Source organism: Pinus tabuliformis, chromosome Q (genome assembly GCF_031772625.1).
Source record: "Pinus tabuliformis cultivar Carrire ecotype Pingquan chromosome Q, CPIR1, whole genome shotgun sequence".
Lineage (NCBI taxonomy): Eukaryota > Viridiplantae > Streptophyta > Pinopsida > Pinales > Pinaceae > Pinus > Pinus tabuliformis.
Window position 1 is genome coordinate 821350576 of NC_142296.1, and position 72089 is coordinate 821422664.

Genomic DNA, 72089 nt, shown 5'->3' on the forward strand with positions numbered 1-72089 from the left:
AATATACTCTAATCATTAGCGTAAACAATAAATGATTATTGAAATCAGGAAGCATAAAAGAGAAAGAATTCAATCACACATAACACAATAATTTTCTGGGGAAATCCACAACTAAAAACCCCTGCTATCTATATATTTCATTAATCAGCAAATATGAGAAGATTACAATGCTTTTCTCAAGCCCGAGCAACCTATGCCCTATCTCACTACTTCACAACTAAGCAAAAAACCAATACTTAACCAAATCTACTGCCTGCCAAAATCCTATTTCCTTGTGTGGTTTCCTTGGGAATTAGTCCATATTTAATTGGGAAATACCACAAATATGAGTTGCACAATCCTCATAGGCCTTCCTCTGATTTCATGCACCACCTGTATAATTCAGATGATTATACAACTGATAGTACATTGTCCCTAAACTCCAATCTCAATTGGGTCTTTCTCTTATTTGACATGAATGTGTTAATTATGAGTGAATCTTCATTTTACTGGTTTATCAGTGTTGGTTACACCCCACTATTGCAGGTTACACCCCACTACTGTATCTCCCACTAATTCCTCGATCAATTGGAACTACTTTAACTGAATTTAACTTAGTTAAACTGGATTAAATAATTATAACTCAAAATAAACTCAACATGGGCCTCTAAAATTTAGGAACCACTCTACATGACTCTAGATAGACTCTCAACTCGAATTAACTGAGCCAACTAAGTCAAATTAACTTATTTAACTATTACAAATTTCTATGATAATTGGAATTACAATTTAATTCCTAATTTAATTCAAGGACAAAATTAAATTAGGATTTTCTTGTTTCAATTTCAACAATACCTCTCAATAAGAAAGGGATTATCTACTACCTTGATCCTACCTTGATCTTCATTTTGAATGCCTTTGTCAAAATATTTTCATCATGTTCCTCTGTAGGAATGTACTCCAACAACATGATTCACCTCTGCACACAATCTCGTAGATGGTGATACTAGATGTCGATATGCTTGGACCGATCATGAAAAACTGGATTCTCAGAGAGTTTGATACAACTCTAATTGTCACATTAAATCAGTGTAGGATCCATCTGCTGACCCAATAACCCAACAAGGATCTTCCTCATCCAGATAGCCTCACGAGTTGCTTGACTAGTAGCCATGTACTCTGCTTCTGCTAAATTGAGTGCAACTAATCTTTACTTCTTGTTGTACCAAGAAACTACTTCTGGCCCAATATTGAAGATTCCCCCTGATGTGCTCTTTCTGTCAGATGGACTCCCTACCCAATTTGCATCTGTGAAGCCTTCAAGATTCACTCCCTTTGTCTGTTTGTACCAAAGACCAAACCTAGTGGTGCCTCTGAGGTATCTCAACACATGTTTAGATGGCTTAACCATGGCTTGACTAGGTTGGTTAACTATTAAAAACATTGTTCAATTAGAAAGCCTAAAGAATGAACTAAGGACCACAAAGATGACTGAAGAAGATACAGTGACCTCCTTCTTTATGAAGATAGCAAGAATTAGAGATGATATTTTGGCCATTGATGAAATTATTCCATACAAAGAACTTGTGATCACTGCTATATTAGGATTGCCACTGACTTGGGGTGAATTTGTTGTAGGATTCAACAGTTGGAAGGAAGCTCCCAGTTTTGAAGAAATATGGACCTCTTGCTATCAAGAAGAATTAAGGATCTCATTAGTTGCCAATCCTGAAGGAGTGTCAAATGCCTATACTTCTCAACACAGAGGAAACTTCAAGAAATCGAAAGGACTAAAGAGGAAGGTTGACATGTCCAAAGTAGAATGTTATCAATGTCATAAGAAGGGTCACTACAGGAGTTATTGTCCCAACAATCCAAGAAACAAGAAGAGAGAAAGAGATCAAATTAATGTTAGAAGACCTAAAGAAATCCAAACCCGAAGAATCTGATATATGGGACTTACACTATTAAGTCCTTTTCTTCTATTCTTATATATTCTATTTTGTAGGTTTTAACATGTTTTTGGAAAATAAATTTTGTTTTGTTTTGATAATTTTATAGGTATCCCTCAAGCTTTGGAGGGAGCCTTGAACATCTCCCAAATATAATATCTCATTTCCTTTCAATTTTTGGTTTCATGTACTTATTAAAGTTTTGATTATATTAAATACTAATCACCATTCTCCCTCTATTGTCTTGATCAAGAAAATATTTGCTATATCCTCAAGGAGTATGGAAGAGGACCTCCCAAGGAAAGGTTTGTCAAGGAACAAAGGTATGCCTTAAACTACAAAACATTGATTTCTTTATAATAAATGTTCATTCATTTGATAATCTATTACTAACATCGTTATTTCTAGCAAAATTGAATCATAATGATTCTTGTTTTGGTCGATTCATCACTTGATAATTCTACCCGCCTCATATTCTTAATTGATCTTATAGAAGCCTAGATAGGTTCTTTGGAAAACCCTAACCTAAGGGTATTCTAATGTTAATGTCTAAAACCCTAAAACTACTTAGGGTTATTGGGAAATCCTATTTTAATTTTTTGTTGATGATGTCATGTTTAGGGTTTTGATATGATCATGAAAAACCTAACTTGTTAGGGTTAAAATGATGTTGTCTGAAATCCCGAACCTTTTAAGTTTTGATATAGTAGGTTTGCTTTGCTATGTTATGAAGCCCTAGATTATGGATTTGGGATTCGAAATGTTGGTACAAAAATACAAAAACTGTGGACTCTCCGATCAATAATTCAAAAAGCCCTAGATATTTAGGGTTTGGTTGGGCCTATAATAAAATCCCTTGTTATGTATTTAAAGTCCTAGGAATGAAACCCTAGGTATATGTATGTGTCCATTGGTTGAAACCTTAGCTTGGTTTATGTTTGTATATGTCTAATGTATTGATGTTGTCTAACATATGATGTGTTTATGCATGATGATGAATTCCTAGATATGTTTTTTGACCTAATTATTGATTGTCATAAGTCTTAGGGATTAATATAAGCCCTTGTCTGAGTCTAATATTATAGGATGATGATGTTTGGAAATCTAGGGTTTTTCAGTTAAACCCTAGTAGTAGTTAAATTCTCTAGTGTGTGTGATATGAAAATCTGATATCTATTTATATAATTATTGTTGAGATTGTGAAAATGAAAAATCTAGGTCGTACATCAAACCTTAGTAGAAGTTATTCATGTTGTTGGGTTGTGATTGATTTTGGTTAAGAGATCATGTATAAAATCTATTTTTTACATGAAATCTTAGTGATAAATCTAACTTATGAATTCTAAAAGTTGTTAGATACCTTGTATATCTATTTTTGTTTGAATTATTTATAGGGTTTTCTATATGTTGTAGTAGGGTATAAAACATTGAAACCCTAAATGTAATGAAAGTTTTTATATGAGCCTTAATGAAATAGTCTAGGGTTTATAACAAAGTCCCTAGACAAATGTTGAAGAGTGTGTCTCTCTTGTTTGGGTATCTGATATATAAAGTTGAAATTCTTCCATGATTCTAATATGGCTAAGTTCATGCTTCTATATTTTTTGTTGTACTTGCTATCTAAGTTGTGCAGGTACATAATCTTCAAGATGGTGAAGATGATTGCAAGAAAAGTTGATATGAATCGTGATAATAATGATAACTCTGATATGATGGATGGAAGCCACGAAATATTATCCGATGTCGAAAAAGAAGAAGTTGATTTCCCTAGGTTAAGAGGGAGCCCAAATAGAAGAGATATTCCTGAGTTTAAGAGGGAGCCTAGATAGAAAAAATATCCCTGGTTGAGAAGGAGAGCATAGTATTGATTGGAGAATGAATTTTGAAGGATATGTTGTTGTATGTGAAGTTGAAAAGGAAAGATTCGGTTAATATTCCTACCATGTTGAGAGCCAACATAAGGAAAACCTCGAACGTTTGTGTCTGTTTATGAATATGTGACAGTATATTATTAACTAGGGTTGTGTTTGTACAGGTAAATCTCTCGAAGGTTTTGATAGCATGTTGGTTATCGATAAATTGTATTAGGAGAGATTTGTTTTCCTTGATCTACTGGATAAAGGAGTGTTGAGGCTTTCTTAGTGAAGCATTGCCTAGGAGGACATGTGGGTGGCACTTTGTGTTGAGGTCTAGGTTCCAAAGTTAAGAAGTTGGTGTTGGTTATAGAGCTCTAATTTTGGATACACGCCTAGATCCTTGCGTTGATGGTTAGCAAGTAAGCTTGATGGTACCTATAGAGGCTGAAAGCTTGAGTCCATCTTAGTCCCACTTGGATAGATTTCCTTGGTCAGGAATCTAGTCCATGGCATTGCAGTGCCTAAATTGTTGAGAGACCAATGGATAGATTGACTTGGTCATGAATCTAGTCCATGGCATTGCGGTGCCTAAAATTTTTCATGATTCATGTAGTTGAGATCTTCCTTGTACTTTTTTGTGATGAATACCTCCCTAGTTAAGAGGGATTGTTGAAAAATGTAACTAGGTTCGGCCTTCATCAAATGTATTTGAGTCATCATGTAATGTACTTATCAAAAGAATAAATAAAATAATTTTTATTATTATTATGACTTATTAAAGCATGGGTTTCATTCTTGGGTCATCATGCTTTAGGTCAAAGTCCCCATTGAGGACTTCTAGGATTTATTTTGAGTTAATATAGTCATTGTAATTTTAAAGAGACCCTTCTTGGGCCTTTGAATCATGTAAAAGGATTAATTATTGGGTCAAATATGAATTATGTTACCTCCACAGCAAGTCAGCCTCAAGGAAGGTTATTCGACTAATCCAAAATGGATTCATTTTTACCTCCAGATAAAAAGTCTTCAAATGCGGGTGAAAGTAGGCTTGAGTCAAAATATTCATTAATATGAAGCCAATGGTGCAAACCGCGCATAAATCCGAGTTCGGATGAAGAAATTAGAGCCAATTAAAGATTTAGGTCAAAATTCAATGCCTATGTCAGCAAGACACGTGGCAACTCGGGAATGAGTCACAGGTTCTGGATGATGTCAGCAGAGAAGGAATGGCATATGTGTGATTGGTTCGAACCACAGTCATTGAATCATCCGATCAAAGGAGATCAGTGCATATTGCATCGAGATATGTAGGCAGGTTATCTTTGAAAATGGACCTGATGACGTTAATCAAAATAAGTTAAACTTCTTTGAGTTCTGGCAGGGAAGCGGTAAAATGTTTCTCGCGAGCCTCAAAGGCTGGAAATGGTTTTTCAAAAATTTGTGCGATTCCACTCAGCGGTCGACATGCAGTAGCCCAAAATCGCTTTTCTCGCATGCTTTCGGAGAATTAACTGACGTGCTAGTTGGAGCATGAGATTGCGCGACAGTCGTCGGATTAAGCAGGACATATCAACAGTGCAGTTTGTCTAGATTAGTTGACGAGTGGGATGCGATAGCCGTCGGATCGTATGGTATCGGGATCTGCACCGAGAAAAGGCCAGACAGTCGAGGTTAACTCCATGCCCGTCGGTTCTTTGGTTTATCCTCTGTTTTTAGTGTAATCATATTTTTTCACGATTATCACAATTTGTAACTATATGTGGTATATTAATACCATAACAGAGAAAGAAGTTGAGAGTGTAGTTTTGAGGGGTTCCAGTGGGTCTGGAGGTCATAGTGGCCAAGTACAGTCGAGTGTATACTCATTTTGACTCGAAAACTCGAGTTGAACACAGTGGTGAGATCCATTTTCATGTTTGAGACTCTATTTCTGAGCTCACACCTGTAACAGCAATTTGAAGACATAATAGAGAGGTTAGCACTAGAAGCGAAAGGACCAGGAGACGTAGCTAGGAAGTCTAGTGAACTCCTTTATTAAACTTGGTTGTGTTGATGGTTTGAAAGTGTTTTCTAATTGTTTTAATTGTTTATGTTATTCGCAATCTTTTCAATCCATTGCATTAAGTAACATAGGCAACTTCACACATGGTCTATAATACATTTTTCATTAACGGATCAAGTGGTATCAGAGCAGTTAGGTTTTTAAAGGTTTGACAAGTTTGTGTGGAGATTTGAATGCTTACTAGGTTGAGGCTCGGACGAGGTGAAGGAGAACTTGTTGAGGCAAATCCAGAGATTGGAAGGGTCTTTTCACAAAGAAGGAGGGAAGATGAAACTCCACTTGGGTCAGAATCCCAATTCTTGGATAGTTAAATGACGATACGTGCAATGGTGGAAGAGATGTATAATGAGTTTAAAAAGGGAAAAGGTGAAGGAAATTCATCACCTAAACCAGAAAAAGGAGCAGAGGAACCTTTTCTTTTTATCCCTCCAGATAAAGAAGATAAAGGAAAAGGAGAAAAGCCTCCTCCATCTCCTCCATCATCACCATCATCGTCATCATCATCATCTTCTTCTCATAAAACTAGTTCTTCTAAGAAGAAGAAAAAGAAAGCCTCTTTGATCAAATTAGATGTAAAATTTGATTTTCCAATTTATGATGGATAACTTAACGCTAAAAATCTTGATAATTGGATAAGACAAATAGATGTATATTGCGGGGTGCAGAAAGTTGATTCAGAAAGGAAGAAGATCCAACTTGCTAGCCTTCGACTTGGAGGAACTGCACTTATATGGTGTGAAGGCAAGGCACAAGCAGATCTCCAAAAACATGGTAAAATCATTTCAACTTGGAATGAATTCATTTCTGCCATTAAAAATAAATTTTATCCTTTGGCATATATGTAACAAGCAATGATGAGTTGGAAAATACTACGTCAACTAAAAGGTCAAAGTGTTCAGAGTTATACTCAGGAATTCCGTAATAGAGCTTTAACATTAGGCATATCACTGGACTCACCAGAGACATTGTTAAAATATATAGGTGGTATTCATAGTTATTTGAGGCATACTATACTTATGTTTAATCCAACTAGCTTATATGATGTATTAGTTCAAGAAACTCATCTAGAGGCTAGAGGTAAAAATGTAACCCCAAATATTGGGAAATCATCCAAACCTATTGAAAGCAAGAATAAAGGCAAGAAGAAACTGAAATGGGAGGAGAGGAAATAAACACTGTGAAGAAAGATAAACCTTCATGCACTCATTGTAAGAAGGAAGGACATGATGAGGCACACTACTAGTCTTTGCATCCAGAATTGAAGCCTAAGAAGTTCGGGAGTAAAGAACGAAATAATGTTGTTGTTGTTCAAAAGGACTTGGGGTCAGATTCAGGTGACGAGACAACGGTTATAGCTATAGGTATAAAAGGTAAAGATTCTAAATCATCTACAAGTACTTCTTTGCATTCTATTGATAATGATAATGATGAGAGAAAAAAGAATGAGCTATTTCATATTAGAGTCATTTCCAAGCATACTAAAATTGATACTTTATTTGATAATGGGTCACAAGTTAATTTGATTTCTGAAGCAATTGTAAAGAATTTCAGTCTAGAAACAAAACCTCATAAAAAGCCATATCCGTTAGGTTGGGTGTGTGGTAAAGCTAAGCTACAAGTTACGAAACAATGTAAACTTCATTTTGCTATTGGGTCAAAGTTTGTAGATGAGGTTGAGTTAGACATAGTCCCATTGGACATTTGCGAAATTGTATTAGGAAGTCCATACTTGTAGGATAGAAAGGCTATCTTCTATCGAACTGAAAATAAGTATCAACTCACTAAGGATGGAATTGAATATATTGTAAGGGCTCATAAACTCAAAGATAACTTCTCTCTCATAAATTCAAGACAGATGAAAAGAATTGTAAATTCAAGTAAGAAAATTTTACTTATGATTGTAAAATCAGAGGATATTGATAAATTCGATGCATTCCAAGGTTGTAATCCTAAACATAAAGCATATCTAGTTAAATTTGTTTCCGATTATGATATTTTGTTTCAGGAGCCTAAAGGGATTCCACCCAAGCAAGAGATAGAACATGAGATTTATTTGCAGCAAGATGCTCCACTACCTAACATTGGAATGTACAGTTTATCAGCTCTAGAGAATGCAGAGATAAAGAAGTAGGTACAAGAGTTGCTAGATCAAGGGTTTATTCAACCAAGCACATCACCGTGCAGATCCCCTATTGTGTTAGTGCAAAAGAAAGACGGTTTGTGGAGAATGTGCATTGATTTTAGAGCACTAAATAAAATCACAATAAAGGATCATTATCCTCTTCCTCATATTTATGATTTGTTAGATCAGTTAAAAGATGCATTTTACTTCTCTAAACTAGACTTGCGAAGCGGCTACCATCATATCAGAGTTGCAGAACAGGATGTATGGAAGACTACTTTCAAAACGAAGGAAGGACTCTATGAATGGATGGTTATGCCTTTTGGCTTAACTAATGCTCCAGCTACATTTATGTGAGTCATGAATGATGTATTTAGACCATGTATTAATGATTTTGTTATAGTCTATTTAGATGATATTCTTGTTTTTAGTAGAACATGGGATGAACATGTAAAGCATGTAAAGCAGATTTTTGATGTATTGAAAACAGAAAATCTCTATGTAAAGCTGTCAAAATGTGAATTTGGCAGAACATCTTTGAATTATTTGGGTTATATTATAGGGGGTGGTGAATCGAAGATAGATCCCTCTAAGGTCGAAGTTATAGTAAATTGCCCTAAGCCCAATACTGCTACAAAAGTTAGAAGTTTCTTAGGGGCGGCACAATATTGGAGAAAGTTTATTGCTAACTTTTCTTTGATTGCAGCTCATTTACATGCTTTGATAAGTGTGAAACAAGTGTTTCAGTGGGGAGACAAATAGCAGAAAGCCTTTGACACATTGAAAGAAAGGATCAGTACAATGCCAGTACTAGCACTGCCAGATCTTCAGCATCCATTTGAGATCGAGACAGATGCAAGTGAATATGCCATGGGGGCAGTGTTGATGTAGCACAGAAAGCCTATATCCTTTCATTCTGAGACATTTACATCGGAAGTAGTTAGCTATCCTACATATGATAAAGAATTGTATGCATTAGTTCAGAGTGTTAAAAAGTGGAAACATTACATAATTGGTAAAGAAACAATCATATATACATATCGTCAACCACTTCAATATTTACACTCACAAACTAAACTGCAACGATCAAGACATTACAGGTGGATGGGTTTTCTATAGAAATTTCATCTGGTTATCATATATAAGAAGGGCATACCTAATAAGGTTCCAGACATGTTATCAAGACCAATTATAAATGGATCCACAATACTTAAGCATAATTCAGTAATTCATGAAAGTTACATTGAACAATATGCTCAAGGCACAGATTTTAAGGATGTATATGCAACTTTAAGTCATGGCAAGCAGGTAGAAGAATTGGATTATTATATAAAGGACAAACTCTTATATCATTTGGGAAAGTTATGAATTCCACAAACTGAAAGACTTAATATAATTCGAGAAGCACATACTTCTCTCATATCAGGTCATTTTGGTTTATGTAAAACAGTTGCACAATTACAAAGATTCTGCTATTGGCCATGAATGAATGAGACAGTTTCTAGATATATTAAAGGATGTACTATGTGTGCTACAGTCAAGCCAAGTAATAGAAAATTAGGCTTGTATACTCCACTTCCAATTCCTTCTCGTCCTTGGGAAAGTGTTTCCATGGATTTTGTTGGGGGATTGCCAAAGTCTAGAAAGGCTCATGATTATTTGTATGTAGTTGTGGATAGGTTTAGTAAGATGTGTATTTTGACACCATGTAATAAACAGGTCACAGCTGAACAAACTGCAAAGTTGTTCTTTCAAAATGTATGGGTTCAATTTGGGTTACCCACTTCTATTGTATCTGATTGAGATTCTCGATTTGTTGGGAAAATTTGGTCAAGTCTATCAAAGTTAATGGACACAAAGCTAAAGAAGAGTACGGAATTTCATCTGCAAACAGATGGTCAGACAGAGGTGGTCAACAGGACAGTGATACAGTTTCTTTGAGGTTATTGCAGCAAGCATCCCAAACTTTGGGATGAGAATTTGTGTTATGTGCAGCATGCTTACAACCATGCAAAACACTCTTCTACTCAAAGATCTCCTTTTGAGACTTGTTTTGCTTTTATACCAAAGTCTCCCTTGGATTTTGTCTTTGGTAAAGACATAGCAATTGATGGACACAATGATATGGACAAAGCAACCAAGTTCATTGAACAAATCCAGGAAATTCACGAGGCAATACAAGAACAGCTAGAAAAGATTCCAAGCAAAGTATAAGGTGCAACATGACAAGCATCGAGTTCAGCATAGTTTTCAAGTTGGTGATCAAGTCTGGTTGTATATCAGCAAAGAAAGACGACAAGGGGAAGGTAAAAAGTTAAAACCAATTAGATATGGTCCTTTCAAAATACTTGATAAAATTGGTGAAAATGTTTTCTGCCTAGATCTACCAGCCTACATGCAAATCTACTCTATCATAAATGTTGAAAATTTGCATTTATATGAACCTTCATTGATTGAAGATCCCGAAGAGCAAGGTCAGCTACCTTCCATTGAAGATCTATTGCCCAAGTATCTCAATGAGTTATAGGAGGACACAGTTCCAGACAGGAGGATAAGAACTTCGCGAGGAGGAAATGTTGAGTACCTTCGGGTTGGACTCAAAGGTACAAATCCAAGTAAAGCACGATGGATAGAGATTGGAAAAGTGAAGGAACTTTATCCTCACTTACTCGATAGCTAAAACCAACTTTTGGTAGACCAAAAGCTTCCAGTGAGGAGGAGTGATCCAAAATGGATTCATTCTTACCTCCATATAAAAAGTCTTCAAATGTAGGTGAAAGTAGGCTTAAGTCAAAATACTCGTTAATACAAAGTCAATGGTGAAAACCGCGCATAAATCCGAGTTTGGATGAAGAAATTAGAGCCAATTAAAGATTTAGGTCAAAAAGTCAATGCCTACGTCAGCAAGACACGTGGCAACCCGGGAATGAGTCACAGGTTATGGATGATGTCAGCATAGAAGCAATGGTGTATGTGTGATTAATTCGTACCATAGTTGTTGGATCATCCGATCAAATGAGATCAACGTGTTGTACCTCTGAGATAGTAGTAGGTCCGGCTACCAATGCCAGAGCATCTAATATAATTGTTTTGGGGGTTTTTGGTTTAAGTTTTTGGAAGACCAATAAATGAAGACAAATGTAGAATTGAAGTAATTAGTCCTTTGGGGTATATTAATACTTCAGCAAAGGGCAGCTATAAAGCATTACACAGTGATATAAATCAAAATAGTGGTGAGTAGAAGATAGCAAAAAATATGATTATCACAGTTTCCAGATTATAAAACAGAACAATCATAAGTTGGAAAACCTTCTAAACTACGTTCTGAAGATTCAAGGCAATATACTTAATGCTTACACAAGATGATGATGATTTATTGATTAGAGGGGATTAGCTACACAAACAGTTGCATTAATCCAATCTCTTAATAGATGATCACTTCGGGAGCTTATAGGAATCAATTGAAACTCTAATTGTTCTTACCTAGGTATCTCTGCAAGTCACAAGCATATGAAGAAATACAAAATGATTGAAAAACTGGAAAAACTTACAGGATAACGCAAATTATGCAAGACCATATTCAGAATCCTTTGCTTTGTATTAAGGTTCCAGAAAGACCGATTACATCAAGTGTCTGCAAAAGCTTCTTCAAAGGTAGCTTCCAGGTTCAAAGTAGTATAAACAGTCAAAGACTTTTACAAGCAGTGAGCTATGAATCTTGAACTCTGAACCATTTACAACTCAGGAAAGGAGTTATTTATACAACAATAAAACTACAAATATCTTAAAATTGTTTAAGATTTATTCAAGGAATGGAGATGATCTTCATGGCAAGAAGATAGGGGCAGCTGTTTGAACTGCTTCTTGCTGTCCCCTTTATTCAGGTTGTGTTGGCTTTTTGTTTGATATTTTGCCTCTTTAGCTGGTGTGTCCTCTACGCTAACAGATTTCTTCATTTTGATATTTTTACTGATATTATTTAAACTCCGTTAACATCCTTTAATCTGGCTGAGTGACCTTTTGACTGCGCATTTCAGGTTTTACTGTTGTTTTCAACAGTAAACCTTCATATTGTCTTCAAACTGTTACGCAGGCTTTTGTTTCTTTGTAAGACTGAAATAGCAATCTTCCCTGCAAAACACAGAACTTATTAAGAAAAAAATGGTGGATGAGGGTCTTTAATGGCTCTGCCAAGCTTGAAAGACTATCGAAGGAGTCTGGGGCGTATCGGAGGCTAAATGATGGCTACAATGGTCACAGAGGCTTATTGGGTTGCACTGTGTAAAATAGGCGTAACAGAGGAAAGACAGTCTTGCTTTTTGAGTTATCGGGCGAAGGTGAACAATGGTGGAGCAAAAGAGCAGTGCGGAGATTTTTAATTTATGGTGGGAATGGTTTAATTGTGGTTAAAAACCGTGATTAGCAATAAAAATGATTCTTTGGGCCATTTCCGCGTTTAAATCGAAAAATCAATTTTACACAGAAAATCTTCGCAAAACATACATTGCGGACTTGAGATATTATTAACCCGAGTGAGTAATGGCATCGGGTCTGGGAGGATATCGCTTATCACAATCACAGTTGGCGGGTGGGAGGCCCATTACAAAGGACTGCGATAGGGGTCAGACACGACATAACATTGAACTGTATTATATATTGGGTCAGGTCCGGGCCCCTTATTGCATATCGGCGATCGCAATGGTGGAGGTGTATTATTTATAATGGGACACTGCAATGGAGGCAGATGCGATGTGGGATTAGGTCATTATATATATATTGTTTCGGGTCCAGGTCCCATCGCGATTGGAGATCGGAGTCGAGGATTGCAATAGGTGGAGGGTTAAGCTTGAGCAGGGACTTGTGTTATCCGTCGATGCTATTTTCCAAATAATACATAGTTTTATTTCAAAACTTATGTATATGCATGTTTTTAAAGGCCCATGGCTCCGCCGATTTGCGATGCGATATTTTTATATAATGCATAGTTTCTATCAAAACTAAAGGGTTTTCGGGATATTTTTAATAAGGAGCTATATTATATATGCGAAAAGGAAATTTTAAGGTATTTATTACTATAAGATTAATGTTAATATGAAAATATGAGCGGAAGGGAAAATTTTATGTGAAAAGGGGAATTATATGGTAAGAAGGGATTTTTCTTGATGTTTTACTTTTCCTAGGTAAAAAGGGTTTTACCATAGGAAAAGGGGTTCTTATGGAATGAATGATAATGAATATATGAAGGGGAAGTTAGCAAATATATGAATGAAAGAGGATGAGGAAGGTTAATAAATTGACTTGTAGTCCTTCATTTGCTTCATGTAACTGCCTCATGAGCATAGAAAGATGATAAATGTGCATTTTTTCAAATCAACCATTAAACTTTTGCAACCTTTCTCTACTTACCCTTTGCTTATCCTATCATTTTTTCTTCATTTAATGGGTGCATTTAAGCTAGAAAACCCTTCTCCTTTATTCTTATTTAACAAAAATAAACTATCTAAATCTACCCTTATAACTTCCAAGGGCTCTCACTAAGTAATAACAGGTTTCTTTTTGTGACCTAGTTTGATGTCACAGTAGAACAGCGATCGCTTCTTTAAGACAAGTATTTCGGTTGCAGAGGATCCACAGCCACCGGCATGAGTGCGTCTAGGGGTGGGAAGCCTTCTCCCACCTCATCGATCTCATCAGAGGAAGCATTCTGAAGGTTGCTAACGCAGAAAGGGAAGAAACATTTGAACCCAGAAGCCCTGAAATTTATCAAAAAATTGGAGGAAATTCCTGAGATCGCCCCGCCAGAAGATCAACCGATAAAAATCACCCTAGCCCTGGTTGATAGAGGGTTGGTAGGACAATTTATGGGACACTGGCCCTCTACAAAAACAACAGATGACTGGATTCAACGCAACTGGAGACCTCAGTTGAAAAATAATGTGATCTGCTATGCTGTCGGGAGAGGGTATTTCATTTTCGAGTTCACCTCCAAAGAAGATCGAGATCTAGTATTCAAAAATGGTCTGTATTTCATGGGAAATCAGGGTCTGTATCTTAATAAATGGACCCTCGACTTCGATCCTTCAGTTGATGTCCCTAAAGAGGTCCCAGTTTGGGTCTAGCTCCCCAATCTTCCGATCCATTGCTAGAGCTATCACACCTTGCAGAATATTGGAAATGGTCTAGGTCGTTTCATTGACAAAGTAGATAACGAGGGCCAATATACCTGTGCAAGAATCTGTGTGGAAGTCGATCTAGAAGCTAGACTGCCCGAAGCGGTAAAACTTACAGTCGAAGAATGGCATCACTATAAAAAATTGGATTATGAGCAATTGCCTTTCAAATGCAGAACCTGTCACAAACATGGACACTTCCAACGAAATTGCCCAAAAGCTCCAACAAGGGACATGTAGAAATCTCACCTGTAGAACAAACCGATGTATGCAATGTCCTAAAGCATAATACTTGTTCTACTTCTACAAAACATTAAGCGGAAGCATAATCGAATTCATGAGCAACATCAAGTAGAAACATGCATAACTGATCAAGATAATTAATCACACATAACACAAGATATATCCAAGGGAAAGAACCATCATTAAACCCGAACCATGTATTATCAAACAAGTGGAAATCCTCTTCACAGTACAAAAGGAATTAGCTCAATAGCTATCCTGCTCTCCCTGTAATCAGAAGATCCTGATGATCTTCAATCAGAAGATGAAAATCATGGACTACCTAGGCCTCAATATATAGGCCACATGTCCTCCAATATCCTATAATAGATCCTTCTCCATGCAAGGAATACTTACTAGAAATATCCAAGCATCTAATAGTACATTGTCCTACATCTAATCTCAATTGGGTCTTTGACAGAACTGACATGCAATAGTTGTCCATGAGTGAATCCTCAGTTATCTAAAATAATAGTTGTCACATGCATGCAAGCATTAACAAACTATATTTTATTATTTTAACTTGTTAAAATAATCTAACTGGACTTGACTAGTTAGAACTAAGTCAACTAATTCTCTCATTATAGAACTCATACTTATTCCCTCAATCAGTGGAGGAAATTAAGGATAAATTCCTCAATCAGTGGGACAACTCATGTGCATGCTCACAAAAACTTCAAATTTGAATTTCCTTAACTAATTAACTCAACTGAATTAATTAATTAATATTTCCAACCATTGTTAAGACCAAAATAAATTTTACTTCCTATAGATAGACTAGGGACTGCTATAAATAGGAAGGGACCCAGAAATGTTGTTTTTAGAACTTTCTATTTTTAGCAGTTTCACCTCTCACCCAATGTGGCCAATGACCTCACTGGCCAAACCGCTATTTTTAGACATGATATTTTTAGCCGGTCTATTTTTAGCACATTCTAAATTTAACATTTCTTGTTGCACATTTTTCAAGACTCCCTCTCAACAAGAAAGGATTTCTCTCGAACCCGATCTTGTAACTCTGGAATGTTTTGCATGCAACACATCTACCCGATCCACTTGCTCCAACAACACTTGGAACAAAAACACTCCCAACTGACCACTATGTTGGGCTAGGAACATACTCTGATGTTGAAGCTCTACCTGCTACTGACAAGTGCTCCCTCTCTGACATCTGCGCTACTGCAACATCTCCATGCATCTTGCACCATTGCACACCTCTCTGTGCCACCTAGCACTATGCAAAACACTTGTGCCTCTCGCATTGCTGCAGCCTACTAGCTATGTGTTGTCCTAGGATTCCCTACATTGTCGCTCTCTCTGTCGCTCCATCTGCATCTGTCTCTACCCAATCAGTTAGTTCCTACTACTCCACATCGGAGCTCTTGTAGCAAGGTCTCATCCAAGAGGTTGGGTACCTCAAGGATCCTGCCCCTCCTCCTTGGGATGATCACTCTATATTGCCCCACCTCCTACCTGGAGGTATGGCTGCATGTGATCCCTCAGCCCACCTGGCTCGAAGTTCCCCCTACTGGAGGTCTTTGCATGAGTAGATGTCTCTACTCGATCTCCACTCAGCTTCCCCTATCGTGGCTGCTCCACAACCTCCTGAAGCTGCTGCACCAATCGTGGCTCCTCCACAATCGTCTGAGACTTATTCTGGCTCTGCATGTTGAGAGGTAATATACCCTCCCTCTCAACCACCAAGTCTCCATCAGTTTCCTTGCTCCTCAAGGCTTTGCATACATCTTGCACCTCAAGAGCATACAGGTTCTTGACCCGTGATCCAATCTGCTTCACCTGTCTAGTGATGATGTGTCTAAGGAAAACCTTTCCCTTACTGAAGACTACATCATAGCCTCTGTTTTCCAGCATCGCGATTGACACCAGTTTCTCTTCAGTCCTGGTACATACTTGGCATCGGTCAAGGTAAGGCGAGCTCCATGCTCCCTCTGAAAAATAACCGTGCCTACACCTGAGACACTATACTTCTCATCATTACCCATCGCTATGAGTATCTAGAGATCTTTCAGCTCCAAAGTACTGAACAAACTCTTGTCACCGGTCATGTGGAAAGAAGCTCCACTATGAAGAAACCAACCACTTCCCACCATGGATGAAACCATGTATTCGAAGAGTGTGAAATCCAACTCAAACTGTGAAGCAAGTGCCTCACCTTCAGATCCTTCCCCGGATCCCTTCTTGGATTTCCACCGTGGACAATTTGCAGCATAATGGCCCACCTCATGACAATGAAAGCATCGCACTTTCGATTTTTCAACCTTCTTCCCATCATTGGAAGAACTGGATTTGGAAAGAGAAACCTTCTCCTTCCCCTTCTTCTCCTTACTCGCTAAGGCACAGTTCTCCTCATCATGCATGGATGAAGAACTATCTCTGGTGCTCCGTCTGATCTCCTCATGCATCAAATCCAACCATAGTTGTTCCCAATCTAGCAGTTTCTTCCTTCCATTCACTGAGTCCTGGTAGCTATGCTAGTTCTTAAGAAGGCCAAGGAGTGCTAGACTCACCATATCCTCATCCGATGCCATGACCCCAACACTTGCAAGCTCATCCCTGCATGTGATGAGCTTGGTCAGATACATAGAGATCGTCTCATCCCTTTCACACTTGATATTTCAAATTTTGTCCTTCAGTGCCAGCTTCCTCTGATCACTGCTATTCTGATATAAATATTTCAATGTTTTCCACATTGCATGTGGAGTCTCCTTCCCATGGAGGCTCGAGACAATGTGATCTCCCACTCCCTCCAAGAGAATTCTCCTAGCTCTAGCCACACACTTCCTCCATTCCACCTGCTCAATCTTGTCAGTAGGCTTAGGGATTTCTTGATCAATGAAATCCTTAAGGCCATTATCTTCCAAAACTGCCTCCATGTGATCCTTCCGAGCTATATAGTTTGAGCTACCATCAACGGCATACTCAAGCCTCAAACCATAGAACGCCATCGATGAAATAGATTTGATAAGAACTTGAGATCTATATCCCAAATAATAAACTTCGAATTTCTCCTGCTAGTATATTGTTCTTGCTTGATCACCTGTGCTTCGATACCAAGTAAAAAATTTCACCTATAGAACAAACCGATATATGCAATGTCCTAAAGCATAATACTTGTTCTACTTCTACAAAACATTAATCGGAAGCATAATCGAATTCATGAGCAACATCAAGTAGAAACATGCATAATTGATCAAGAGAATTAATCACACATAACACAAGATATATCCAGAGGAAAGCACCATCATAAAACCCCAACCATGTATTATCAATCAAGTGGAAATCCTCTTCACAATACAAAAAGAATTAGCTTAATAGTTATCCTGCTCTCCCTGTAATCAGAAGATCCTGATGATCTTCAATCAGAAGATGAAAATCATGGACTACCTAGGCCTCAATATATAGGTCACAAGTCCTCCAATCTCCTATAATATATCCTTCTCCATGCAAGTAATACTTACTAGAAATATCCAAAAATCTGACAGTACATTTTCCCACATCTGATCTCAACTGGGTCTCTGACAGAACTGGCATGCAACAGTTATCCATGAGTGAATCCTTAGTTATCTAAAATAATAGTTGTCACATGCATGCAAGCATTAACAAACTATATTTTACTATTTTAACAACTTGTTAGAATAATCTAACTGGACTTGACTAGTTAGAACTAAGTCAACTAATTCTGTCATTATAGAACTCATACTTATTCCCTCAATCAGTGGAGGAAATTAGGGATAAATTCCTCAATCAGTGGGACAACTCATGTGCATGCTCACAAAAACTTCAAATTCAAATTTCCTTAACTAATTAACTCAACTGAATTAATTAATTAATATTTCCAACTACTGTTAAGACCAAAATTAATTTTACTTCTTATAGATAGACTAGGGACTGTTACAAATAGGAAGGGACCCAGAAATGCTATTTTTAGAACTTTCTATTTTTAGCAGTTTCACCTCTCACCCAATGTGGCCAATGACCTCACTGGCCAAACTGTTATTTTTAGACATGCTATTTTTAGACATGTTATTTTTAGCCGGTCTATTTTTAGCACATTCTAAATTTAACATTTCTTGTTGCACATTTTTCAACAAGACAAAGTGGACGAAGAAGGATGGAAAGAGATCAAAAAGGGCAAGGAAATCCCAAAAACCAACTAAGAAGAAAAATTCAGGGCCATTGGTGAAGCCCCAGCCTAATCCAAAGGCCAAAGAAGTTCCAAAAGAAGGTTCTTCCTCTGGGGAAAAGGCAGATGCCATTGAGATCCAAGAGGAACTAGAAGACCCGTCGAAGAAAGTGAAAGAATCCGAGGCAAAAACAAATCTTCATCCATCAAAGGATGATCAAGGGGAAAAAGAAGAAAGTGAGGAGCACATCAGTCTTAGCTCCGATTCTGGGGGAGAATCAGAAGATGGAGACTCCGAGTCAAACAGCTCACAAGTCACTCATATCAAGTCGGCCAGGGGTCGAAAGTCCAAGAAGAAACAGAGAGAGGAAAAACTTATCTGGATGTACTCCAAGGCTCTCAGAAAACTCTCAAAGGAATGATGAATACCAGATCCAGGCGCAAGCATGGTCAAGCTCCAAAAGGAGCCACAACCTCCCAAGCCAGTAAATAATGAAATACGTCTCCTGGAATTATAGAGGGTTAGGCAGCAAGTTGAAAGAAGAAGCTCTGAAAGACATTGTGAGGATGTACTTGCCTGAAATCCTTCTCATCCAGGAGAAAAAGCTGGAGGACCTTCTACTCCTCCAAGCAAGCAAAGCATTCTAGCACAAAGGCCAAGGGAGAGCTGACAGTGCTAGAGGCGGCTCTGGAGGGATTGCCTCCTTCTGGGACAGCTCCAAATATGATCTGATTTATGAAGAATGTTGCCCCCACTAGTTATTCACTAAGCTCCTCCACAAATAATCTGGCCATCAAGTAAGTATGTTCAATCTATATGCTCCAGTCTTACCAGCTAAGAAAAAAAATTGTTGGGACTCGCTCCAGTCCTATATTTTCTTGCACAATCGAGAAAATATTATTATTGCAGGTGATCTAAATGTTACACTAGCTGTTGAAGAGAAAAAGGGGGGCTCACTGGTCAGGTACCCAGCTAGAGAATGGGTTGAAGACCTCATATTAGGTTGGGATCTGGAGGATATCAAGCCCACATCTAGGAAATTCACCTGGTCCAACAAAAGGATAGGCCCTGACCACATTGTTGCTCATTTGGACAGATTTCTTGTCCAAACCTCCTTCTTGACATGCAGTCTAATGGCCACCTCTAAAATATTGCCGAACTACACCTCTGATCATAAACCCATTCTGCTTGAGCTCTCCCTGGATGGAAATCTTGGCCCCATTCCCTTTAGATTCAGTCCTCTATGGATACATCAAGAAGGTTTCCAGGAGGTGGTCTCTGAGGCCTGGAACCGACAAGTTCAAGGATCCCCTTTCTTTGTGTGGGAAGAAAAATTGAGGGGACTTAAAAGAGAGCTCAAGGAGTGGGCTAAAAGGTTGAAAACACCCACCACCAAAAGAAAGGAGACACATGACAGCTTAGCAGTCCATCAATTAACAATGGAAAAATCTGATGTAACTCAAATCTTTCTTCAAAAAGAAGTAGAGCTACAAAAATATTTCCATAGAACAAGTAGGGATGAAGAAGAGTTCTAGAGACAGAATTCCAGAAATCTTTGGATACATGTCGAAGACAAAAATACAAGCTACTTCCATAAGCAAGCTAAAGCACGCAAGCACTTCAAAACAGTAAATGAAATTCACTATCAAAACACTATGGTTAAAGATTTTGAAGGCATAAAGAGAGAAGCCCACTCCTTATTCAAAGATCTTTACTCGGCCCCGGAAGACCCTCCTATCGATTCTCAAGCCTACCCAATTGATCTAATTCCTCATTGTGTTCAAGATTCTGATAATATTATGTTGACTGCTCCGATCAGTATGAATGAGCTTAAAAAAGCTTTGGATTGCATGGAACCGGATAAAGCTCCTGGCCCTGATGGGTTCACAGCAAGGTTCTACCTGACTTACTGGCCTACAATTAAAAAAGATCTTCTGAGAATGGTCAGGAAATCTCAGACATGTACCAAGATTGGAGGCAGTACCAACTCGGCCTTCCTTGCCTTGATTCCAAAAGATAAAGGCACCACCGACTTCAGTAGATTCTGGCCCATCTCTCTGTGTAATACAAGTTATAAGCTGGTTACCAAAATAATATCCAACCGTCTTAAGAAACTTTTTTCGGTCATCATCCTTGAAAACCAAGGAGGATTCATCAAAGGGAGAAAGATTCTTGAAAGTATTGTGCTGGTGCAAGAAGAAATTCACTCAAGCTGTCATCGAGAAGAGAAAGGTATGGTGATTAAGCTATATTTGGCAAATGCCTTTGATAGCGTGAGACATGAATTCCTGTTTTCGGTGATGGAGAAATTTGGCTTCTCAAAAGCTCTCATAAATTGGCTAAAAGCCTGCATAGCCTCCCCTTGGATAGCGCCATTGGTTAATGGTCGATCAACGGAATTCTTCCAAGCCTCGAGGGGGCTAAGACAAGGTTTCCCATTGTCCCTACTTCTTTATGCCATTCAAGCTTCGGTGCTCAGCTTCCAGCTAGACTACTGTCAACAGATCCAAACACTACCAGGCCTTAGGATGGCTCACAATGTTAAAGACATAAATCATGCCCAGTTTGTTTATGATACATTATTGCTTGGAGGAGCTAGCATAAATTCTGCTAGGTCCTTCAAGAAGGAGCTGGAAATTTATAGGGAGGTTTCGGGCAGCAAGATCAACTATCTAAAAAGCACAATCTATGGCTGGAATTGATCGATCAAGGAATTGACAGACATAGCAAGGCTGTTAGAAATGGAAGGAATCCTGACCTGGGATTCATTTAAGTATCTTTGGATCCCAATCTTCAAATCAAATCCTAAAGTAGCTCACTAGATGCCCCTGCTAGACAAGCTAAAACTCAAAATACAAGCTTGGGGGGCCTCATGGTTGAATAATGTTGGGAAGGTAATCCTAATGAAATATGTTCTCATAAGTCTACCTTTATATCAGAATTCCATTCTACTTGCCCCTAAAACCTTTATCAGTAAAGTGGATGGTCTTCTGAGAAGATTTTTGTGGGAGGGAGGGGGGGTGTGGAAATGAAAGAAGGCTCCATTTAGTAAACTGGGACACTCTTAAGAAGCCATTCTTGGAAGGAGGTCTCCGAATGCGTGATCTGGCAGCCCAAAATCTTGCTCTGGGCTCCAAGCTCCTTTGGAACATTGTTTTTTGGAATCCTAGTTGGAGCAAGAGAGTTCTGTGGAAAAGATATTTTCATGGGAAACGCTTGAGGTGTTTGGACCAACCTCCAAGAATAACCAAAGGATCATCGGTATTCAAACTCTGTCTCACAGCTATGGAGCATTTCAGTCACAAGCTATACTGGATCCCAGGTAATGGGAAAAAAATAAGAATTTGGGAAGATTCAATCCTTGGAGATCAGCCCTTGATAAAAACCCTTTGGGACATCTCCATTTGGACTGATGATGCAGGAAGTCTTTGGGATGGTTGGAATCTGGGGGAGGTCCCTCAATGGCTGGATGGTGAAGCCACTTTATTGTTGGATTTGCTCCAAGGAAAATCTCCTTTAAAGGCCTCTTCTAAGGACAAAAGAAGGTGGGGCTCACTTTCAGGCTCATGCTCAGTAGCAGAAGGTTACAAAAGTATGATGGTTGTCCCAAACATTCCCCCAGAGCCAACTCAATGGAAATTTATTTGGTCTTTTCCTTCTCTTCCCAAAATTTACTTCTTTTGTTGGACATTAGCGCATAAAAGTATCCTCACTAGAGATAACCTAAGAAGGCGTGGAATGGAAGGACCCTCTAGGTGCCCTCTCTGTGTTTCGGATGAAGAAACGACTAATAATTTGTTGTTAATGTGCCCCTTTGCTCAAGAAGTTTGGAGGGGTGTCCTGATGTTAGGACCTAAAAAAATAGAGCTTCCCAGAAATATTCCAGACCTGCTAAGAAACTGGGCCAAGTTATCCCCATTCTATCTCTCCAAAAAAAGCCTTCTCAAGACTGGCTGGATGTCAATTCCCAAATTCACATGCTAGAAACTGTGGCTGGAGAGGAACAACAAAATTTTCAGGGAGGAGAGTTGTAGTCTTGTCTGAATTATCACTAAAATCAAAGCTCTGTTGGGTGAGGCCTTAGAAGCCAATCCCGCCAAAAGAAATGGTATGATTCTGGACAGCGAGGAAGATCAATGGCTAAAAGAGCTAGTTCCAAACCATCAGGATAGACCCATTCCTCCTGCAAAAGCCTTTTCTCATTGGGAAATTCGTCTGGAAGAACAGGAATTCGTTAAATAAAGATCAGCTTTGGATGATCACTACCTTTTCTTTGATGGGGCCTCTGAAGTTAACCCAGGATCGATGGGTGGTGGTGGAGTTATCTTGAGTCCTGGAGGCTCAACTGAGCTGTGTTTTGCATGGGGTTTGGGCCATGAAACAAACAACAGAGCTGAGGTTCTTGCTCTGTGGTAGGGTCTAAATTTGGCTATCAAGAGGAATTTCCTATCCATCTCATTCTTTCGAGACTCTAGACTAATTATCCAGGCTATGAACTCTCAAAAGAACCCTTCTCAGGTACAATTAGCCTCCACACTCAAAAAAATCAGGCTAGTTTTTCCCAAGTTTCACAAAATCTCCTTCTTTCATATTCTGAGGAAGTTAAACCAACAGGCGAACTCGGAAGCCAATCTAGGCTCTCTCCGTAGTAGGAGATCACTGTTAGTAAATGATATTGAATCGAACTACAACATTCCATAATTCTGGAGAAGACTGGGCCTCTATTCCTCTAAGAAATCCTCTGTTTCAAATTACTATCCAATACCCAGAGCTTCGGGACCGGACCAAAATGAGCTGGTAGCTGTTAGGAGACTCGGACTCATCTACAAGGAAAAAATCAGAATGCAACCCCGTCATTTTCGCTCTCTGCTCTCTATTGGAATTCATCGCTGCGTCATTCTGCAATCAGTTGGGTAGGTGCTGGGGGGTTCACGAGGGCTACATCAAGGCTAGTTTAGATAGCAGAAAGGCCTCTCCTACAATTTAAGATGAAACAGAAAGCAATGCCAGCAACGTTGACACCTCACTTGGCAAACTTGAGCACAAAGTAAGAATCCACCAGACAAACCAAAAGAAAACAAGCAATGAGCTATTGGAAGACCCGGCAATGAAAGTCTGGTGCGATGGGTCTCCTCTCTGTAAGATAGGAAGCAGAGCTAAGACGTGGCAAGAAAACGTAGCAGAAAATCAAGATGCCACTCTGAAACCATATCAAGCACATATTCAAGCCATTATCTACAAACACAGTGTAATCCCATCAGCGTACTTATCAGAAGCTAAATGTACTCTCCTCGCCTCCTATCAAAACGAAAGCAAAATCTGTAACAAGGAAACACAAAGTAGCCCTGTTAAATCCCTCGACAGTTGTTTTTCCGAATCTTAAATAAAATCTAGTCGTTATTGTCAAAAAAAAAACTTCCAAGGGCTCATATTAAACTGATGAGCACCTTATTATTCTCTACCTAACTATTGATCTGCCAAGATTAAACAATTTGGACATATCTTTATTCTCTATCTAGAGCATCAAATTTAAAGCATGAAGCAGTCAAGACTAAATAGTTTGATTGTCATGGGTTGTGGCATTTAAAACAAGCTGCACACAACTATTATTTTGCAAAAAAAAGAGTAGTGGCGTTTGGACTTGCTCACTTTCAGAGTTTATTTGTCTTATTTCTACCTAACATTTTCTTTTTGCCTTCATTTTTTAGAGAAACTAACCTAACATTTTCTTTGATATGGACATCATCATTTAAAAATATTTTTTAAATGAACATTTTATTCACTATTGTATGTCCATATCCTAACTTAACATTTTTTGAAATATTCTATCTAATCAAAACCAAAAAATGCTACAACATTGGCTCCATCTAGGGATTGCTTTCTCCTATAAAATGCAGAGAACCTGCAGATCCATGTGCCTTCTCCTCGGGCTATGGAGTCCTTGCTGTAAAAAATATCACACTGACATCTTGGAAAGGAAAAGAAAATCAGAGTTATGTACATTGAAAACTATTTCACCTTCTTAGTACTGAATATAATGTTTGAGAAAGCTTTCATTTACAGGATAAGTGGAATATTGCCCCTCAAGATTTTGTAGCACAAAAGTGTTGTTACCCTTTACTTCAGCAATTACTAACGGTCCAAACCATAGATTGTTGAATTTTCCATGCTTTCCTTTCTCTTCTCTCCTAGCATCCCATCTTAGAACTAGATCACCTTCCTTAAAGTCCCTTTCTCTGGCTCTTCTATCAAACAAGACCTTCATCTTATTTTGATATTTCTGCAATTTGTACTGAACTTCATCTCTATTTTCATTAAGCTCAATAATCTGATTTATTCTTCTAGAAAAATCATCAGGTTCATCTATTGCATCCTGCGGAAATTTTAAAACTGGGAAAGCCAAATTTGTAGGGAAAATTGCATCTTTCCCATAGACTAGCTGAAATGGATATTTTCCAGTTGATCTATTTAGAGTAATTATGTTTGCCCATACTGCATAAATGTGAATCCCGGCTCTTTTTATGATCAGCTAGTGTCTTTTTTATTACCTTTACCAAACTCTTGTTTGATGATTCTGCAAGACCATTACCTTGAGGGTAATATGGAGTTGAATGATGTAGAAAAATATGATATTTCTGGCAAAAGTGAATCATTTTAACACTAGAAAATGATGTTGCATTATCAGTTACAATTTGAGTTGGGCAACCAAATCTAGATAAGATGTATTCCTCAATAAACTTAATTACTACTGCATCAATAAAATTTCTGACTGGAATTGCTTCCACCCATTTAGTAAAGTAATCTGTTGCAGTGAGGATCCATCTATGCTAATTACTTGAAGTGGGGTGAATCTCTCCAATAAAATCTAATCCCCATTGAGAAAAAGGAGTTGAAACTATTGATGGAACAAGTGGAAGAGCCACTAATTTCTGTTTTCCAGCAAACATTTTGCAAGGAACACACCCTCTTACCTTTGCTCCTACTTGTAAAAACAATGAGGGCCAATAAAATCTTCCCCTCAGAATATTGTATGTTGTTTCTCTCCAAGCATAATGTCCCCCACAAAATCCTGCATGAAACTGATCAATGATGCCTTTAGTTTCTGATTCTATTAAACATAATAACAAAATGTTAAGTGGATCTTTCCAGTATAAATTTTCATTAATAATGCAGTACTTTACTAATTTTAACTTAAGAGTTTTACACTAGGTTTTGGAGAATGATGTTGGACACTCAAAATGGATCAAGAAATTTACAATATCTTGATACCAGTTTGACAACAAATATTTCTCATCAATGTGTATAGGATTGATCGGCTTTGAAGGTGGAGTTCTTGTGGATTCTCCCCTGTAGGATGAAGGGAAGGTTCTTGTGGGTTTTCCCCTTCTGAAAGGACAGACGTTTCTTGTGTATTATTCTCTTGAGACTGAAAGGAAGGTTCTTGTGGATTATTCCCTTGTATTTCTAAAACAAAATTGATTCCAAGAACTTTGTAGTTGGATTCAGCTAGAATAGCTAATCCTTGACCTTTTACTAGCTTGGTGGTTCTGATAGTTAGATCAAATACCAGAATTTGAGTGATCCATCTACCTCTTTTCCCATCAGTGTCTGGTTGGGTTAAGACAATTTTGACAGCACTATTTGGGATATAGCAGTAATAGGTGAGTGTAAGACATACATCTTAAATGATTTTAGGGCTTGAATAAGGGCATATGCTTACTTCTCAATGATGTCATACTTCAGCTCAGCATCTCTCATAACCTTGCTGAAAAAGGATGTGGGTTAGTCATGGGAATATTCATTTTTCTATAATAAAACAGCAGCAAGGGTTGTTTCAGAGGCAAAAGAGAAAATACTAAATGGCTTGGTATAATCGGGGTTGGCTAAGGTGGGAGATTCAGAGATTTCCCTTTTTATTTGTTCAAATGCGTGCCTAGAAGAGGGAGTCCATTTGACTTCATTGTCATTTCATAGCATGTCTATTATATCTTTCATTATCTCTGCATAATTGGGAATGAAACGCCTTAGAAAATTAATCTTTAGTTGAATTGAGGCTTCTATGATCCATAATAGTTGAAAGAATAAATTCGGCGTAAATCACATGTAGACAGACATTTGCCGACATGTTTCAAACCAACTAGTGTGGTTCATCGTCAGGACAAGTTGAAGAAACAGATCCAGCTTAGCATGTTAAATAGTCTGAGCAGAGTCTCCAACGGCTAAATTGACTAACGACTAATTTTGACCTTAGGACCCATGTCAAATTATTATTTATTAATTTAATATTATTTTTATTTTTATTATTATTTTTCTTATTATTATTTGTGGAAATAAGTTAAATTAATCTTGCCCAGAAAAGCTTGAATCTCCTTTTTGTTTCTAGGCAAGGTCAATGATTCTATGGTAGATACTCATTTGGGATCAATTACTATGCCCTCCTTTGAAATAATATGGCCTATCAATTTTCCTTCTTTAACAGCAAACAAGGACTTCTTTGGGTTCAATGATATTCCAAATTTTCTACACCTGTCAAAAACCTTCATCAAGTGCTTTAAATGTTTCTGATCAGATTTAGAAAAAACAGTTATGTCATCAAGATAAATAACTACAAATTTATGTACCTGTCCCATGAAAGTGATTTCCATAGCTCTTTGAAACATTGCTCTAACATTGGTCAAGCCAAATGGAATCCTAGCATACATGAATGTACCCCAGGGCGTTGTAAAGGTTGTCTTCTCTCTGTCTGTTGTATCAACATTTACCTGATTATAGCCTGACAAACCATCAAGCATAGATAGTCTTTGTGATCCTAAAACCATTTGCAGTAACTAGTCCATTTTGGGCAAAGGATAATTATCTTTTAATGATGCCTTATTCAGATTTCTAAAATCTACGCAGAATCTTATTTCTCCGTTTTTCTTTCTAACAGGAACTAGATTTGCAACCCAATTAGAATATCTAAGAGGGAGGATGATCTGCGCATCTAACATTTTCTTAATTTCTCTTTCTATAGTGGGTAGAAGGGTTGGATTTATTCTTCTAAGCTTCTGCTGATACGGTTTTTCTTCTAGCTTTAGAGGAATCTTGCGATGTATTAAAGATGTGTCATAGGTTTTCAAATCAACGTAAGTCCAGGAAAACATGTCTTTATAATTTTTCAATAACTTAAAATACTGCGTTTTGATTTATGTGTCTAGAGATGTGCATAATTTGATATTTTTAACATCTTCAATGGTTCCAATGTTAATCTCTTCAACGTCATCTTCTGAAGAAATAGACTGAGGGTTTTGGAAAACATCATTCTAATCGAATAATTTTTATAAAGGAATGAGTCCCTTTGGAATAAAATTATTTGACAATTGAATAATGTCGTGATTAGCAATCTGGACTTTAAAATCTAAAGTTTCATTCCCTTCTGTGTTTTTATTTCCCTCTGTGTTTTCAGTTCTATCATCATCAATTTGCAGAAATGAAAAATCATCTATTACCTGGAGAAAAATTTTCAATTTTTCATCATCTTCAAATATTTTCCAATGTTTGAGGTTTTCAGGGATAGAGGGCCTGTATTTGACTTGAATTTGATAGAGTACATCAATATGATCAGGGATTTTAAAAGCGCTGGCAAAGACAGCTATGGAATCTACGTGAATGTTCTGATCTCTGGGAATGTGAGTCAAATTAAAGGCATCGAAAAGGTTTTCAACTGTATCCCATACTTCATTACGATAGGACCTAAGTCTTGGGTGCTTGGTCTAGCAAACATTCTTTACTTGTTTAACAATAAGCTCAGAATCAGTAAAAACACTTAAGTTCTGAACTTTTAAGCTTTTGGCTAAATTCAATCCTAAAAGGAAATATTTGTATTCAGCTACATTATTAGTGACTTCAAAATCTAATTTACATGATTGTGTTATATTTTCCTTTTCAGGTGAAATTAAAACAACACCAGCTCCTACCCCATCTTTCATGCAAGAGCCATCAAAGAACAGTTTCCAAATATCAGTTTGGTTTGGTTTTGAATTTTCAACTACCTCTTCAATTTTGACTTGAGTTTTGTGTTGGCTTGAAGTGAGCTAAAAACAACCAAAGTCTTGATCTATTGCATATATTGGATGGTTCCTTGGCTGGTCAGTTTTACAAACAGTATGTGCAAATATTACCTCTCTATATAATCTCAATTGCTCTCCTCCATAAACAGGAATAGTAGCATATGACATGTCCATCTATAGAGTTCCCCCTAGTTTGGCACAGCATGACCTAGAAAGGAGCATTCCAAACTTGGGAGGGATATTTGTAACAACAATGTCAAGCACTACACTTTTAACTAGGATTTGGGCAAGGGTAACCACTAAATTCTTGATTAATCCTAAACAGGGCACCCTTTAAAAATCAAAGGTGTACAGTTCATGGTAGGATTTAGTGATATCTAGTTTCAAAAGATCCATGATAGATTTTGGCATAAGATTGTGTGATGCTCCTAAATCAAGCATACAATTGTATAACATGGAGTCATTTGTTTTAAGAGTTACATAGAAAGGAGGCACTATCTCATCTATCATATCTGAACTAGGTCCAAAAACTACTACTGGTTTTTCATCTTGTAGACTTATTACATCACCTTCAGCATCAACTGAAGTATTTTGAATCCATTTTGTAACTTGGCTTTTGTAACCAAGGTTTTTAGAAAGTTCTGACAATGGAATTGGGATCTTAACCCTCTCTAATTCTTTTTCAACATTAAACGCAGTCAAAATGTTTTTACTGGTTTGGTTAGTATCATTTGATTGATCTAATGGCTGAATAAGAGTTGTTTGAGCTTCAGCAGTTTTGGTACGTGGTTCAATTACTAGAGTTTCCTTTGGAGGTCTCCCAAGACTAGGCCTAGGTCTAATATCATACCTTTTGTTTAATTCCACAATTAAAAATTCTGAAAAAGCATGATATTTAGATACCTGTGCAGCTTCCTAATCTTCTTGAACCTGATTCTGTTGTGAGAGAGGAATGATGGTTGTTTGATTGGAAGAAGAATCCATACTATTAATATCTTCATTAATTGTCATAGTATTGTCATTAGGTTGTTGGTCATCTATCAATAGAGGAGTAGGAACCTGTTGATCATTGGTTGGTCTCTGAAGAATTTTTAGTGGTTGGTTTCTTTCATATTTACCTTGGTTTTGGTTTTGAGATTTAGTAACTGTTTGTTGTATTGTTCTAGGTTGGGTCTCAATCTTTGAAATCTTATTTGATAGGTCTCGAAGAAGAGATGTTATTTCATCTATTTTTGAGTCTTCTGATTTAGTCTTTGAGGAACTAGAGGCTTCTTGAGTAGATTTAAGCTTTCTTTGGGCCTTTTATTGTTTAAGTTTTAAAGAAGTTGAGGTTGCCCTATTTTCTTCTACTTCTATAGTGTTTGTTTGCATATCTTCAAGAGTTCTTGAAGTTCTCTCATGTAACATAACAGAAAAGTCATCATCGAAAGCTTTAGAAAACCTAGACTTAGCTGCTGCTACAGGGGGCTTACAATCAGCAGGCATTTTGTGATAGAGTTTGTTAAATCTTTTGATAAAATCTGCAACTGATTCACCGAAGTTCCTTTTAAGCTCTTCAAATTCTATGAGGAAATAAAGAGGATCCTTTTTGACACCCCACTAATTTTTTAATATGGTAGTAAGCTCTTCCCACTTTCTAATGGATGCTGCTTGTAACTGCCTAAACCAAATCCTCACGTTTCCCTCTAATGACTGTACAAACAATCTCATATAAACATTTTCTGCTTCTATGTTCCTACTGTCTGCAAAATCTAGGAAAGCTTGAAGATGGTCTTCAGCTGAGGGACCAGTTTTTGCATTGTACTTGAGAAGGTATTTTAAGTATCCAGGTGGGAATGCATCAAGGTTATTAGGTAAGACTAAGGCAGCATATCAAGCCAGTACAATTGGTCGGAAAGCCATGACAACAAGTGGAGTATGAGGTGTTTGAGTGGATGTAGAGGATGAAGAAGAAGAAGAGGAAGAGGAAGAAGATGGTGTTTTAGGAGTTGGTGAACTAGTTGGAGGTGAATGAGGAGGAGATCTCCTGAAATACTTCAAAGGAGTCTTCAAAAGTAGCTTTGGGACTTGTAAAGGAATACCTTCTTTTGATTCAAAAATAGGATTGGTATATACAGAAAAGGTCTCCTCAGGTTGTTCAGAAGAAGAAGCTTCAAGTTGATAAAAAATGGAAGGAAATGGATAGGTGGTAGGGGATATGAAATCTGTGGGTTTATATTCAGGTAGATTAACACCCAAATCAGATTCAGTGATAGGTGATCCTGGTGGTAGTGTGGGTCTTGGATGAGATTCTAATGAATGAATAAGGTATGCTGACTTGAAATCAACTCCTTTATTTAGAAGTTCAGCAACCCTAGGTGATAAATGGGAGTAATCAGGATCAGATGGGATATTACTATAGGGGTCAAATGATTCTAATTCTTCATATTGTAGGACTGAAGAGGAAGAAGAAGATGATCGGTGGTGTCCCCTTTTAGAACTGGCTTTTCTCAGAAGCCTTTCAGGATCTGACAGAGGTTTAACTATGTCAGCTTCTGAACGAGATCTGGTATGTTTATAAGGTGCCATCTTGGGAGTGTGGAGTCACCTAGGTGAATGATTTTAACCTTTCTAAATCCTTTAATCACCTTTTAAAGGAAAAGAGTGAATGAATATCGTTGTCCCAAGGGAAACTTGAATGAAATTCAAATCCCCGACAATGGTGCCAGTCTGATGTTGTACCTCTGAGATAGTAGTAGGTCAGGCTACCAATGCCAGAGCATCTAAAATAATTGTTTTGGGGGTTTTTGGTTTAATTTTTTGGAAGACCAATGAATGAAGACAGATGTAGAATTGAAGTAATTAATCCTTTGGGGTATATTAATACTTCAGCAAAGGGCTGCTATAAAGCATTACACAGTGATATAGATCAAAATAGTGGTGAGTAGAAGACAGCAAAAAATATGATTATCATAGTTTCCAGACTGTAAAACAGAACAATCATAAGTTGGAAAACCTTCTGAACTACGTTCTGAAGATTCAAGGCAATATACTTAATGCTTACACAAGATGTTGATGATTTATTAATTAGAGGGGACTAGCTACACAAACAGTTGCATTAACCCAATCTCTTAATAGATGATCACTTTAGGAGCTTATAGGAATCAATTGAAACTCTAATTGTTCCTACCTAGATATCTCTGCAAGTCACAATCATATGAAGAAATACAAAATGATTGAAAAACTGGAAAATCTTACAAGATAACACAAACTGTGCAAGCCCATATTCAGAATCCTTTGCTTTGTATTAAGGTTACAGAAAGAATGATTACATCAAGTGTTTGCAAAATCTCCTTCAAAGGTAGCTTCCAGGTTCAAAGTAGTATAAATAGTCAAAGACTTTTACAAGCAGTGAGCTATGAATCTTGAACTCCGAAACATTTACAACTCAGGAAAGGAGTTATTTATACAACAATAAAACTACAAATATCTTAAAAATGTTTAAGATTTATTCAAGGAATGGATATGATCTTCATGGCAAGAAGATAGGGGCATCTATTTGAACTGCTTCTTGCTGTCCCCTTTATTCAGGTTGTGCTAGCTTTTTGTTTGATATTTTACCTCTTTAGCTTGTGTGTCCTCTACACTGGCAGATTTCTTCATTTTGATCTTTTTACTGATATTCTTTAAACTCTGTTAATATCCTTTAATATGTCTGAGTGATCTTTTGGCTGCGTATTTCAGGTTTTACTATTGTTTTCAACAGTAAACCTCCATATTGTCTTCAAACTGTTACGCAGGCTTTTGTTTCATTGTAAGCCTGAAATAGCAGTCTTCCCTGCAAAACACAGAACTTATTAAGAAAAACATGATGGCTGAGGGTCTTTAATGGCTCTGCCAATCTTGAAAGACTATCGGAGGAGTCTGGGGCATATCAAAGGCTAAATGATGGCTACAATGGCCGCATAGGCTTATTGGGCTGTGCTGTGTAAAATAGGCGTAACAGAGGAAAGACAGTCTTGCTTTTTGAGTTATCGGGCGAAGGTGAACAATGGTGGAGCGAAAGAGCAGCGCGAAGACGATTAATTTATGGCATGAATGGTTTAATTGTGGTTAAAAACCGTGATTGGAAATAAAGATGATTCTTTGGGTCATTTCCGCGTTTAAATCGAAAAATCGATTTTACACAGAAAATATTCGCAAAAAATATATTGCAGACTTAAAATTTTATTAACCCGAGCGAATAATGGCATCGGGTCCATGCAGATATCGCTTATCGCAATCAAAGTTGGCGGGTGGGAGGCCCATTACAAAGGACCGCGATAGGGGTCGAACGTGACATAACATTGAACTGTATTATATATTGGGTCAGGTCCGGGCCCCTTATGGCATATCAGCGATCGCAACGGCGGAGGTGTATTGTTTATAATGGGACACTGCAATGGAGGTGGATGCGATGTGGGATTAGGTCATTATATATATTTTTTCGGGTCCAGGTACCATCGCGACTGGAGATCGGAGATTGGGATTGCAATAGGTGGAGGGTTAAGCTTGAGCAGGGACTTGTGTTATCCATCAATGCTATTTTCCAAATAATACATAGTTTTATTTCAAAACTTATGTATATGCATGTTTTTAAAGGCCTACAGCTTCGCCGATTTGCGATGCGATATTTTTATATAATGCATAGTTTCTATCAAAACTAAAGGGTTTTCATAATATTTTTAGTAACAAGCTATATTATATATGGGAAAAGGAAATTTTAAGGGATTTATTACTATAAGGTTAGTGTTAATATGAAAATATGAGCGGAAGGGAAAATTTTATGTGAAAAGGGGAATTATATGGTAAGAAGGGATTTTTCATGATGTTTTACTTTTCCTAGGTAAAAAGGGTTTTTACCATAGGAAAAGGGGTTCTTATGGAATGAATGATAATGAATATATGAAGGGGAAGTTAGCAAATATATGAATGAATGAGGATGAGGAAGGTTAATAAATTGACTTGTAGTCCTTCATTTGCTTCGTGTAACTACCTCATGAGCATAGAAACATGATAAATGTACATTTTGTCCAATCAACCATTAAACTTCTGCAACCTTTCTCTACTTACCCTTTGCTTATCCTATCATTTTTTCTTCATTTAATGGGTGCATTTAAGCTAGCAAACCCTTATCCTTTCTTCTTATTTAACAAAAATAAACTATCTAAATCTACCCTTATAACTTCCAAGGGCTCAGATTAAACTGATGAGCACCTTATTATTCTCTACCTAACTACTGATCTGCCAAGATTAAACAGTTTGGACAGATCTTTATTCTCTATCTAGAGCATCAAATTTAAAGCATGAAGCAGTCAAGATTAAATAGTTTGGCTGTCATGGGTTGTGCCATTTAAAACAAGCTGCACACAACTACTATTTTGCAGAAAAACGAGTAGTTGTGTTTGGACTTGCTCACTTTCAGAGTTTATTTGTTTTATTTCTACCTAACATTTTCTTTTTGCCTTCATTTTTTAGAGCAACTAACCTAACATTTTCTTTGATATGGACATCATCATTTAGAAATATTTTTTAAACTAACATTTTATTCACTATTGTATGTCCATATCCTAACTTAACATCTTTTGAAATATTCTATCTAATCAAAACCAAAAAATGCTACAACACGACGCATATCGCGTTGAGATATGCAGGCAGGTTATCTTTGAAAATGGACCCGATGAGGTTAATCAAAAGAAGTTAAACTTCTTTGAGTTCCGGCAGGGAAGCGATAAATGGTTTCTCGCGCACCTCAAAGGCTGGAAATGGTTTTTCATAAATCTGCGTGATTCCACTCAGCGGTCGACACGTAGCAGCCCAAAACTGCTTTTCTCGCGTGCTTTCGAAGAATTAACCGACGTGCTAGTTGGAGCACGAGATTGCGCAACAGTCGTCGGATTAAGCAGGACAGATCAATGGTGCAGATTGTCCAGATTAGTTGGTGAGCAGGGCGCGATAGCTGTCAGATCGTATGGTATCGGGATCGACACCGGGAAAAGGCCGGACAGTCGGGGTCAACTCCATGCCCACTGGTTCTTTGGTTTATCCTATGTTTTTAGTGTAATTGTATTTTTTCACAATTATTTCAGTTTGTAACTATATGTGGTATATTAATACCATAACACAGAAAAAAGTTGAGAGTGTAGTTTTGAGCTATTCCATGGGGTCTGGAGGTCATAGTGGCCAAGTACAGTCGAGTGTATACTCATTTTGACTCGAAAACTCGAGCTGAACACAATGGTGAGATCCATTTTCGTGTTTGAGATTCTATTTCTGAGCTCACACCTGTAACAACAATTTGAAGACATAATAGAGAGGTCATGTTGGGGGGGAAAGTATCCAACTCGGAATGACCCTAACCCACTCTAAGGGTGACAGTTCCTTAGCAACAGCTGAAAGCAAAGCTATCTAAAGTTTCTTCTTTATGACATGCAAGAGATAGAAGGAAGAGATCCACTTACCGATGTCTTGCGCAAATGGTCAATCCAATCTCCTTCGTTTGCCGCTTGCTCCCAGACCCAAGTCTTTTCACGGGCCCAGCTACACGAGATCCTGCAAATAAGACAAGAAAAGGAAACTACAAGAGGCATGCATTCATAATCGATTCAAGGATTAGCATAAATCAAAGATGCAAGTAAGACAATACACCATTGAAACACATGCGAATAGAAGAACCTCAAATGCTTTATTAATATATGGAAGTAAGGTTCAGGCGGTGATACAACCATGAGAGGTCCAATCCAGCATCACCTTCCCGACGGAGAGAAATCTCTTCTTCACCTCCCTCAAGCAATCACCCAATGCTCACAACTGTAAACCAACAGCAATTCTTTGCACAAAATTCCGGCCTCTAGATCCCATGGGATGAGATCCTTATATAGAGTTTTGGAGTGAAGATAAGTCAGCTTGATGTGTGACTTGTTGTCCTCTTCAACTCCAGTTGTTCTTTAGTTCTTCACTCGGAGTTTCTGTCTTCCACTTGGAGTTTTAGAAGCTCTTAACTCATCATTAGGCGAATCTTATCATCAAGTGTCTTTTTAGAAGCTTCCTGGGCACTGGCACTTTGAGAAAAAGATTCCTCCACATGTCCAAGTACGCCCAACGCAGGTAGCCTTTGTTCTACTTGCTATGCAACGCAGGTAGCCTTTGTTGTACCTGCTATGCAGCGCAGATGCCTAGTGGAGCAGCTGCAATGATCCAAAACTGACCTGTTTTTGAGTGTTTTTCAGTGGAGAACTGATTTGCAGTGCTGTGGTTTGCTGACCTTGTTCCTCTAAGGGTAAGAACAACATGTTTAGGGACTTTGGATCCCTTAGATTATTGACATTTCATGCTCTATGCTGTAAGGCACAAAAATGTCTATAACAGTTGCCCCCTAAAGTATGAGGTCGTTTATCGGGTGAAATGCTTTATTAGGAGGATCCGAAGTTCATTCAATCGCCGGGAGGTGACCTGTAACAAAATATAATACAATACATTATCTTTTCATATTTTCTTTTCATGATCTAGCTGATGCGGGCATTTCCCATGATCAGCTTTATAAATACATTTGTCGTACATAAACAGACGATCGTCTGATAAGAGACGGATAATTCTCTGCTTTTAATTATCATCCTTTTAGTAGGATGCTCATCTGCTGCACATGTCTATGTTTTTATCTCCTGAATATATATCGCAGCCCGGATGGATGAAACTAGATCTGGGGTCTTCAAACTTGTCCGATCTTCACTCTAGTACAAGTCGATCCATGTGAGAATTTCTTGAAGTCGAACATGGAAAGACATCGCTTGATTACCAGTCAATAATGTAAACTTTTAACAAGCGCGAGAGGAATCACCGATAATGATGATGACCCTCAAGGTACTGCAGCACAATTCACGTGGTGTGAATATAGGATCTGACGTCGAACACCACGCAAAGTCTCCTGGTCGAAGGTCATTAATGTATACCTATCGCCGGGAGTGAGAAACTTGCCATTGAGGCATGCAAGCTTCAAAGTACTGAGGGGGTGTTCCTAGATCAACTTCTTGGATAGTGAGTTGATGTCGACAAGAAGTGATCCGTCAAAGGAGGGCCTTAATGAATCCCACATCAGTGACACGGAATGGAGCTAGTGATGATGGTGAAAACGATCTGTGAAATATGATTCAGGGTGGCGGTCATGGAAGGATGAAAGATGATGTACGGTAGTGGATGGGACCCGGTTGACACTTTCTGAATGACATCTCTTGAACATATAACGACACTGATGTGATGGATCGGTAGCATTACCCCATGTATGGATGGTATGGCGAGACCATGGTGAAGGGACCGGTGAATGATAATAACCCAACCCGATATTTACGGAGGCAAAAGTGTCATGTTCAAGAGCGACTTGCTACCATTAAGCTTTGAGGTTCTTCCCAATTTTTCCCCAGTCATTTCTGACCAGTACCTCTTTATTTTTGTCAAGCTTGAGGAGGATAACATATGCTTGTTCTATAACCTGCCCTTCGGGCAAGCCCATCACTATGTTTTAACGAGCCTAGAGATAGGGAAACTCGTTCTCGTCTATAGACAAGTTTGTCGCTATCTAATATTTTTAACGAGCCCAGCGACAAAGACAACTCGGTCCTTTTCATTTTTAGAGAGTCTGAAAAGGGTACATAAAGTGGACTCCAGGGGTCCTTTTTCGTCATATAATCCCTTAAGTCCGAAAAAGTATAAAACAATACAGAAGGGATGAATGTTCGATATCTTTATCGAGCCGAACTAGACAAGCGCTCGATCCTTTTGTGCAATAATCCCTCAGGTCCAAAAAGATTAAAATCTAGAGGAGGGATAGCTCTTCCGGTCCTTTTAACGAGTTGGAAGGCCAAAACTCGGAAAACTTTTCATTTTTTACGAGTCGGTGAAAAGAGCTCAAAGGAGACTCGTCTTTTGAGGAACGAGTGATAAACAGGGATAGCAGCAGATTCCAGGTACAGGTTGGAATTTTCCAATAACGGCAGTATTACAAGGATGGCTAGGTGGGATCACTCTTCGCAGCTGTTCCTCAAAATAGGTAAACAATCAAGTGGATGTGAATGATCGGCCAAATGAAAAGTGGAGGTGACGGTGCACAAACACGACCAAGGCTTTTATGGCTGATGAATTTACGGTCTCAAATGGTTATTTACCGATTCATTTTTTCTGAATGAGCTTGAACTCTGGGGGAAAGCCTGCTCACAAGCTTATGTTTATTTTTTAACGAGCATGAATTTCCGCATTAAAACTGCTCGGTTCTTACGTTTATTTTTTAACGAGCATGAACTTTGCCAAAACTGCTCGTTCTTTTGCATGCCCCCAGCATCATAATAACGCATGTCAAAGGAGGGTGCCCCCCAAGCTTCATTGCATTCAACTTGGTGGTTGGAATGAAGGTTTACCTTTGAATTTTGAAAAGGGGATTTGTTTCATTTTTTAATGAGGTTGACATAGTAAAAGAACTATCCTCGTGACTCCTTGTTTCATTTTTTAACGAGGTTGACATGAGATAAGAACCGTCCTCGGAGCCCACTGTTTTTACAGTATTTCCATTAGGGTGATGATCCATGCTGACAAAATGTTTAGGAATCTTCCGAATCCGTTAGATATAGAAGATCTCATATTGTAGGTTTCCCCTGCGGCTACTTCCGCCAGATTACTCGCCGGCGGTAGGGCAAAAGTACCCATTAAGGCAGGGTCTTTTAGGAGACCTACTCCAATATTTTGAAGCGAATGATTGGTTCCATGGATCATTGGAGTGCTTCCCGTAACTTGTGAACTGTCGGGGAGGAAAGTTTGTTGGTCGATGACTGTAATTCCTCCTTGAAAGGGAAATGCAATCTTCCTGAAGTAGGTCGACACAACTGCGGCCATGGCATATATCCAGGGTCTTCCCAGTAGGATGTTGTAATCGAGGTTTCCGTCGATTACTTCAACATCAACTTCTACTGTTTTTCCCCCCAGTTCAACTTGCAAGTTACTTAAAATCCCGTATGGAGTGTATGATCGTCCGTCAAATGCTTTTAATGTCGTTGATGATTTCGACAAGGGTGGTGAGCCTAAATTTTTCCAGCAACTCATCGACATAAGACATGTAGATGCCCCCTCATCAATAATTGTTCGATGGACAGTTTTGTTGAGGGCTTTCACTTGAATAAGGAAAGCTAGTTGAGCTGGTATCTGAGGGTCATATCCTTTATGATTAAAGGCCACAATATTGGAATCCATTGGGCCAATCCCACCTATGGCTGATAATAAAGCTTGCTCTTGGGAGGTGCAATTTTGCGCTACCTCAAGTGTCGACATAGCGGACGACGATTGGGTCAGGTCCTCTATTATATTGTAATCCTGTGTTATTTTTTCACGAGGATTAAATGTCGATTTGTGTACTACTCCCTTTGGCGACTTTATCATTGGTTTAGGAACGATGGGCGGCACAACTTTGGTCAAAGTTGTTGTTGAACTACTAGGTTGTTTATTTTCCTTGTTGTTCAATTGCTTTGGATTCCTGTGATCTTTATTCCTTGTCAAAGCATTATTTTGCTGCTTTGAGGTGGACAACATAAGCACTTGGGATCGGGAAGCATTTTGATTAGCAACCAGATTTTGTCTTGGACTAGGAAACAGATCAGTCAATACTGCTGGGGTTTTTGAACTCTTGAAGAGTTTCTTAACTTCAACTATATGAGGACAATCTTTCGTCCAATGATCCTCATCGCATATATGACACCTTGTCGGGGGTTTCCCTTTCCTTTTCTTTTTCTTCTTGCCCCCTGGTTGCTTCAGTTGTTTGCCCTTGTCGGTCGACATGGCATTTACTTCTGAGGCAAGAAGTTCCTCATTTGCATTTTGACTAGAAATTTTGCGTTTGCCAGTCACGCCATTACTGGCGTGAGAATCAGTATTCGATTTAGGAGGGGGAGGAATTGAAAATTCAGGTCTGGGGGCGTCAAGTATTTTGTCGTAGAGCGTGCCAGACTGAGTATATACTAAGTCCAGATATTGAGCACGAGCAATGACCTGCTCCTCTGTTACGACCCCCCCCTTGGCCACATCTTCCGTTATAGCCGGAAGTAACGACTTTATAAACCATTCAGCTAACAGCTGATCGGGAACGTAAGTTTTCACCATCCTACGACGACGTCGCCACTCATATATATGATCAGATATGTGAGTGGCCGTTGTCTGTTTGAAGTTGGTAAGGACTTCTGTTCCCGTTTCATACCTTATCGGTAATTGAAAATGGGTTAAGAAAGTCGTGGCTAAGGAGCTGAAATTGTCGAAAGAGGCTCTTAGCAATTCAATGTACCATTTAGCCGCTGGACCTGTCAATGTCCTCTGGAAGAGGCGAAGTCTTATCGAATCATCGTTTAGAGTGTTCGATGAACACCACAGATGAAAAGTCATGACGTGATTCGACGGGTCTTCACCTGGATTTCCATTGAATTTAGGAATGTCCGATGGAAGTTTATGCAGAATTGTTGGCCACCAAGGGGCATAAGCAATTGGATCATTCGTCAGCCGGTTTAGATCTGGTAATTCTAGAGTTGCTACAAAAGGCAACTGTTGGTTCAGATTAGGCGAAGCATACCCAGGATAAGATGGGATCGCCTGAGCAATGGGTCTTTGTAAACCAGCATAATGCTGGCAACTTTGACAAGGTTGATGGGCATAGCCACTATAGTATGGTTGCCCATTACTTACAAAGACTTGTTGCTCAGGTCCTTGATATGATTGCTGGAATGGCGGTTGTTGAGATTGAAACAGCTCTGGTTGTTGGACCATTTGCTGTTGACCAATACTGGATGATTGACCAAGATGAGGAGTCACAGTACTTGTTTGAGCCTGAGTCGCTCCAGATAAGGAGGCACTACCCTGAGATTGTGATTGAGCCGTTGAGACAAGAGGTTGTTGTATTACAACAGGTAGTGCTTGTACTTGCGACGCATTCGCCGTAGCAGGTGTGGTGGGAATATTCGACACAGGGTGTACTGGTTGCATTGAATATGCAACTCCTGATTGTTGAGGCAGTATTGGTACCCAACCGCTAGATGTGATTCCAGTTTGACCTGAACTTTGTTGTAAACTCCCACATGGTTGTTCTCCGGGAGGGAACAATGAAAGAGCATACTGCCCTCCACATGGTGGAAATCCAGTACTTAAAGGGTAAATTGGCCTTTGAAGACACATTGGATCAATTTGTTGAGTTTCAACATAAGAAGTACCAGATGATAATCCGGATGAAGAAATAGGAACTAACCATATTGTCGTCCCTGATTGGACTCCGGCTTGTTGTTGACAATTTGCCGGGACAGATGGTATACCAGCGAACATCGTTGGAGTAGCAGCAGGAGGTTCTGCTGCTGCTGTGTCAGACGACATAGTCCTAGATGTCGACGGTTGTTCAGACATATCTAGTCTATCCAAAAGATTCCTTAGCGATTCTACAACAACTTACGATGCCAAAAGACTATCTTCGAAGATCAACGCAGGAATAGGAGGTGATTATGTTCCGTTTAAAATGAATTTTATTATGACGACGCTTTTAGACACAACTTGCTTTTTCACTTTTTAAGAGTCGAGAAAAAGCTAAAGATGACTCTAGTCTCCTTCGATGTATTAACGAGCCCGAAGTGACAAATGCTCGGATGGACTTTTTTAGTTATAGAGTTTGAAAAAGGCCAAAAGAAACTACTCTGGAGTTCTAACTTCTAGGCAAGGGTGTGCCAAACCTTTCGCGAAACCACAGAATACGTTTTACGGTACGAGTGGTCGATCTTCGTGAATGCTGTGTTCACTGCATCGCGATCAGTAGGGCGGCCGACACGGCTTCCTATGGATAAAGGCTTTGTTCCTATAGGGGTCCCCCAATATACGCGACGGTACGCGGGGGCACAAGTCCGTATTAGTGCTATCGTCCCTCAGGAGGAATCACCCACCTTCGTAGAGATCAACAGTCACTATGTTTAACGACGCCGGTTCATGTCTCTACCTAGACTTCTACTGTGTTTCGTTATGTTTCAAAGCGTTGTTAGATAAATTCAGTTCTTTTTAGGTTGATCTTGCTTAGCGGTTTGCCTTTATGGATCACCACGTGATGTATGATACAACTCCTAAATGCAGTCTAAGAATGATAAGCAAGCTTTTTCAATTCTTTCAACTTATGAAAACCTTAACTACTGAAGGAAAAGAAAGACATCATCTTTTCAAACAGATCATAGAGCACTCACTGATGCACTTTTCCTAAATCGACATGCAAACTGTCAAAATGCACATGCACAATGCAAGTATTTCTTTTCTTCTTCCTTAATGTTGGTGTATTACAAAAAGAAAGCTGTTGTATAATTTCGAATTCAATTTCAAGTGAAAGAAAACAAGTTTTTGTCCAACAATCAAAAGAACACCTTAAGATTCACTCGTTTCAACACAAGAAATACTGAAATTCGAACCATATAACGAAATCAAATGCTCAAGCAGCTATGAACAGCAATAAACTAACTCTTAGAATCACAACGACACTTTCTCATAGGTCTAGATTCAAGAGGTCATAGCAAGACTAGTTCACTTTCGCTATGGGAAACTGTGAATGACAGCAAGAAATACAATAAGAACAATCACAGTTTCTTCATACATCTGAGGCAGAATGAAGGCAAAGAGAAGTGGTTTCAGCTGGGTATACAGGTTGACAACAGGCTGCAAAAACAATACTGAAAACTGGGCAACAGACAGTGGGGAATCCCAGTTGCACAAGGCAAAACTGGATCAGCGCAGGTGCTGCACTGTCAATCTGAGATGCAGCGCAGGTAGCCCCTTCGGGACCTGCGTTGCAGTGCAGGTAGCCTTTGTGGCAGCTGCACTGATGAGACAAGTCACGTCTCTCTCAGATTCCGGGTCACAGTTTGCTAAAAAATGAGCGTTTTTTGGCCAAATCAGAGGCTGTCAGTCAAGTATACACTAGAGGATGATTAAAGGAAGATGAACACTATCACAAAGAGCTAAAAAGAGTCCTTGTGGATCTGCTCTTCAAATCATAAACAGGCCCAGCACTGGGCTAGAGTAGCTGCCATCTACTTTGCATTCGAAAGACTCGAATGCAGTTCGATTCGGTACTCTCTTTGTTCAAGAAATGAATAGCAAGAAACACAAGCTACCAACAAGACACGCTCCCCAGCGGAGTCGCCAGTCTGTTGGGGGGGAAAGTATCCAACTCGGAATGACCCTAACCCACTCTAAGGGTGACAGTTCCTTAGCAACAGCTGAAAGCAAAGCTATCTAAAGTTTCTTCTTTATGACATGCAAGAGATAGAAGGAAGAGATCCACTTACCGATGTCTTGCGCAAATGGTCGATCCAATCTCCTTCGTTTGCCGCTTGCTCCCAGATCCAAGTCTTTTCACGGGCCCAGCTACACGAGATCCTGCAAATAAGACAAGAAAAGGAAACTACAAGAGGCATGCATTCATAATCGATTCAAGGATTAGCATAAATCAAAGACACAAGTAAGACAATACACCATTGAAACACATGCGAATAGAAGAACCTCAAATGCTTTATTAATATATGGAAGTAAGGTTCAGGCAGTGATACAACCATGAGAGGTCCAATCCAGCATCACCTTCCTGACGGAGAGAAATCTCTTCTTCACCTCCCTCAAGCAATCACCCAATGCTCACAACTGTAAACCAACAGCAATTCTTTGCACAAAATTCCGGCCTCTAGATCCCATGGGATGAGATCCTTATATAGAGTTTTGGAGTGAAGATAAGTCAGCTTGATGTGTGACTTGTTGTCCTCTTCAAATCCAGTTGTTCTTCAGTTCTTCACTCGGAGTTTCTGTCTTCCACTTGGAGTTTTAGAAGCTCTTAACTCATCATTAGGCGAATCTTATCATCAAGTGTCTTTTTAGAAGCTTCCTGGGCACTGGCACTTTGAGAAAAAGATTCCTCCACATGTCCAAGTACGCCCAACGCAGGTAGCCTTTGTTCTACTTGCTATGCAACGCAGGTAGCCTTTGTTGTACCTGCTATGCAGCGCAGATGCCTAGTGGAGCAGCTGCAATGATCCAAAACTGACCTGTTTTTGAGTGTTTTTCAGTGGAGAACTGATTTGCAGTGCTGTGGTTTGCTGACCTTGTTCCTCTAAGGGTAAGAACAACATGTTTAGGGACTTTGGATCCCTTAGATTATTGACATTTCATGCTCTATGTTGTAAGGCACAAAAATGTCTATAACAGGTCAGCACTGGAAGCGAAAGGACCAGGAGACGTAACCAGGAAGTCTAGTTAACTCCTTTATTAAACTTGGTTGTGTTGTGGTTTGAATGTGTTTTCTAATTGTTTTAAGTGTTTATTTTATTCGCAATCTTTTTAATCTGTTGCATTAAGTAACATAGGCAACTTCACACATAGTCTATAATACCTTTTTCATTAACGTATCATCGACCTCACCTAAATACTATATATGAAGCAGTGAATTCCATTTGGAGGAGATCACAACAAGAAAATTTAGTATCTCTTTGAAGCTGGGAAAAATGCGAAGTCAAGGAAAGAAGACAAAAGGAGTACGAGTTTGGTCTAGGAGAAGGAAGGAAGGAAAATCAAAGTTTTGGTGCATCTATCTCTCTCTATCGTTCCCTGGTTTGGAAGATCAATCTTATCTTGTTTGATGTCCTAGCCAGTTGATGCATGTTGTTGTTGCTATAGGTCAAAGTTGTTGTTGTTGGGTGTTGTTGCCTCTAGAAGTTGTATTGGGCCAAGATCGAAGCTTCTAAGACAAGATTGAAGTATTTCAGTGAATATCGAAGTCTCCAAAGCAAGGTCAAAGTAGTTGGGTCCAATAAAGTGTTGTTGTTACTGCGAGGTCAAGTAGGATCATCTATAATCATAGAAGAAGGTTTACTTGGTGTGGAGGAAAGTTTGTGTCAAGGTTTAGAGTCTCAGAATATCTTAGGAAAACTATTGAAGGAAGAATTATTGATTGGGTTTTCCCCTAGAGATGGGTTTTTCCCTAGTTATGTGCATATCTCTAGTGTCCATTGATTTATGTGCTACTACTTTGATAATTTATTGATGAACTAAATTAATGAAGATATAAATAAAACTAATAAGAAATTAAGAACATCACAAGTAATTATCAAGTATAAGAAAAAAAATTTGCCTTTATGATTTTCTAACAAATACCTATGCTTGGCCATGGATGGTGTAGAGAATAGTCCACACACATCTGAGTGAACTCGATCAAGGTTACACCTTCTCTGCTTTAGTGCTCAAAGTAGCGCAGTATTCTACATCAAATTTGTAGAGGTTCTTCACCCAAACCCTGATCCGCTTCACCTATCCTGAGGCTATGTGATGAAGGAAAGCCTTTCCCTTGCTAAATATCATATCGTAGCCATGGTCCTCCAACATGGCAACTGAAACCAAATTCTTCTTCAAACCTAAAATATACATGACATATTTTAATGTGACAGGAGTACCAGACTCCCTCTGAAAGGTAACAGTACTGATTTCAGTCAAGCTATACCTCCCATCATCTCCCATCTCGATGTGCATCTAGAGGTCCTTCTCCTCCAAGTCATTGAATAACTCTTTGTTGCCGGTCATATGGAATGAGGCTCCACTATCCAAGTACCACACACTACCCAGCACCAATGTTACCATGCAAGCTATGAGGGTGAAATCCAATTGGAATTAGGAAGCAAAAGCTTTACCTACCACTCCTTCTGAGGGCTTCTTACCAGCCTTCTTGTGTGGACACTTTTTGGAATAGTGGCCCAGCTCGTGATAGTGAAAAAAATTAATCTTCAACATGTCCTTCTTATTGCCGCCCTGACTGGAATCTAATTTTGAATGGGAATACTTCCCCTTCCCTTTCTTCACCTTTCAATCTAAGGCACATTTATCCTCATGATCATGCTTGTATGAGGATCCATCTCTAGTGTTCCGTCGAATCTCTTCTTGTACCAAGTCAGACCATAATTTCTCCCACTCTGGAAGCTTATCCCTCCCATTAATTGAGTCCTAGTAATTATGTCAACTCTTGGGAAGGCCTAGAAGTGTTAGGCTCACCATATCATCTTCAGCAACTATAACCAAGACACTTCTAAGCTCATCCCAACATTGGGTGAACTTGGTCAAGTATTTGGTATCGAGTCTCCCTTCTCCATATTGATCTTTATGAGCTTGTCCTTCAGTGCCAGCTTCATGTGGTCACTATTGTTTTGAAACAGGTTTATCAAGTCCTTCTACATTGCAAATGGAGTTTCGTTACCATGCAGGTTCGAGACAATATGATCTTGAACTCCTTCTAGGATAATCCTTCTCGCCTTTGCCACACTCTTTCTCCACTCTACCATATCCTAAGCATCATCTAGATTAGGAATATCTTTGTTTATGAATTCCTCAAACCCATTGTCTTCCAACACTACCTCCATCATGTCCTTCCAAGCAATATAGTTAGAACTACCCTCAAGTGCATATTCGAGTCTCAATCCATAGAACGACATCTCACTAGCTCTGAAGTATGATACTACAAATTCAATTTCTCCTACAAAAGACAAACTCATATTCTCCTCTTATATAGTGATTTTAGCTTTGATACCATGTAGAAATTCCTTGTAGATTCAAGCTACAAATTATAATATGCTAAAACAATTTACTTGAATCTACTCTACTCATCAGCAGAAATAATAAATGATCGATGAAATCATGAAGCACAAAAGAGAAAGAATCCAATCACACATAACACAATAATTTTTTGGAGAAAGTCGCAGCTAAAACCCTTGTTATTTGTATATTGCATTAATCATAAAATATGAGAAGATTACAATGCTTTGCTCAAGCCTGAGCAACCTCTATACTATCTCAATATAGATCTACTTCACACGCAAGCTCCAGCCAATACTTAGCCAAATCTGATGTCTGTCAAGCTCCTATTTCATTGCGTAGTTTCCTTGGGAATTAGCCAATATTTAATTTGGAAATACCACAAATATGAATTGCACAATCCTCATAGGCCTTCCTCTGATTACATCCACCACCTGTACAATTCGAATGATTATACAATTGATAGTACATTGTCTCTGAACTCCAATATCAACTAAGCCTTTCGTTGATCTGACATGCATGAGTTAATTATGAGTGAATCTTCAGTTTACTCATTGATCAGTGTTGGATACACGCCATTACTGCAGTTTACACCCCACTACTGGATCTCCCACTAATTCCTCCATCTGTTGGAAATAGTTTAACTCAATTTAACTGAATTAAATAATTACAACTCAAAATATAATCAACTTCGGCCCCTAAAATTTAGGAACCACTCTACATGACTCTAGAAACATAGTTACCGATCAAACGAGAAGATTACCTAGTACCCATTTTTTTGAGGTAGCAAAAAATCACCCGATCTTGAAAAGTGGTGATTCACAATACACCTTTTTTTTAGCATATTTTTGGCACTTTAAATTTTCTTATGTATCAATTATGAACATTATTTTTTAAAATGTTAATGATTTTCATGTTGATTTTCAAAAGTGTTGATGCAACATCAACACATTTTTTTAGGGATTATTTTTAACACTTTAAATTTACTAATCTATTAAGTGTGGATTTTTTTTTAAAATGTGGTGATTTTCATGTTGGTAAAAAAAAAAAAAAAAAAAAAAAAAAAAAAAAAAAAAAAAAAATCAAATATTAAAAAATATATTAAAAAAGAAAAAAAAAACATATAAAAATATTTTTTTAAATAATAATAATAATTTAAACAAAAAAAAAAAAAACAAAAACAAAAAAATCAAGAAATAAATTTTAAAAAAATGGGGAAATAATTTTCAAAAAACACTAAATTAAAGAAAAGAAAAAAATTAACAAAAAAAAACATCAAAATCAATTTTTTTTAATTTAAAAATAAAAAACCCCCTACCTTATTCGGCATTAACATCGACAAGCTTGAAGGTTATTTAGAGGAAGCAGGTTGTGCTGGCATGATCTTAGCTGGGATAGTCATCATCCTTCTTCTCTATGTTGACGATATTGTTCTTCTCGCAAGGTGCCCATCTGATCTTGATGAGCAACTTAGGCTTCTTAAGGATTTCTACTCTACCATGGGTATGACTATTAACACTGACAAAACAAAAGTTATGATTATCAAATCCAAGAAGGACACTTACGCTAATTTTATGTATGACAATAATAACTTGGAGGAAGTGTATTCTTACAAGTACCTAGGAATTGATATTCATCACAAGTTCAACTGGAACTATAGCATTGAGAAAATGATTAATGGGGGGTGGAAAGCTTATTTTGGTCTTGAAAATAATTGTAAAATGGCAAACCTCGTAATGCGGGATAAAAAGAAGTCCCTTTTTGAAACTTTAGTCGCTCCTGTTATCTTATATGGATGCGAGGTCTGGGGTTGCAGCATCTCTAGAGAATCCTGGAGAAAGATTGAGCAAATCCAGAAGTGTTTTATAACATGTAACCTGAAAATTAAAAGCAATACACCCTATCCTATTCTCCTTATAGAAGTAGGTCTTTCCCCTATTGAGAGCCTAGCTATGACTAGGCTTCTGTTGTACAGGCACAAACTCAATAACATAGGAGATCATAGACTTCCTAAGCTAGCTTTAAATTCCAGCCAAAACCACCTAAGGCTCAAGCAAGGGTAGTATAAAGACATGAAGGCCTCGTTAAACCTTTGGGAGATTAACGAGAATGATGCTTTGCAAAACATTAATAACATTAAAAATATTGTTACTTCTAAGTTCAAAGAAAAAAAGTGGTGTGAGAAAGATTTAGCAGCTAAAAGAAAATTAAGTTATTATAAGAAGGTCATCAACCCCACCCTAGAAGATCAAAAGTATATCTTTGTTTTAACTAGCTCAAAGAAGAAAATTAATATAGCGAAGATTAGAACGATCTCTCATGAGCTCCATAGTGAAACAAGTCATTGGGCAGTTCCTAAAACACCATGGATGGAAAGGATCTGCCATCTCTATGAGATTAGGAACATCGACGATGAAAACCACTTCCTCTTAGAGTGCCCCGCATACAACCACATTAGATCTCAGTTTCATAATCTTTGTCGCAATACTGACCTTCCTAGCCTTTTACAATGTCAAAATTATAGTGAGCTCGGGAGGCTTCTCTCCAAGCTTTCTGAGTATAGGAATAAAATCTTAAATCAAACTAAATAATTTGTTTCTTTAGGTCCAATAGAACAAAGTTCGGTCTCAGTGGACGTTAACCATCATCATCGTCATCATATATATATATATATATATATATATATATATGTATGTATGTATATATATGTATACATATGTATATATATGTATACATATATATATATATGTATGTATACATATATATATGTATGTATACATATATATATGTATGTATACATATATATATGTATACATATATATCATATATATATATGTATACATATATACATATATATACATGTATACATATATACATATATATACATGTATACATATATATACATATATATACATGTATACATATATATGTATACATATATATATATATATATATGTATATATATATGTATACATATATGTATATATATATGTATATATATATATATGTATGTAATATATGTATGTATATATGTATATATGTATGTAGATATATATATATACACATATATATATATACATACATATATACATATATATATATAGGAGTTGTCTATAATGCGACTTTTTGGAGATTCCGGTGACAGAATCCGGCGAAAAAAAATTGAGGTTAAATCTTGATTTGTATTATTTAAAATGGTTTTTTAACTACATATTTGGATTCAGCACCCTGAAAAACCCCTGGGACGCTTTGATTGTGCAGAAACTAGTTATCAAACTTGCGATTCCAATAAACTGCTACCGGATTTTGACCGGAAAAATCCACCATAAAAACTTCCAAAAAGTTACAGACAACTGCTATATCTATATATATATATATATATATATATATATATATATATATATATATATATATATATAATTTTTTTAATAATTAAAATTTTAAAATAAAAATAAAAAATAATAATTAAATCCAAAATTTTAAAATAATTATAAAATAAATAAAATAAAAATAATTAAAATAAAAAGAAAAAGAGAAAGAGAATTAAAATAATTAAAAATTAAAAATAATTTAACTTTAAATTTAAAAATAAAAATAAAACAATTTAAATAATTTATATATATATATATATATATATATATATTAAAATTTAACAAAATAAATATAAAAAAAAAAAAAAAAAATTAACAAAAATAAATAAACAAAAAATAATAAATAAATTATATATTAAAAAACCCTTAAAAAATAAATTAACTAAAAAAAATGCAATTGTTTGGCCTCTCCACCCAGGTAGTTAGGAGGCCTGGCCCCTAGGCGGGCGAGGGAGCTGCGCTCAGCTCCCCCGCCTGCCCAGGGGATAAGCCCCGCGACCTGCTGGGCAGGAGGCCGATCCAAGCAGCTCCTCCGCCCGCCTAAGGGCCAGTCCCCACACCCACCTGAGCAGAGAGGCCGGCCAATGGTATTTATTTTTTTAAGTTTTTCTTTATTTTTTATTTTTTTTAATTTTGTTTTAATTTTTATTTTATTTTCTATTTTTATTGTTAAATTTAAAAAAAAATAAAAAAATAAAAAATTAAATGAATTTGTTTTTTTAATTATTATTATTAACTTTTAATTTGTGTCTTTTTAATATGGTTTATATATATATATATATATATATATATATATATATATATATATATTTCTATTTAAAAAATAATAATAATTTAATGTTTTTTTTTCTTTTTTTTTTCAATGTTTTAATCATTATTTTTAATGTTTTTAATCATTATTTTTAATTATTATTTTTAGTTTTTTTAACGTTTTTTAGGCCGATAGGCCTTCCCTTTGGAACAGACTTTCGTCGTTCCTTTTTCTCCCGTGCTGACACGTGGACAGTTATGCCATCGATGGGTTTCTCCCTTCCCTTTGTCTCCCGTGCTTCTTTTCTTTGAGAGATTGACACCTGGCATTCTTCAGACGAGAATGTACATCTGACATCTGTGCACAGTTTTTTTAGGGCCGCTCTCTACTGACATCTGTGCACATTTCGTGATATTCGTCACGCTTTTCCTCCTTCAGTTACTCGTCATGGCCTTCATCCTTCAATTACGGGCGGAACATGGCCTTCATCCTTCAGTTACGAGCAGAACATGGCCTTCATTTCTGTTATGGGCGGAGGGTTGTTATCGGCGGAGAGCTCGAGAACCATCGTCCTCATTGTTACAAGTAAACGAGTCTATGTTGTTACAGGTAAATGCTTTGCTGATATCTCCTTCACTGTCACAAGATCAATCAGGCTTATGAGGTATGGGAGTATGGGAGTGTAGAATTCTTCATAGCTAAACCTTATAAATACCGAAGACCTTAATATCTCTCAGACACTCTCAGGCATACCATTGCGGAGTCGCTTTTCACATATCTTTGTCATTTAGTCTCTGGATCGTATCGGACAGCATCTGCGTTCTGGGCTTATTGCCGGTAAGTTTCTGCACATTTTTCTCACTTTATTTATAAAGCCCTTTTAGTTTTTGAAACTACAAGTATCAGAGGATGCCATATTCCAAAACCCTTCTGCGTTTTGTTCTTCTTTATCTATTCTCTTTTTTTTGTTTGTTTGTTTGGTTGTCTGTCTTGTCTTTTTGGCCCAGTTTGGTTGCTTTTCTATGATCGATTCTTTTGGGGAACGGATTTTCTTCTCTTTCATCCTCAATCTTTTATGGTCACGGTTTCGAATCCCTTGGAGAGTTTGCGGCATATTATGAATAAATAAAAACTTCCCTTTTAAGCTTATATGTTCCTTGTTTCAAACTACCAACAATGTGCAATGCTTTTAAATCCTGCCTGCAAATATCAATATTATTGCTCTTCTTTGTTTGATTTATACCCTAAACCATTGGTAATTTTGGGGGTTTACTTGCGAAGCCGTTTTGAAATGCCAATGTACATGATTGCGTATACACTACACAGGCTAAAATAATTGATTACCAATATCAAGAACATTTGTACTGGTAATTGCTTCTGATTACCTTCTTTGTTGGTAAGGGCTTCCTTTTAAACTCAAGAGATGTATTAGGAATGGTCCGAAGAGACCTTCTTCCTTGGTCCACCAACACCCCTGAGGTGGAAACCACTGAACTGATGTACTTACCTCTGGTTAAGATGTGGCACAGAGTACTGCAAGGAATTAAATCAGGATGTTCCGTTGTAGACTAAAACCAAAAAATGTTTATACATCTGTCCAGTCTCTAGCCTGGAAAAATTTGATAGTCTCCCAACAGCGTTTTGCATTCTGACATTTGAATCAGTGCAGGCATGCACTGCGACCTGTACCTTCATTTATTAGAAGTTTCAATCTTTATCTACCAAGAGATGTACATTGACATGTTGGTTTGCAGAAGAGCCATGGCCTTGTTCCCAAACTTGAATGAACATAAGATATGCCCTCTACATATATTTATTGTATGCTCAATTTTTTTGTTTCTGGGTCAGTTCTTGAAATGTATTTTTGGTGAGTTTTTATGCTCACAGAAAGAAACACGACCTTTTACATGTTGATTTACTGCGCTGCTACACACGAGCTGTGGAATCCATATGTCTTCTCTCAGTATAGAAGGTAGTTATCTTATTTGTTTTTCTTTTTAGTATTTTATCTTTTCCCCAAAACTTTCGTTTTATTTCAAAAAAATTCAAAGCTTCATTTACGGTGACATGTTCATGTTTTATGACTCCTAACTTTCAGAGCGTTGTATTTCTGTTAAAACTTTTTGCTGAATTTGTTTCGTAATGTTTAGAAACGTTAGTGGGGTCTGCCAGATGTTTCCTCGATTTCAGACATTGCTTTGGAATTCCATAGGCCTTCGTTTATTGTCCAGAATGGCTCCTCTCAAATTTATTTTCCCAAATGTGTTTTTCTTTTCTCTTTTCATAAACTTTTCAATTGTGGATGAAACAAAAGTTTTAGCGTGAGGAAGCAAAACACAAAGATGGTCTAAAACTATTGTTAGAATTGGATATCAAAGAAACATGTTAACCTATTGTGAATGAGTGATGCATAAGCAGTGTTATGTGGGGGCAATTGGTGTGTGACCAATGTTCTGTGTGAACTGGCGATCATTGGGAGTTGTTATCTGGAGACACAGATTAAAGTATAACTGAAAATTTTGGTTGAGACTATTTCCATTTTTGGAAAGCCAAATTGTAAAATGTCCTTTAAAAGAAGGATGTGTAGGGATTGCAGAAATTTCCAGAATCAAATTCTTGATGTAAATTTTTAAAAATTCAGCTTATATTAAAGGTTTCTAATTTTTTTGAGAGTGCTCTTTCTTCTTTTTAAACCCCTTAAAGGTGGGGTGGGGATGTAAGATATATATTTTATTTGTAGAAATTCAGACAAGTAAATAGAACATTTAAAATATTTTCACTGTTTTGCCTCTTAAAATGCTTGAAAATGAAAGTTTGAATTGTATCTTGGACAGAGCATAGATTAATAAGTGCTAAAAGCTTGCTTTGAGGGCCAGAGAAATACATATTGTTTTGAATGGTGGGTTTGCCAAAATGGAATCTAAAACCACTATATTTGAGGACTTAAGTATGTAAAACAAAATACTTTGAAAAATACAATACATGAATTTAAAATCGGTTTCAAAATTTTAATAATGTTAATGTTTTAGTTCTACTGTCAACCAGTAATGTAAGTGATTTGTTTTAACATTTGCAAATCACAAATTTCTCCACTTTTCATTTACCATGTACAACGTTGTAATTTACTTTTTATTTAGAAAAAAACCGTGCTGCCAATAATCTATTGAACCTATTGAGCTTTAAGTATGAACGCGTTCTACACTTACTATATTAATATGAATGGTTTGGTTTTGGTTTTGTTCTTCTAATATCAAATGTACTGGTACAGGATGGTCAACGTGGTTATTGCCTTCGTCACTACTTACCTTTATATATGCTTGACTATATATAGAACTTTCTTCCTTTCACTAATCCTATCGGCCTCTCTTTGTACCTTTTGGGACAATTGCTAGTTATAATATTTTTTAATTTTAGATCTATGACTTTTGTGATCCATTCCTATTCTTTCTCCTTTCGGTTTTGCTTCATGTTTGGCCTAGCTCCACCATCTTTCCCCTTTCGCTCTTTTTTCATTTGCTCTTAATAATAATTTTTAAACCACACCACCCGCCAACCACCCCCCCCCGTTTTTTAGCTTTCTCACTTATCTGAACCTTTGGGATCTAAAACATTTATTTATTATCATTATTATTAGTATTATTATTAAAATTAAAATTAAAATACCCCTAATATCATCAACCTTATTTAATTATTAACCTAAAAATCCCTCTTTACTTGATTTCTACTTAAAGGATTTTAATTAAATGAATATAAGTTGAATATATTACTAGGACCTCTTTTTAAGAATAACAAATTATTATTATTTTAACTTTTTTTGAATTGATTTTTCCCAACGGGTAGTTTTCAACTATATGAAAACAAGTCAAACCAATAACTAATAATATCATATAAATTAATATATTAATAATTATATATTTTCCATGACAGCTACATTTTTAATTAATAAATTAATAATAATATATTTTCCATAACAACTATATTTTTAAATATCTACATAACACTATTTATTAATAATATTTTAACTAATTCACCAACGGCTCTATTTCAAGGGCTTACCCTGGGCAATGATGCATCCATGCTATTTATTCCGTTAGATTGATTGATTTATCACCTTGTCCTGAGGATGAACCACATTAGTTGGTTTGAAACGTCGACCTAATCCTATCTATGTGATTAATCTGGAAGACTTATGTCTACATTATGGATCACAGAAGTATTAGATCTAACATTATTAACCTTCACGGAAAGGTAATGGCTGATTAGGTTCGTCAATTTGAACAAGCTCGACTCCAAATTGTTAAGAAGAAATCTGATCTTACATTTCTCAAAAGATGTAGGGATGCATCATTGATTCCAGTGTTTGCCCATATTTCTCATCCTCTTAACAATTCAAAGAATGAACATATTTTTCTTAAATCTAGTTTAGCTCTAATTAGATCTTAGATAGGTTTGCTAAGAAGGGATCTAGATCGGTTATCCCGCAAGCTTTTAGCTCTCCATTTAGATTTGGCGAATGAGGTCTCAGATTTTCTCTGAAAGGTGATTGATGGAGTTTCAGCTACGAAAGCCCTTCGGTTGGAGGAGAACTCCAAGAAAAAACACGCTACCAACTTTGACAAATTACTAAGCGTTGGGATTCACCTCTCTGGTTTTGAAGTTGACCTGGATACGACCTTGAATCAGTCATCAAGTATGATTAATATAGATCAGGTCTCGGCGTTGAGTAGCTGGGTTTGCAAATAGGTTCTTGATACGGCAATCCCTTCTCTATCCTTAGCGGCGGTTCCTTCTCCATCCTCAGCAACATCGAGATCTCCCAACTCCTCGGCTACAGTCCTATCAAGGCTCTCGTTGGCGATTCCTCGGATTTAAAGTTCGGTAAGACAGACTCTCCTGACCCTGAATCTCTGCAGTCGATTTCTTGCCTCAAGTCCTCAACCCTTGTATGCGTTTTTACACCATCCGCAGAATCTCCTCTGTGTCACCCGAGTGTGCTTCACACCTCCCAGAACCCCACAGCTTCTCCTTCATCAACCAAGTTGCACGCTGCTTTGTCTCCACAAAACCTCGCTACTTCTCTTCCATCAACCCAACCTCCTGTTGCGTTGTCACCGCAAAGTCCATCAGCCTTTGTTCCAGTGACCCATTCTCTCGTTGCCTCGTCTTCGCATTTACCCTTAGCCTCCTATCCATTAACCCATTTTCTCATTGCCCCGACTACACATTCACCTGCCTCTCTCCCTTTAATCTCATCTCCCTCTCCCATCGTCATCCCTTCTCCTCTCTGTTCCCCAAACGTAGATCCTAGCTCTGCTTCCTCTAAGTCGAACCATTTCTCCTGCTCTACTAATTTGCATTCCAATAGCTTAGTTTCCAATAGGTCTAATAATAACATCATTTTTAGAGTTAGATATAATAATAATAATAATAATAGTAATAGGATTGCCCTATTTGAATAGAGTCTTGATTCATTATTTAGGAGCGAAAGAAAAATGGTGAGGGTTTCTGTTCAGGCCGATGGACTGTTTACTCTTCTCAGTGATCTGGAACACAAGCACGGATACAGGAAGGAAGCTCGTAATCTTCACAACAGGTTGGAGGAGGGAGCGGCAGCTAAAGGGAAATGGTACCACTGCCGAAATCGCCAGCAGGTCTTTTCTTCCCTAGATCTGCATTATGGCTCAAAAAAAGGCTAGAAACCATCTGAATGGATCATCTAGCACACCGAGCTATTACCGCAATGGTCAGATCTAGAGGCATATGCTATATCTGGGCTACCTCTCTATAGATCCATGGATCTTGAGGAAAAATATAAATCCGAGTTATCTGGAAATTCAAACAGTGGCTGAAGCTAGTGCAGAGAAAATAAGAAATGAAGGTCTGGGCCCAGAAGTCAGATCCCCAAGGTAGAGAGGAGCTTTAGGAGGCGAAGGAAATGGTTACTTCGGATCCCAACCTACACAGTTGGGGATGCACAGACACGGATCCCTGTATCATTAAGATTGATCTCTGTATTATGAAGGCTGAGTGGACCTCCAAAGGACCACAACTGCCTCTACCAGAGATCCTTGTTGTAGATCTGGACTCGAGGAGGTCATTACCAACAAATGGCCCACGCTTTTGGGGGTTTCCTCTATCTAAAGGCGGGGGTTTCCCACAACAGGAAAAATGGGGCGCCATGAAGAAGATTCATGGAGCAATGGTAGCCGCGATCCATTGGAGGAGGGTAGAGTAGCATACAAGGCCTCATGCTAAGGATCACCTTGGACCAGTATATGATGATCACTAGTGGGTAGCGTGAGTCCACAAACTAAACAACCCAGATCAACAGAGAGCTACAACGATTGAGCATGAACACCACGAAGAGGCAAACACCCCAACATTGGATCTTGAAGCCTCTATATCTGAAATGCTCGAAGGTAAACAAAGTACCCTCTTTATCAGATCTATGGAAGGGAACACAGTATGCATCAAGATAGGGAGTTGGGAGGAGATAAAAACACTCAAACAGAGGATACAAGAAAGGATAGGTATCCCACCTTGCAAACAACTTCTGATCTACGCAGGAAAAGTATTGCAGGAGGAGCACAAGCTAAAAGAATATGACATAGGCAACGACTCAACTATCTACCTCAACACAAGACTCCGTGGAGGCTGCTCTGGCACAAGCTCAAAAGGACCTATTTCCTTCAAAGATGTCGTAAAAAGAAAGATGGGACTTCAAGTGCAAACAGAACAGCAAGCTATGATCCCTAGTGCTTACATCGTCGAGCAGACAACTTAGAACCCTGCATTAACAATTACTATACCTGAGGTAAATGAAATACATGATTATTATTTAACTAAAGCAGTGATATGCAGGTTTAATGGGTTTTGGCCCAAACCGGAAGCCCTTAGTCAATGGATTTACTCCATATGGACAGAAAACTGTGATATCCACCTCTGCTCAAAAGGATTTTTTATTGACAAATTCTACTCAGTCAATGACAAGGAATATGCATTGAAATGGTTCTGGGGTAATGCTGGCCTTTTTATGACATCTTGGTTTCCGGAATTTGACCCAAACACCACGGTGGTTTCCAAAATTCCTATGTGGGTAAAACTATACAACCTACCTCTGCACTTTTGGCACATCAAAGTATTAGTAGGCATTGGCAACTCTTTGGGGAAATTCTTAAAAGTAGACAATGAGCGCCTTTGCAAGGATATCTACACTTTTGCCAGGATCTGTGTGGAGGTTGATCTCAGTCAAGGTTTACCAAACCACATCCTCTTACTCCACAATGAAAAGAAATGGGCCCAGCCACTTGATTATGAAAACACTGCCTTCATATGTCGCATTTGTCGTCAAACCGGTCACCTACAAAGTGTGTGCCCACAAAACAAAAAAGACAGGAAAAGAAGACAACCACCAAAGCCGAAAGGATGGCAGTTTTCAGCCACACCGGCAGATGACATAGAAGAGGAAGAAAACACAGAAACTACCACAAACAACATATTCCAAGAAGCAAAATATCCAGGAAATAACCCAGAACCCAACGAACAAAGCACCCTACACAGCTCACAAAATGATGAAAATCAGAATTGCTCCGCATTAGTTCCAAAGACAACCATTCCACAGCAGCAAAGTGAGCAACTCATATCAGGGCAAGAAATTGGTGGCAGCAAGCGAGCACACTCTACAGAAAGTTCAGATTTTGACAAAGAAACCCCAGTTGCTACCAATGAAGCACAAATGTCTATTGTAACATCCACTCCCAACAATGGAGGTTGGCAGAAAGTGGAAAAAAAGAAAGGTAGGAAAGCATAGATAGCCATTAATTTATTTTTTAGATCCTGTTGTATCAGGACAAGTTTTGATAAAGCATATGTTGTTTCAGCATCTACAACATGTAATTTTTCTCAATATGAATAAAATTACGATTTTTCCATTGGAAAAAAATAATAGTAATAGGATTAATAATAATATTATTAATAATAATATAACTCTTGATAACAATATCCTCTTCAATAAGTATAATAATAGTATTATTACTAAGTATAGCATTACTTTAATGCCCTCGCACCATATGAATAATATTAGGCATTTCAATTTTAAGAATATTATTAACAACTCCATTAACTCGATTAATAATAGAAATAATAATATGATTAAAATTAGAAATAAGAATACCATTCCTTCTTTTTTCCATAATATTAATAACATTAACTCCCTTTCCTCTCGTGGTGATAATAATAATAATAATATGATGATGATGATGATGATAATAATAATAATAATAATAATAATAATAATCCTTCACCTCTGTATTTTAAGAATGTTATTAATCTTTCCAGCAAAAATTTTGATCCCTCGGTCTTCAGTCTCCTTAATAAAGGTCTCAATTTCGCCCTTGCCCCTAATAAGATTCCTACTGACAACATTATTTGTAACATTGAATATGGTATCAAGGACCTTCCAGATAATGTCAAGGAAACTATTAGGCAAGATTGTGCGGTTGTTCTTAGGAAGGCTAAGCCTCCTAAGAAAAACCTTAGCAAGGTTGAGTTTCTTGCCCTTAAGTCCCTTAGGGACAATCCTGACCTAGCCATCCTTAGAGTGGACAAAGGTGGAGCAGTTTTCATTCTTGATAAATCTGACTACATCCACAAAATGGTAGATCATCTAGCCAATAGTGGGAGTTACATTAAACTTAAGAAAAATCCCATTAAGTTTGTTTCTAAGAAAGTAGCAGCTACTATCAATTTGAATCTATCTCTTATCTCTCTTTCCCGAGAGCTCATTGAGAGCAATCCCCTTATGCCTAGGCTCTATGGCCTCCCAAAGATCCATAAATCTGGGGCTCCCTTAAGACCTATTGTCAACACAATAGGTGGGCCTACCTATCTTCTTGCTAAATTCTTAGCCCAAAAGCTTAAACCTCTTGTTGGTTGCACTGATTCTTTCGTTAAAGACTCGGCCTCCTTTATCCAAGAGTGGAAAAATATCAAATTGGAACCTGGAGATTTGTTAGTCAATTTCGACGTTGTATCCTTATACACCAAAATCCCCATCCAAGAGGCCATTGATATCATTAATCGCATCGACAAAGACACAGCTAAATTAGTTGGACTCTGCCTCACCTTGACTTTCTTCAGTTTCCAAGGTGATTTCTATGAGTAGACTTGTGGTGTTGCGATGGGTTCCCCTCTTTCCCCTATCGTCGCTAACTTGTTTATGGAGAATTTTGAGACCAAGGCCTTAGCCATAGCTCAATTTCGCCCTAAAAAATGGAAGAGGTTTGTTGATGATACTTGTGTCATATGGCCTCATGGTCGTGAGAAGCTGAATATGTTTCTTGCTCACCTTAATTCTCTATCGGACTCCATCAAGTTCACCATGGAAGTTGAAGTGGATGGATGTCTTCCATTTTTTGACATTCTCTTGTCAAGGATGGATGATGGTTCCTTCTATCACCAAGTTTTCCAAAAAAAGCCTCAAATGGAACAATATCTCCATGCAAATTCTCATCATTTCCCAGCTCAGAAATTTGGGTTTCTCAGCACTCTTGCTACCCATGCTCTAAGAATCTCCGATGATGGCCACCTCGAGCAAGAGAAATCTCATCTTCTCGAAGTTTTTAAAAATAATGGGTATAGCAGATCTCTAAGCCTCAAGGCCTTTCAAAAGGCATGCAAAGCACCAAGAGTCAAACTTGCTCGTTCTGATCCTATCTCCAAGGTTCATCTACCGTATATCCAAGGAACCACGGATAGGATTGCCCATATCCTTAGAAAGAGTAATATCTCCTCGTCATTCAAGCCTCTCAACACCATTAAAAATTCTCTTAGGTCAACAAAAGACCCTTTTGACCCTAAGGACACGAAAGGGGTCTAACTTGTTCCCTGCTCCTACGATATTCTCTACATTGGAGAAGCAAGTAGGTCTATTAAACAAAGAATCAGTGAACATGCTTCTGATATTAGACACAATCAATCCCGCACTTCAGCCCTAGCCGAACATGCAGAGAAATCTAAACACCATGTCTGCATCAAAGATTCCAGGGTCATTGCTAGGGTTGATCATTTCCACCACAGGAAACTTAGGGAAGCGATTGAGATCGAGAGGCATGCCAAAAATCTGAATAGAGACGATGGTTGGAAATTGAGCAAGAGTTGGATTCCAGCTCTCTCTTCCTGATTCTTTCTCCTTTCTGTTTTGCTTCATGTTTCGCCTAGCTCCATCATCTTTCCCCTTTCGCTCCTTTTTCATTTGCTTTTAATAATAATTTAAACCCCCCCCCCCCCCTTTTAGCTTTCTCGCTTTTCTGAACCTTTGGGATCTAAAACTTTTATTTTTTATTTTATTATTATTATTTCATTTTATTTTATTTTTTTAAATACCCCTAATATCATAAACCTTATTTAATTATTAACCTAAAAATCCCTCTTTACTTGATTTCTACTTAAAGGATTTTAATTAAATGAATATAAGTTGAATATATTACTAGGACCTCTTTTTAAGAATAACAAATTATTATTATTTTAACTTATTTTGAATTGATTTTTCCCAATGGCTAGTTTTCAACTATATGAAAACAAGTCAAACCAATAACTAATAATATCATATAAATTAATATATTAATAATAATATATTTTCCATGACAACTATATTTTTAATTAATAAATTAATAATAATATATTTTCCATAACAACTATATTTTTAAATATCTACATAACACTATTTATTAATACTATTTTTAGCTAATTCACCAACGGCTATATTTCAAGGGCTTACCCCGGGCAATGATGCATCCATGCTATTTATTCCTTTAGATTGATTGATTTCTCACCTTGTCATGAACCACATTAGTTGGTTCGAAACGTCAACCTAATCCTATGTATGTGATTAATCCGGAATACTTATGTCTATATTTTTTAATTGTCAATTTTTTTTTTATCTTTTTCCTTTCAATTTATTTTTTTAATGTTTTTTTTTTTAATTTAATTTTTAGATTTTTTTTTAATTATTTCTTTTAAAGTTTTTTTAATTGTTTTTAGTGTGTATTTTTTAATGTTTTTTTTTTAATTTTATTTTAATGTTTTTTTGTTTGTTTTTTTTATCTCATCAATATTATTTATTTATTTTAGATGTTTTTTTCTCTATTCTTTTAAGAAAAATATTTAAATTATGTTTTTTTTTTTGGTTTGTTTTTTTTTATTTCTTTTTTGTAATTTTGATATTTTATAAGTTCATTTTGCTTTTTTTTTACATTTTTTATTTTTGATTTTTTTGTTTGTGTTTTTTATATATTTTTTATATTGTATGTTTTTGGGAAATGTTTATTTATTTTTTATGTTAAAATATATATTTTTATTTACTTTTTATTATTATTTTTTTAATTTGTTGTGTTTTTTTTTGTTTTTTTCAATGTTTTCACATTCTCAATATATTTGATTGGATATGTATGTCAAAAAAATATGTAGAAGTAATAAGTCTAGCAGAATAATTTTTTGTTGATGGTGTACTTCATTAGCCATCGATAGAATACTCGAAAGGACAATTTTTTTTTCATAATCTTTAATATGTTTATTAGTTTCGATTTATTAGATTCATAAAAAATTAATTTTAATATTAAAGTATTTTTTTTTTTTTTACAAGAACGGTTATGGGATTTCATTAACTGATTGGCTAACAGCCTCAAATTCGGTTACCTGAGAAGGAGCAGAATTTTGCATGGCTTTCCAATAAGAGGAATAAAGCTCCTACTCTTTTTAGCTTCCTTTTTTTACATTTGTTATAGTGAGTTTTTGCTGCTAATTTCCTGAGCTGAAAGATACAAACAAACTACTGTAAAATAAAGCAATAAAACATGACTCTTTAAGGGATTGGTTCCCAAAGGGTTTCCTTGTCTTTGAGCATAGTGCCAGCATCTAAGTGAACTGCTTTGTTTGCCTCGATGTCAGCTTCTTTGTTATTGTTTCTTAAAACATGAAAATAATTCAGATTTAGGGACTTGTCATGATTTTGATCCTTGTAATTATCCTTGCTAGTTTCAGATCTGCTAGGTTGGATTTGTTCACCACTGCATTTATGATAACTTGGGAGTCTCCAAAGACATTTTCCTCCTCAAGTCCCAGCTCTTTGAGGATTTTTTTACCTTGGAAGAGGGTCATCGCCTCAGCTTCTATGCTTGAGGAATGGCCTAAGCCCCAAGCAAATCTGTGTGAAGAAGAACCATCTGAATTAATGATAAGCCCTCCCACGCCAGCAATTCTTGGATTCCCTTTTGCTGGCCCATCAAAGAAGAGAGAAGGAAGTGGTTGATTGGACAGCCAGTACTGAAAGTCTTCTTCGTTTTTCTTGATTTTCCATTCTTTGAGGGATGGAGGGGAGCTGCTCGATTTTTGAAATTTGAAATTGAGAACAGATCCCAAATCTCTGTCCTGCTGACTTAGATTTAAATCATCTCCTTTGTCTTCCAGCCACTCGACTAGCTGACTTTTCACTGAGTTGGCAACTATTCTGTAGTCCTGTTCCTTGCTCCAGAATATCCTTTTGTTTCTTTCCAACCAGACTTGCCAACTGATAAACTTAGGCAGAGCACTCCACGTTGATCTGATTGTTATATTTTTTGGAAGTGGACCTGGATATCTGATCATCCAGCCTGCGAACAGTTCCGAAATTGAGGTGGGGAAGTGAACTTGTATTTACAGGACACTAGAAGCTCTTGCCAAATAGAGACTGTGAACTTGCACTCGATCATAAGATGAAAGGCGATTTCTGAGTTTTCTTTGCACAGCATGTAGCGAGAGGGCCCATAGATGCCCCTTTTCTGGAGCTTGTCTTCTGTGAGAATTTTTTGATGGCAGAGAAGCCAACAGAAGTGGTCTATTTTTTGGATTGAAGGGATTTTCCATATGCCAACCCAGGGGGCAGGATTAGGGGGCACATGGGGACGCTCAAGACTCTTAGCGTATCCCTGAGCTACCATGTAGCCTGCCCGAGTTGAGCCCCAACCTCTCACGTCCTGCCTGCGCGCATGAGTGGGAGCCAGCCCGTGTAAATTCGTGTAGAGCATAGCCAGCTCTGAGTGCAGTGCGGGAGGAACAGGGAGCTGCTTCCAACCCGCCCAGGCATCCTCCTTCCAAGTCGATATGTCCCACAGAGTATTGATGTTCACCTCAAACGTCCAGCGCTTCAACTCTGCCATGCCTCTCAGCTCAGCCAACGGAGGTCTACCCAGGATACTATCATTCCACAAATGAATTCGTTTACCATTCCCTGGGATCCAGAAAGCATAATTGCTTATCAGCGAGCCGATTCTGTTGATGAACATACTGAGAGGAGTTCTGAGTTGATTTTTGGGTTGTTCCAAGCATCTGAGTCTAGTTCCTCTGAAGTATTTCCTCCACAATGCAACCTGTACCCAACCTGGATTAGGCACTATGATTTTCCAAATCAATTTGGCTCCCATGGCTAGATTTTGAACTCTGAGATCTTTGAAGTTCAATCCTCCCTCGTAAATTGGCTTGGTGACTATTTCCCAGTTGACTAGGGAAATTCTCTTCTCGTTTTGTTTGCCTCCTTTCCAAAAGAACTGTCTGATTAGATTCTCCATGTTTTTTATGATTCCAACAGGTGCCAGAAAGACTGAGAATTTGAATAACAGAAGACTGCTGAGCACTGCCTTAATGAGCACTGATTTTCCGGCAATATTGAGCCAAGAAGATCCCCAGGCTTGCATTTTGGTTTTGAATTTGTCTAGCCGCGGGTACCAGTCTTTGCTCAAGGCCCTCCTATGGAAAATTGGCAGCCCAATATATTGCATTTGTCCTTGTTTAATATGTTGCCTGAAACCTTACTGTAGACGTCCAAAATTTCTTTGAATTTAATAGCTGAGTGAAGAGAAGCAGCCCCCAGCAGTAATGTATCATCCGCAAAAAGGGCATGGTTGATCTTTTTTACCCCTCTTGCAATGCACAGGCCCGCGATTTCATGATCTTGTTGCTTTTTATCTAGGTAGAAGCTGAGGATAGAGGCCTGAAGGACGAATAGGAGGGGTGAAAGGGGACACCCCTACCTCAGCCCTCTTGAGGCTTTGAAGAAATCAGCCGCCCTACCATTCACCAGTGGAGCAATCCAAGGTTCTGAAATACATGCTCTAATCCACTGGATGAAATTTTGACCGAACCCCAGTTTGTGTAACACATCAAACAAAAACTTATGTCTAACACGATCAAATGCATTTGCTAACTCTAATTTAATAGCCATACCTTTTTCTTTTCAATGAAGGCTGGAGTGGATCGCCTCTTGAACCAGAACGAAATTATCAACTAGATGTTTACCCTAAATAAATCCACCTTAGTTATCTAGGATGATTTTGGGGAGAATTCTTTTCAACCTGTTTGCTATCACTTTGGTTATAACTTTGTACCCAATATTGCATAAAGAAATTGGGCGAAATCTGCTGAAAGAATTTGCTCCTTTCTCTTTGGGAATGAGGGCGAGGAAGGTTGAATTTGTGCAGCCTCCAATCTTTTGGTAGTCTTGGGGTTTCTGAATCATTTTGAGGAACTCCTTCTCGACGATCTGCCAACAGGTTTGGAGAAATCTAGGCGTGAAACCATCTGGTCCTGGAGCTTTGTCGGGATCCATGGCGAAAAGGTCCTCCTTGACTTCCTTGTGCGTGATTTTGCTTTCAAGTGCCTGGTTCATCTTGGAGGTGATAAGGCTAGGGACAGCGTCCAACGGGCTTTCGTTATGATCAACTAATATATCCTCCCTGTACAGCTTCCCAAAGTGTTCTGAGGCTTCCTTTTTTATGCATGTAAAATCCTTCAAGAAGTTGTTTTCTTCTTTTATTTCCATGATGGAATTACGCCCTTTCCTGGCTTGGGCTTGTTTATGAAAAAAGGAGGAGTTTCTATCTCCATATTTAAGCCAAAGACTTCTGGACTTGAGCCTCCAATATTCCTCTTCTGCCAGGCAGGCCTTATGGAAACTTTGTTGGAGCCTGGCCTCCTTTTCCAACTCTTCTTTGGTAATTTCGGCTGCTTCAAGATAAAGTTGTTGACTTTCTAGCTTGGTTTGGGTTTTTTTCCTTTGCACAGTAGGGTTGGGCAGGGTCTTAGCCCAATTTTTTAACATGGCTTTAATTCTTCTGAGTTTTTCCTCCCAAACAAAGAAGGTGGATCCCTTGACAGGGTCCTTCCAGCAGTCTCTGACCTTTTCCATGAAGTTTGCCTCTTTGATCCAGAGAGAGCTGAATCTGAAAGGGATAGGCCCCAGGTCCTTGGGGGTTAGTAACTCTAGGCTAATGGGCTTATGATCTGATACACTGCTATGGAGAATGTGCGTTCTAGATTCTAGTCCAAGAAGCAGGAAGGAGCTTTGCACCAAAAATCTGTCAAGTCTTGCCGCTATGTGACCCGGGCCAACTCTCTTGTTTGACCACGTGAACTTGCCAGTAGTCGGTTTAATGTCAATCAGATCCCAGTCTTGCATGATATCTTCCACTAATTCTCTTGCCAGATCCCTGACTATACTCCCTCCTCTTTTTTCTGATGAGAGGAGGGTGAGGTTGAGATCTCCGGCTATGATTATATTCTCTAAATTTTCTAGATCTACCAGGTCTTTGATGGTGTCCCAGCATGATTTTTTCTCCCCTGCATTGTTAGGAGCATATACATTGACCAAGCAAATAATTTCCTTAGATTCTAAATGCTGCAATTTTAACAAAATCCAATGCGTGTTTAGGGACTCAGAGATTAAAGAGAACTTATTGGGATTCCAGAGCGACCCAAGTCCTCCCGATGCTCCACGGGCAGAGGTTGCTTGCGCTCCGTCTTTTTGCCAAAAAAATTTGCTTACCTGGAGGAAGGTTGAATCCTCCAATTTAGTCTCCTGGATGAGAAGAATATTCGGGGCTTCCAGTCTTATTAAGCTCTTCATAGCTTCTTCCTTGGCTTTGGTGCCCATTCCCCTACAATTCCAGGAGACTATCTTCATCATTTACTTTTGTTGTGATGAGCTCCTTTAGAGCTCTGGGTTTGGATCCTCTTCATCTTCGGGGTTTTTGCTAGAAGTTTCTCTAGAGTTGGTTGGCTTCCCTGAAGCTTGTCTTTGTATGTTTCTTGATCTCTTTTTTCCTTTGATGACATTCGCCCTCTTATGGATCTTCTGGGGGTAGACTGTGATTCCCCTATTTCCCTTTCTTCCTCCGACTCCTCAGACTCTTGGGTTTCCTCTTCTTCTTCTGACATCTTCCCTTTGGATCTCTCTGATACACTTGTGGATTTAGGAGGAGAGGTCTCCTTCTGAATTTCTGGCTCCAGCGTATTCATTATTTCAGATCCCAAGATCTCAAATTTGTTCCCTTGGCTTTCCTTGGCTGGATTCTAAGCAGGTCCCGCTTGTGAAGCTCTAGCATTTGAATTTGCGTTTTTCTGGAGTGAATTTTTGGGTCGCTTTGCCTGATTCCAACCTTTTTCCTTCCCTTTTTCTTCTACCCCTTTGGACGGGAAGTCTCTGGCGAAATGTTTGTATACTTGGCACTTCCGGCATTTGAATGGCAGCTGTTCATAATCCACTTTCTGCACATGCGTCCATGGACCTACCCTTATTTTCATGGCTTCTGGTAATCTGACCTCTAGATCTACCTCCACACAAATTCTGGTGCAGTCGTACTAATCTTTGATGTTGGCCTTGTCTATGAATTTCCCAAGAGTGTTTCCTATATGTTTCAAAGAGTCCCAATTCCAGCAGTGAATAGGGAGATTGGGGAGCCTTACCCACACTGGGACAACTGAAGGCACATCCACCGCCAGATCGAAGTCTGGCATCCATTTATTTAGATACAGCCCTTGAGGGCCCATGAAGTAGGGGCCATTCCTGAAAATGAGATCCTTGTCCTCTTTTCCTGAAAATTCGAATAAGAAGTATCCTCTTCCGAGGAAGTAAGAGGTTACCTTGTTCTTTATCAATGGAGCCCAGTTCTTAGCAACCCAATTCTCTATTGATTTCGGAGAAGACCAGAGACCTGTAAACTGATAGACGAAAGCATGATCTGCCAGAGATAATGCTACCTGAATCGGACCTTCAGGGGGAAGGGCATCTCGAGGATATCATCTAGCTTTTTCACGAACTTGGCAGCTTCCACAAATTTCTTCTTGGGTAGAGAGGCCAACAAGGATCTGAAGGCCTCAGCTCCGGAAGGTGGAGGGGGGGAGGAAGACCCCTGGGGGGGAGTCAGCTCCTCCATGGAGGGCCAGCAGATCAAACCCTGGTCGACCATAGCTAGAAGCAAAGGCCCTCGACGGACCGGCCCGCAGGGATCGGTATTCGCAGGAAGCAGGCGCGCGCACAGTCTGCATATCCCGTAGAGTGCGGATCTCGCAGGAAGCCGAGCTGACTCGCAGGATGCAGAGCCAATGATTGAGGTTCAAGACTCCTTAAAGTGTTATTATTATTATTATTATGATAATATATGAAAATTAAATTAAAATATATATATATATATATATATATATATATATATATAATGAAATATAGTTTTTAAAAAATAATTTGCAAATTTCAAAATCTTAAAATTATTTAATAATAAAATATCGACACAAATTTCCAAAAAAACAATTTTTTTAATGCAGAGAGTATCACTCCAAAATCACATATAAATTCATTTATTTTGTAAAGTTGTTCATCATCACAAGTGAAGTGTTTCCTATCGACGGACTTTAATACATATATAAAAAAGACATTATATTTAATAAATTGTTATTAATATGATAAGATAAAATAAAAATAAATTAATATAAATTAAATGTTATAATTTATTAAAATAATATTAACACTATGGCTGAAAATCACTGGAATTTTTAAGGATTTTCATAGAGGTGATATTTTATCTTTAATGTCATCCTTGGAATTTTAAGGCTTTTCAGAGACATGATATTTTATCTTTAATACCATGCCTAAAATCGTTGGAATTTTAAGACTTTTGATATTTTATCTTTAATGTCATATCTATCATTTTAATTTTAAGATTTTTCAGAGTCATGATATTTTATCTTTAACGTCATTAGTAAAAGATGTTGACAGTTTACCCCCAAAAACAAAAACTAAAACTAAAAACAAAAACAAAAAAACAAAAACAAAAACAAAAACAAAAAAACAAAAAAAAACAAAAAAACACAAAACACAAAACAAAACAAAACAAAAACAAAAACAAAAAAGCAAAACAACAAAAACAAAAAACAAAAACAAACAAACAAAACAAAACATTACTCTAGCGTCAACACTTTTCGTTTTCATAGTGTTTTTTGCACACACAAAAATTGGCTTTTACTTCCATTTTTAAAAAAATGTTGAAATTTTACCCAAAAAACAAAAAGGTTATTCCAGCATCAACACTTTTCGTTTTCAAGCTGTTTTTTCATGTTTTTTTTGGGTTTTGGGCTTGAATACCCGTTTTGAGATAATAGTTCTCGTTTGATCGATAACTTTATTTAGATAGACTCTCAACTCAAATTAACTAAGCCAACAAAGTCAAATTAACTTAGTTAACTATTACAGGTTTCTATGAGAATTGGAATTACAATTTAATTCCTAATTTAATTCAAGGACAAAATTAAATTAGGATTTTCTTGTTGCATTTTCAGCATTTATTAGGAAGACAAGAGGATGATTGTCATATCTTGTGGCCTAATGTGATTAATGTGTAGGAACAGAGTGCATTTACGATGCAGAGATACGTTGGAGGAAGCTAGAGAATATGTAGGACACTTGTCTGGGCCTACATTTACTCACCTACAACTCAGCTTTCTCCCTAAAATCACTCACCCATAGTTCGAAGATCTGCTAGCAGCTCATGCACTCAAGTGTTGTGAGGATCTCAAGGAGCTAGATCCACCCTTTCATGGATTTTGGAGGGGAGCATCCCTCTTTCCAAGGAGGTTTCCCCTCAGTCATTTCTATATAAATAAGCAAGCCTAAGGGCTTAATAGGATTTTATTTTTTTTGCATGAGAATAGAGACTATTAGGAATCAAGAACTTATTATTTCCATTTCCATTTCTGATGTACTTGAGCACTATTTTCATTAATGAAAAGCTCGTTGTTGATATACAGATGATTTTGTTTCAAAGGGTTGAGTACCCTTGGGTTAGGGCCCAACCCAGAGGCTCTAGTCTCTCTTACTTGTATATTTCTTCCATGCATTTCTTTTCCTAGCAATATTTTCCTTCTTTGTGTAGCAGACTCATTTATGAAAATTTCTTGTGCATGTCTTCCAATCACTTCTCTTGTGGGATGCATGGTTGGGGATATAGTATTGGCAAGCCAAAAATATATATAGTAGCTTTCTTTTGCAATATTTAATCATTTGATTTGCCTCCTTTTTCAGACTTTGTTCTTTGCACATTTAGTGATTGATCTAACAGTCTTCTATAATCCTTGGAAGCACAATCTCTTATGGATGTAGTTATTGTGCATATTACAAGTTATATTTCTTTTTGATGTAGTATATATATTTAAAGTAAAATTCAACTCATTCTTTCTTGGTTATTTTCATTTTCTGCAAATTGGTTATTAGTTTAGCACAATTTTCAAGTTGCAAAAGAATAATTTGTCTAGTGTGCAAGTACTATTGTTGCTTTTCAGGGTTAGCATTATCATTTGCACTCCACTCCCTACTATACCTTTATTTTTACTTTACAACTCTCCAATATATTTTTCAATGAGAGCACATTTATGGGTTAGTGCAGGCCACTGTGTGCATAGATTCTTGTGCAAGGTGGGCCCCTGAGGGGACTAGGCTTGGCAAAGGTATCATACAACCTTTATTTACCCTCCATTACCCTTCCCTACCTTCAAAAAAGAACAAATTATTTCATGCCTCGTAGGATTAGGGATAATCAAGGGAAATTCCTACCAAAAACCCCCACCCCTTCTACCAATCAACCATCACTCTTATTTGGTGACTTTGAACCTCCTGCTCTGACCATAGAAGAATTAGAAAACCCTATAGGTGAGAAGCTAGAAATATTTGAAGAACCCACAGGGGAGGAAGAACCTATATCACCTCCCTAAAACATGGTTGATGAAAGGAAGACAGAGCTCTTTCCTATTCGGGAAACCAATGGGGAAGCCAGAATGAAAAACATAAGCCCCAATGCTCTCCCACACTTCCATGGCCTAGCCTCTAAGACCCTGATACATTCATGTTCAAGTTTGTTGTAGTTTGTATAACATATTACTATACTTTTGATGAACATGAGTTGAATTTGTTTCCTTCCACCCTCAAGGATGCAGCCTTGTGTTGGTTCATGAGCTTTCCTAGACGCAACATCACTACCTAGGCACAAATGCAACAAGCCTTTAATTAGAAATAGATGGATTATTGCAGGTCTAAGGAGACAAAAGAGGAGATATTTAGGATGACCCTAGGGCTAGATGAGTCCTTAGAATATTATGAGTAAAGGTTCCAACTCAATTGTAGAAGGGATAATTGAACCCTTGACCCTGAGTCACTAAAGCTTGTACTCCTTTAAGGGATTAGGGAGGATGTAATGGAGACCCTTAATATGTTGTCTGCTGGAAATATTTACCAGCTAACTTATGAAGACATTAAGACAGTATTCAAGAATCATCTTAGGGTTGCAAGGAAGAGAGGAAGGCCTAATCAAGGCCTGGTCAACTTTTCTTCATCCATCTCAACCATCAAGCATGAGATAGGGAGTATGCTAGAATACTTTAAGAGTGAGATGTTGCACACTTTTTCCTTAAAAATGGATACTATGCAGATTAAAAGGAAGCAAGAGGAGGTAGAAAGGGTACCTATCTTATGTCCTAGATGCACTAAGAGGCACCTCAGAAATGAGTGTCCATTGAATGCCATAGAGGTTTGCTCTGTTTGTGAGGAGAACCATGCAACATGCATATGTCCCTCTATTTCAGGCCTAAAGGTTGTATATCAAGGGGAAGAGTGTGGATTGGAGCAGCTTTGCTTCATCAACTAAAGGAGTTCATAAGGCCCTCAACCATACTAGCAAGGCATGCAAGGTGCACATTATCCTTCTTTCAATCCAAACCAGAATGCACCCTTTCAGCCTTGGTATCCTCTAGCTTACTCATATTCATCTATTCCCTCTCCTTGGTCCTATAATCCTCAATATCCTCCTCAGCCTACCAATCCACCCTTTCATTCATACCAACCTCAACCTCCTCATTAGGGAAAACCTTCACAAGGATGGAGGCCTCAGGTAGCCCAACCTCCTTCCTTGTTGCCTCCTCCTCCACCTCAACCACAATTACCCCATAGTAACCCACCTAAGCAACCTCACATGCCTACCCAACCCAATCTGAACCCAAAAAACAAGAAGGCGTAACAAGTCTATAGTGGGGAAACATTTAATCATGTTTAAGCTTGGAAATCTAGGAGATCAACCTTCGATTTGGGACGGGACTTCTAGACGCTCACCCACCTTCTCCACCTAAATATCTTGAATAAGAGAAGATATTTTCCCTCAAACCATTATGCCTCCCTATCCTAAAAGGTTGGTCCAACCTAAATAGCACATCCCAAAAGAAGTCGAACTTCTGGGAGAATTGAAGAGTTTGTGTATTAAGATAACCCTTCTGTAGGCCATCAAAGATGTTCCCCTTTAGTACAATCTCATCGAGGAAGAGTGTTTCAAGAGGCCTGGAAGAAGAAAAAAAGATGACCCCATTATTAATGTTGTTGGGTA